This window comes from Nicotiana attenuata, unplaced genomic scaffold, assembly GCF_001879085.1.
Source record: "Nicotiana attenuata strain UT unplaced genomic scaffold, NIATTr2, whole genome shotgun sequence".
In the NCBI taxonomy this organism is placed as follows: domain Eukaryota; kingdom Viridiplantae; phylum Streptophyta; class Magnoliopsida; order Solanales; family Solanaceae; genus Nicotiana; species Nicotiana attenuata.
Genome location: NW_017670810.1, coordinates 174,672 through 226,520, shown reverse-complemented (window position 1 = coordinate 226,520; position 51,849 = coordinate 174,672). Strand labels below are relative to the sequence as shown.

Sequence of the window (51,849 nt, the reverse complement as noted above, 5' to 3'; positions counted from 1 at the left end):
GGGGGGTAAGGGGGGAAGGAGGTTTTTGGACAAACTTTATGGAATCAAGTCCTTTCAATACCGGTGGTGCCCCCTGGATTTGGTTGACCCTAGAGTTATAAGAAGTTTCCACCTTCTTATCATTTTCCTCGATCTTCTTTTCCCTATCTCGATTCGCTTCGTCAGTTCCTCGAGCATTTTTACGATAGAGGGATTAGTCTCCGATTCTCCTTCATTCGATCTCTTAGGCACCGATTCGGCTCTATGAACAACTTCTTATGATGGCTCGACCTCGATCCTGCTTGGTGCACGATTCTGATTTTGGAGTTGTGCTATTGCAGCTTGTTGAGTCTGCAACATCTCGAATATCATTCGAAGGCTAATTCTGCCTTCTTCCCCGCTCTGTGCGTTCTGACCGGATGTTTGAGCGTCTCTGCGGACACTATTCTCTGGGTCGACGCCCAAATTCCCGTTAATGGCAATATGGGAGCTGACGTCGATTGGGTCTATGGCCGGAACTCCATCGGAGTTAGCTGGAGGTACTCCGTTTCCCGGGGCGGCTATGTTTTCGTTCTCGCCGTGAAGACCAAGGCCGTTGTTTGTGTGTGTGGGTGCTGCTTGGGAGTTTGACATGATCCTGAAATCAAAGACACTTCAAAGAACAAGCGTAAAATAATGTGTGTTACGAAGATTGTACCAGGCAATCCCTATTATCCTTAGCCCCAAGGTGGGCGGCAAACTGTTTACCCTTAAAATCGGATAACAATTAAACTTATAAATAGTTTTAAGGATATGTGATTTCACTTGGCACAAACTGATAAATGTAAGAATTAAAGATGGAGATTATAGTAAAATAAAGCAAATCACTGTGATGAACAATTATGGCCCTTGAGCTGATTGCCCTCGAACCAACCAAACAAACTATTAAAAGTATAAACCGAACAAAATAGAGCTTGCAAGAGATAAAAATATGATATATTGCTTTGATATGCGTGAATGTAAGATGCTTACAAATGATTAGATCTAATTACAGAAGGAAATCCCATGATCAGCTAAACAACCGTACTTGATTTGATCCGTTTTGGAGTTTCCGCCACGATTCTCGACCTGTCACGGATATCTCGCCTTTCTGTTATTATGCTATTTTCAGTCTTGCTCGATGTCTATCCCGTTTGGTCTCGATCATTTCCGGTCTCGATCTTGATAGATACTTCGAATCCCAAAGTCGGCACCTTATCCTCGTGTCTCGGTCTGATATACTACGGGGCCGATCCTCGATCCACCTCTGGTCTCAGATAATCAATAAGATTGGGTGGGCCCGATTTTAAACGTATACAAAGATGTTTATCAAAGATTGTCCAATTAAATGTCACCTAAAAAAAAGAGAATTAAAAGGTCTGTAATTATGCCACCGAGTTTCTTGCATACTTTATGGCTTTCAATTGTTAACTGCTTCGGCGGTTTCGTGACTTAAGTTAGGACTTAGGAGTATATTATTTGGAGCTTACGTTATGGTTGATTGATAAAAAACGCTCTCACAACATATTCCAACCTTGTAATGAGATATTCTTCATATATATAATTCGTTGAATATAAATACTGACGCCCATGGTCATTTTTAGCATAAATATTTTTTCTTTCATATTCAATAGGGAAGGAGAGTTGAGATTAATAACTCAAACAATTCTTGTTAAAAATTATGCTTGTTTAAATCAAAGTACATGTCCCTAAACATTTTCATACGGGGTATAGCGGATTTGCCAATGGATCATTTGGAAATTTTTCGAAGGTGATAGTGAAAATTTGGAGAGAAAAATATCTTTGTCCGTTAGAGAAATTCTTTTTTGGCATTTAATAAAGGTGGATTGGTATTACTTAGTAAATACACATAGTTTGCAAAGTCTGAGAGAAGACGGATTTATGTGGAAGATACTGGCTTTAAAAGCGTATAAGTATGTTTGTTTCCCTTATAGATGCAACTAAAATATATCCCTCTATCATTTTTAAATGTCATCCCACTCAATAATCATCCCACTCAATAAAAAGTCTGATGTGTTATGAAGTACTTGATTATGGTGGATGTCCATAACTCCTAAGAGAGTAACACCCACTACTCTTCTCCATTAACCTCCCACTGCTTCTTACCATTATGAATGTAACTCCCACACCTCCATTATCTTCCCCCATGTTCTCAATAGTTAATACCATGTTTATGGAGTCCCTTTGTATTACCTATATCATCCTATAAATAGAGGGTTTGGGCATCACATTATACACACTTGAATACATGGAAGAAATAGATTCTCTTCTCTCTTTCTCTCTACATTGTTGTCTATCTTTTTGTTTTATATTATTACTTTGAGCTAAGTTTTGTAACACGTTATCAGCACGACACTCGCCTTTCACCCACGGTGAACTCATGCTATTATCACATAGCTAACTGAAAGATATTCACGTCATATTACATCAGCTCTTGAAGAAATCAAAAGGATTTTGCTACTGGTTGGCTATATAATCTCTGTTCATGAAACCCCTAATGAGAGAAAGTACAAATTTATTGTTTCCTTGAGCTCATACCTAAGGATGTTATGCTATTAGCAGTAAGAGTATGTGGATCTTAACCTGTGACAGTCTCACAGAAAATATATTAGTCCAAGTAATTGATCACTATTATTATAATAGTTTTAAGATATACTTATTTGTTTAATTCAGTTACTTTGATTTCATTATTGGCACAACAAAGATTAGTTGGTTATGGGCATTATGGCAAATTGTTACTAGAAATGCATGATAAAGACAGTAGTGAGCACATTAGTATGAAACTATGAATATTCATATTAACTAGTATTGTTACTAAATGCATGCAGTGACTTTTAAGTTATGCTATGGCTTGTATAATTTAGTGATTACATAATATAAGGTAACTAGACATATTGACGGTTTAGACATATTTTAGTGTTATAATATACGATTTTCATCAAGGTATTATGATAACTTTATTTCATATTTGTGAACTAGTTCGCTTTGTTTAAAAACTAGCAAACATAACATTTGAGTTGGGTTACAGAGATGTTGATATCTAATTTTTGGCCAACACTACTTTTATTGCTTATGTAGCGTGGAATAATTATTTCATATGTCATCAAATATGATAACCTTGGTTGAGGATAAGACGGTGGGTCCAAGTTCCATCGCACTATGAAGATAAGACATCTGGTTTAAGGCCTGGTGCACCATGATGATAAGAGTTGGGTTTGAGTCCCAATTCATTATAAACTAACATGCTTTTATATGGGTAAGGCAGTGAGTTTGAGTCCCAATGCACCATATTGACTATATAATGATGACTAATGAAAAATAATGTATTTTTCATGAAAAAGCATGAAGCTTGTCCCACTTGATTTGCTCCATTCTTGAAGTGACTGTGAGCGATGCATAATAAATCTAAATGAAGACAAATGGTTGACTAATGAACGTGGGCGTGCCAAAGACCAAAATAATAATAGTCATCATTATGATAATTATAAAAAGGAGAACAATAAGGGTTCTCAAAATAATCCTTCAAAAGTGAAGGAAATGTGTATCAATTTGGTGTGTAAATATAAGGCACGTTCAGACGATTATAGTCCATTTTTTGGAAGAATGCGACTTGTGATAAGCATTGTAAATGCGTACTCATTCCTTAAGCGAGTGTGAAAATACATATGTGATACAAATTATGCACAAGAATGTATTTATGCATGGTTGAATAAATACTACAATTCACCTCTACGGGAGGTTTGAGAGAAAGAAAGATCATGAACATTACTATGTGGTTACACGAATATGTCATTGGTCGTGTACATGTGGTAAGCCGAAAATATTTTTCCATGCCTTATAAAAAGTTATTAAAGGCAAAATTAAAGTAAGAAATGATTTTGCTTATGAAGATTTTGACCATGACAATAATTATGATATGTTTTTCTCCGTGAAGGAGACATTCACCATATGGATGGTGAGAAAAAAATCTTGTAGTGCAAAATTATTGAGAGCTCCAGAAGAGCGAATTTGTTACTACCCGAATAAATAAAATTATTCATGGCATTGGTGGTAGTAAGTCTCAAAAGAAACTTTTTGAGTTTCAAATGTATTAGCCAAAGTGGTTGGCATATTGAGACTATAAATGAAAGGAAGATTGATTATCTTCATATTACTATAACATACCGGGTAAATATGAAAGGTTACCCGATTTTTCTTCTATTTGTACTACAGATGTATAAGCATGATATGAAATCACATGCCATAGTAAATTAAATGTTTACTGAAATAAATATTAGTTGGCATGACCGGTTGGCCATCCCGGTTTATTGATGCGAAAATTAATTGAGAATTCACATTGGCATATATTGAAGAAATAGAAGATTCTTCAAGAATTCTCTTGTGCTGCTTATTCTCATGATATACCAGTTAAGGTTGGGATTGAATCTCTTGATTTTTGGAACGAATAAAAGGTGATATATTTATGGGCCCAGTCACCTGCCATGTGGACTATTTACTATTATATGATTTTAATAGATGCATCTATTGTATGGTCACATGTGCGTTTGTTATCAACTTGCACTTTGGTTTTGCAAGGTTGTTTGCTCAAATTATTAGAGCACGGTTCTATAATATATATTATGATAATTTATCTTCATAATGCTGGTTTAAATCCAAGTTGGTTTAGCAGAAATTGTATGCCTCCAATTATAGCTAAACCATTGGTTATGAGAACAAAACTCCCAAATAAAATTTTGGTATGAGGTGTATTATTTAATATACAACAGCACTTGTACGCATCTAGCCAACAAGTTATGATAAATTCTCCCCATCACAATTGGTCCAGGGTCAGGAATCAAATATTTCCATCTAGAAATATGGATGTACTATATGATTTAATTGTGCAACCACAATGCACAATGATTAGTCCCCAAAGAAGGTTGGGGATATGTGTTGGTGATCCCAACATTAGGGGGAGAAAATGAGCAGCTGAAAAAAGTAATACATGGAATGAATTATTATGAGTATACTTAGATCCTCGTACAAGAAAATGTGAATTTGAAGTTCAAGTGATAATTCATTTCTAAAATATTTCCAAGCACATTGCTGACCCAAAGTTAAATGTCACATTCCAGCTACTAATGCTCAAAGTCCATGATGGACATAGTCTATGGAACTCTTGAAGCGTAATAGACTAATCGGTTCCAAAGATAAACTCCTTGAAGAAGGAGAGGAGCAAATGTTCAAGATGGTGGCAAGTGCTATATAAGAGCACCATGACATAACATTTTATAAGACTTCATGGGAGAGGCTCAGGTACCTGAAAATAATGAGATCTCGATAAGTTATGTCTTTATTGACTGATGATGGAACCGATATAACATGATCGTCGACGATGTTGTTAATATAATGTAGCGCTCAATATTATTAATATTGACGAGAATCTTGAGCTCAAATATGTCATGGAATTTGGAAAGATAAATGATTGGCCAAATGAAAAATATGCAATGAAAATTGACTTCATCTGAAAAATATGAAGTTTGGACGAATAGTCCCAACAGCTGAGAGTATAAAGGCTATATGGAGATATTGAAATATGATTAGTATTAAATTGCAAAAAGAATCCTTGATGTAGATTTGTTTATTCTAACAAATATTGTCAAGATTTTGTTAGTTATGCAAATGCAGGCATTTTCCTGAAGTTCGTTCTTCAAACATTCTATTTGCATGTGAGAGTGCTGCCATATTATTATTTTACAAGGCAGTTAATTGTTGATACTTATTCAAGTCATGCCAAGATAAGCAACTGATAAAGCAAAGGGCTCAACACAACAGACGTGTGACTTGACTTTGAAGAGAAGATTCCAATAATACTGAAGATAATGTTGTTTGCTTGTATCAATTGAAAGAAGGACTATCGAAGGAGACAAAATAAAGCACATTCACCAAAGTTCTTCAACAAATTTGTTCAAGTGATAATTTGACAAACTTCTTCACAAGACATTGCGAATCTCAATATTAGAGAAGTTGTTATACAAGCTTGGAATTCGTCGCCTCTGAAGAATAAAGTGATGTTTTCATCAGGGGGAGGCAAATACGCGCTGTACTCTTTTTCCCTTAGCTAAGCCACTGGGTTTTTTCTGGCAAGGTTTTTAATGAGGCAGCAAGTAATGCGTATTACAAGATATGTGTACTCTTTTTCCTTTACTAGGATTTTTCCCCATAGGGTTTTTTCCTAGTAAGGTTTTCACGAGGCACATTATCTTTGGACATCCAAGGGGGAGTGTTATGAAATACTTGATTATGGTGGATGTCCATAACTCCTAAGGGAGTAACACCCACTACTCTTCTCCATTAACCTCCCACTACTTCTTACTATTATGGATGTAACTCCCACACCTCCATGATCTTCCCCCATGTTCTCAATAGTTAATACCATATTTATGGAGTCCCTTTGTATTACCTATATCATCTTATAAATGGAGGGTTTGGGCATCATATTGTACGCACTTGAATACATGGAAGAAATAGATTCTCTTGTCTCTTTCTCTCTTCATTGTTGTCTATCTTTTTGTTTTATATTATTACTTTGAACTAAGTTTTGTAACATGATGCTGTTTGTACATAATAAATTGATCAGTTCTTTGGTCTTCTAATCGTAGACTTGCACGCCAATTATGTTAATGATAAGAGCGTTATCGGCCGCAAGGAAAGATTCTATATCTCATATCAAAGTATTATCTTTTCCTTTTAATCAATTTTCTGCAGTACCCCCTTTCTCTTAAAATCATCAATTTTAATATCATAATACGAAATTTCAATAACCTTATAATTAAATAAAGAATGTCCCGAAGGGTGGAGGAGATAGGGACACGTTCGTCCTGCTCTTAATTAGATGAAGCTAAGGGATACCTTATCCTTTTCCAACTTTCAAGAAAAGATGCAACGAAGACATTAGTATATTGGTGGGGTCGAAAGAAATCAGTTTTAAGAAGAAAATGGCAAAAAGAAAGCAGTAGAGCCTGAGGTGGCGAATTGAAATTAATTAATATGGCAATAACCAAAAAATTGCTGGGCGATAAATAATTTTTCTATTGTTAATCGAAGTTTTATGTTCAAGTTTTAAAATAAAATCGTCTTTGAAAGAAAATGCTTTACTTTTTAACGTGAATCTTTTTGCACGAGTCTGAATTAGTCGAACCTTAAAATAAACACTAAACATCGAATAGAATATAAGAAAAAAATATGGCAGAATGAGAAAGATAAGAAATGAAACACGGCAACCCTAAAAATTCCTTGATTGAGAATGCCAAAATGGACAAGTGCGTTATGCCATTGTACTTTCATTCATAGGTGTCGGTTGGAGCAAGTAAAGGTCTGTGACTTGAGGGGCACGCGTCACCTCACGCCTACGCTTCTATCATCTCTATTCATTAACAGTGTTACACGATAGCCAGTATAATATCATAATAAGGTCATTATTTCGGTAAGGGCTCAAGAATCAAACTTGAGATGGTCCCTCTGTTTATATTTAACTCACTTCCAAATCTTTCGCAGGATCGTACTCTGATGTACCCTTAGTTAAATAGTATTCCCTCCGTTTCAATTTATGTGAACCTTTAAAATTTGTGGTTCTAAAAAAATTTAAAAAGGTCCTAAAATATTTGTGTGGTTATAAAAGCTTCTTATTAGGGATAGAATTGAAAATATAAGTTAAATTATTTTTAAATTTAAAAAGAAATCATTCTTTCTAGAACGAACCAAAAATAAAATAAATTTACATAAACTAGAACATACGGAGTACTACTATTCAAAGCGCATTTCTTTGCACAAGCATTTGCCCTTTGCTCCTGATTTCTCACAAGGACAGTAATTTCAAATTCGGTAGTACCACTTCAATTAGAATATTTGAGTAGTTGTCTTTTTTTGACCGACCGTGATGATAATATCTAGACAAAATTTTAGTTGCTGCATATGTCAATCCGCCCATATTGCCCGAAAATTATTAACTTGCCCGTCCCAAAACTGTCGCTTAATGCAACTTGCGACGTCTTACCGTATAATTTAACGCCAAAATGGTCAAAAATTAACATAAAAGGATGCGGGAGTATTACTATACTTATAAGCTAGTAAAACTAATTACTTTTGGTGTTACTTACGAAATTGGTGAAGATGTATTTATAAGTCAAGTTCTTATAACCTAAAAGAAATTAAAAAAACATCAGTTGTTTATTTTTAACTTGTGATTTTTTAACCTAAAAGCTCTTTTGGTTTGATAATTTTTTTATTATTTTATCCCATATATGGTTTTGTACTTCTTCTCTAACCCCTTCTCATGCAATTCATCCCCCCATCTCCTCGTAAAGATTCTCTTAATTTATTTACTATTTAAGAGCATTTTAACAAAAACAGGCGGGCATCTATACATTTTATACCAAGCGCATCAACTATTTATTATCACTTTTAATACTTCAATCTCAACACATACCGTTTTATTTTAAATATCAGCTTCAGCACAAAGAAAGTGCTTTTGAGCGCTTGATGCTTATCACATGCTATGAGTTAGGGCAAATTAGATTCACGTTGTTGGCCCAAGAACAAACGAAGTTTTGAAGATTGACAAAAGAACTCAGATATGGATCAGGTCCATCTTGTGAATCACAGTCATGATCAATCTATGAGACGCACGTGAAGGAGATAAGTTCTACTGATCAAGCAGCAGTATCTCCTGATATGATCGAAAAGGTTGCATATTGGATAAGGGGAGAAAGTCTCCTTATATGAAGAGAACACAATCTAGGATGAAGATAGTGTTAGAGTTTGAGATCATCATGAACTCTTCCACGATAGAAGAGTAGCGATTGAATCCCAATCAAACTCTAATTACTAACCTATTAAATGTCAGTGTTGTTCTCTTTTACAGGTAATATACATACGCAGAAGTTAAAACAAAATTGAGAGCAAAAGAGCAAGGCGATTTTGCAAGCAATTTATGTGAGATTTGAGTGTGCACTCCTGAAGCTACTTGAACGAGATAGAAGAACCAGTTCCAAGTGTCTATCTTTTATTCTAGTTCAATTGTAGTAGGTGGTTTAACATTGTACCTTTCAACTTTCATAGAAGCAATTGTATTAGGTACCTAGAGTATTCAAGTTAGAGTTAACTTGAAGTTGTCGCAGCAGTTGAGGCTGTGTGCCACAACGGGATTAGAGTTACTCCTTAGGTTTACAAAGAGTTTTTGTAAATGTTGTTTTGGATCAGTGATTTTAGTGAAAGTTTGGAAAAATCCTACTGAGTAGTAGGTCGTGGTTTTTTCACCTTTTGAGCCAGGTTTTTTCCACGTAAAAATCTCCGTGTTCTTTATTTACTGTATTTATTATTCTGCAAATATTAGTAGTTGGAACACCTAGAAGAACCAGGTTCTTCTATAGAGTAGTTAAGCGAAAATTGGGTACCACACAAATCACCCCCCCCCCCCTCTTGTGTGGTATTGACACTTTAAACATCAATTGGTATCAGAGCGGGTTATCCTTGAAGAGGTTAACACCTTAGGAAAAGATCAAGATGAGTGCACCACTTGGAAACTGGGAAGGACAATCCACTGCTAGGCCTCCACTCTTTAATGGTCAGTACTATTCTTGGTGGAAGAACAGGATGAGAGATCATATCATAGGAGAGGACTATGAACTCTGGGACATAGTCACTGATGGCCCCCTAGCAATTACAAAGAAGAATGATGAAGGAGTGGACGTGCCAAAGACAAGAGCTGACTGCACTGCTGAAGATTTGAAGAAATGGGAGAAGAATGCCAAGGCCAAGAAATGGCTTGTGTGTGGACTGGGTCCAGATGAATACAGCAGAATTCAAAGCTGTACCACTGCCAAAGAGATATGGGACACGTTGCAAGTGGCTCATGAAGGAACTCCTCAAGTAAAGAGATCAAGAGGAACACTGCTATATTCTCAATATGAGAATTTCACTATGAAGGAAGGAGAAACTATCCAGGAGATGTACACAAGGTTCATTAACAAACGAACTTAAATCTATTGGGAGAATTATTCTTGAAGAAGACAAGGTTGAGAAGATCTTGACAAGAGTTTTACCAGTGACTTGGCAAAGCAAAATCACTGCTATTCAGGAATCCAAGAACATTGCTACCCTCAAGCTGGATGAACTGATTGGAAATCTCACTGCCTATGAACTGAGGAGGCAAACCATGAAAATGGATGCACCCAAGAAGGAAAGAAGTCTGGCTCTTAGAATAGCTGAAGGTGCAAATCTGGAGGATGATGAAGTGGCTATGATCACAAGAGATTTCAAAAAGTACCTAATGAGAGGAAAGGGTTCTTCAACAGGTAAAACCTCCAACAAACCAAGGGCTCCTGAGAAACAGACTAACGAGGGTTGCTACAAATGTGGTAGACTGATCACATGATCAAAAACTTTCCTCAGTGGGAAATTGAATGGAAGAAGGAAAGGGATGAACGAAGGAACAGGTTTAACCCAAAAGGAATAAAGAATCAACAAAGGCTATGGTTGCTGCTTGGGGAGAAACCTCAGATGAGGACTTAGAAGATGAAGCTGGAGAAGAACAAGCACTTATGGCCATCAGAGAATCAGATGATGAACAAGAGGAAAGTGTCCTTCTTCTCAAAGAAAAGATTAAATTTCTATCTAAAGAAAAGTTGTTTGAGCTATTGCTAGACTTCATTGATGAGTTTGAGATAATTAACAATGAGAAGGATGATCTGTCTAGGGAGTGTGCAATCTTAAAAGCCAAGTGCAAAAATCTAGAATCTAGGGCTAATGAGAGTGACAGTAAAAATGCTGAGTTGAAAAACCAGGTTCTTGAACTTGACACCAGTGTCCTAGAACTTAGGTCTGAAAATTTAAAACTGAAACTAGGAACAGGAAAGAAGAAAGCTGATCACACACACCTCATCTTAGAAGAAAACTTTGGAAAAATGAAGGATGAGTTGTACATGAAGGATGAGCTGATAAGAGTTTTAGAAGAAGACCTAGGGAAGGTAAAGCATGAACTAGACATAACTTGCAAATGGAATAAGGCTTCTGATGCACTTTCCTGGCTACAAGAACATCACAGTAGCAACAAAAGAGGACTTGGCTATAGGACTCAAGCACCTAAGTGGGACCCTAAAAGCAAGTACCTCACTCTTCCTGAAAACAAAATTTGCACTCTCTGTGGCAAGACTGGTCATTACAAAAATGAATGTAATGCAAAAGAAAAGGCCAGTCAAAAGAACAAAGCTTTTGTTCAAGAAAAAAATAGGCTACCTGGGTGGGCAAAAAGGAATTTGATTTATCCCTTTGCCTATAGAAAGGGACCCAAACTAGTTTAGGTTCCTAAGACTAACCCTTGATTTCTTTTTGCAGGTCCAAGTAAAGGGAAGCAGCCAAATATAGTACATGGATAATGGCTGCTCAAAAGATATGACTGGAAGCAAGAACCAGTTCCTTTCACTTGAAGACTTGGAAGGAGGTAATGTCTCCTTTGGAAATGGGAAGAAAGGTGAGATCATTGGGTTGGAAAGGTAGGTAAGACAGACTCTCACTCCATTGAGAATGTCTACTTGATAGATGGCTTGAAGTATAGCCTAATCAGTGTGTCACAACTGTGTGACAGAGGCAACCTTGTAGCATTTACCTCTACCAAATGTATTGTGATTAACATTACCACTGACAAGATTGTTTTGCAGGGAAAAAGAGTTAACAATATTTACATTGTAGATTTGTCCACTCTTTTAGAAAATAAACTCACTTGCTTAAGTGTGTTGGATAATGATCCCCTCCTGTGGCACAAAAGACTTGGTCATGCAAGTCTGAATCAACTCAACAAATTAGTCTCCAAGGACTTGGTGATAGGGCTGCCTAACATCAAGTTCAAGGAAGATAAAGTTTGTGAGGCCTGTGCAAGGGGGAAGCAGGTAAGATCATCCTTTAAAAGCAAGAAAATGGTAAGCACAACCAGGACGTTGAAACTGGTTCATATGGATCTCTGCGGTCCAATGAGAACATTGGGCAGAGGTGGTAAGAAATATGTGATGGTACTTGTTGATGATTATTCTAGGTTTACCTGGGTACTATTCTTAACATCTAAAGATGAAGCATTTGAAATGTTTACTGCTTTTGTTAGAAAGACTCAGAAACAATTAGGAAATCAACTTTCATCCATTAGGTCTTATCATAGAACTGAATTTGAAAATGCTAAGTTCACTGAATTCTGTGATGAGCATGGCATAGATCATAACTTCTCTGCCCCTAGGACTCCTCAACAAAATGAAGTAGTTGAAAGAAAGAATAGGACTCTTGAAAAATATGGCTAGGACTATGCTTTTTTCTAGTAAATTGCCTCACAGCTTCTGGGCAAAGGCTATAAACACTGCATGTTACATTATCAATAGGTGCATGACTAGACCTCTTGTAGAAAAGACTCCCTATGAGTTACTTAAAGGGAGAAAGCCAAATATATCCCATCTTAGGGCATTTGGATGTAAGTTCTTTGTGCACAATAATGGAAAAGACTCCCTAGGCAAGTTTGATCCCAGAAGTGATGAGGGAGTATTCCTGGGGTATTCTTCACAAAGCAAAGCATATAAAGTGTTCAATAAAAGAACTTTGTGTGTAGAAGAATGTGTGCATGTAGTATTTGATGAAACTAACATTCTTTCTGAGAGACAGGAACATGAAGATGAGGCTATTGGGCTGGTAAGAGATTTGACTGAAGTCCCATCACAGGCTAAAGTGGCACCAAAAGAAGGAACAGGTGATGGAACAGGTTCTTCCATCCAGGGCAACCTGATAGGGGGAACTGATCAAAGAGGAACTGAAACAAATCCCCTAAAGGAACCTGTTCATGACCATGTTCCTCAGCAACAGAACATGGGAGAAATATCTAGCAGAAATCAGTTAATTGTGAAACCTCATAAGTATCAAAGTTCTCATCCCATTGAGAACATAATCATTGATCCAACCTCTGGAGTCAAGACTAGATCACAATTAAAGAATTTGTGTGCTTTTGATGCTTTCCTATCTCTTATTGAACCTAAAAATGTTGTTGAGGCTTTGCAGGATGCAGATTGGGTAAACGCAATGCAAGATGAACTCAATCAGTTTGAGAGAAGTCAAGTTTGGCATCTAGTTCCAAGACCCAAGGACAGATCAGTCATTGGCACAAAATAGGTCTTTAGAAACAAACTTGATGAAGATGGAACTGTTACAAGAAATAAGGCAAGACTTGTGGTACAAGGTTACAGCCAAGAGGAGGGTATAGATTATGATGAGACTTTTGCTCCAGTTGCAAGACTAGAGGCAATAAAACTCCTCATAGCCTTTGCAACACACATGGAATTCACTCCCCATCAGATGTATGTCAAAAGTGCCTTCCTGAATGGCTACCTGAAAGAAGAAGTGTTTGTGAAACAAACTCCAGGGTTTGATAGCAGGGAATGTCCTGAGCATGTGTACAAATTAGACAAGGCTCTCTATGGAATCAAGCAGGCTCCTAGAGCATGGTATGAACGACTGTCCAAATTCCTACTTGAACATGGCTACAAAAGAGGTAAAATTGACAGTACCCTATTCTTAAGGGAAAAATGTAAGGATCTCCTTGTGGTACAAATATATGTTGATGACATAATTTTTGGGGCTACCACTGATAAACTAAGTAAGGATTTTGCCAAACTAATGGGGAGTGAGTTTGAAATGAGTATGATGGGTGAGCTTAATTTTTTCTTAGGCTTACAGATCAAACAAAACCCAAATGGAACCATGATCCATCAGCCGAAATATGCAAAGGAACTGATCAAAAAGTTTAAAATGGATGAATCAAAGGAAATAGACACCCCTATTGCAACTGCCACTAAATTAGATATAGATGAACCTGGTTCATCAGTTGATCAGAAGTTGTATAGGGGTATGATTGGTTCACTTTTGTATCTTACTGCCAGCAAACCTGACGTAGTCTTCAGTGTAGGGCTTTGTGCTCGCTTCCAGGCAAATCCAAAGGAGTCTCACTTGACTGCTGTCAAGAGGATACTGAGATATTTGAAAGGCACTACTGATCTGTGTCTTTGGTGCCCTAAAGGTAGTAATTTCAATCTAGTAGGGTATGCTGATGCTGATTATGCAGGTTTTCTTGTGGATAGGAAAAGCACCTCAAGTATGGCTCATTTTCTTGGTTCATGTCTTGCATCATAGGCCACTAAAAAGCAAAATTCAGTGGCCTTATCCACTGTTGAGGTTGAATATGTTGCTGCTGCCTCTTATTGTGCTCAATTGCTATGGATTAAACAACAGCTGATAGACTTTGGTATTGAAGTGGGTTGCATTTCTATATTCTGTGATAATACTAGTACTATAAGTATGACAAAGAACCATGTTCATCATAAGAGGACTAAGCACATAGATGTTAGACACCGCTTCTTAAGAGATAACTATGAGAAAGGATTGATCTTCATAGAATTCTGTGCTATTGATAAACAAATTGCTGACATCTTCACTAAAGCACTGAGTAGAGAAAACTTTGAGAGGAACAGGTTGGAATTAGGGATGATTAAGATCACGTGATAGGTGCAGCTCAGAATACACAATGAAAAAAAATAAAAAAAATTATTTGGCTAGGAACTCTGAACTTGTGTAAATATATAGATTAATTCTTACTCAGCTTCATACTTTAATTAGTATACTCCTGTGACATGTGTTTATATGACTCACTGATCTCTTACAAAATTTCATCTATTATGGCATGTGAGGCATGTTCAAGAGAATTCTAAATGAAGAACCTGGTTCATCAGTATGGGTTCATATGAAAGCTAAGGTATGTTTTCTATAATCTGCACAATTAGAAAGATTAATATTTAAATCATGAGCAGAAGTCCTAAAATTGTTCAACTCCTAGAAAATTCTACCCGTTAGCTTTGAACCAGTTCCGTCTGCCTAAAACTCAAAACCGAAAAAATTTGCCCAAAATCTAGGGAAGATAAACCGATCATTCAAAATCTGGAATTTCAGGTTGATTAGACCTCTAATTGACCAATGCTAAAAGCTCCCATTACCTATTAAATGTGTATTTCTCTTTAAATACACATCATTTCTCCCGCCATCTTAATAATTCCAAACCGTCAAAAATTCTTCTTCACTTTCACTTGCCTTCTTCTTCAAATCTCAAATTTCCAAAATTCTCTCAAGAAACCAACAAGGATGACTAACCCACAAGACAATCCTGGAACTCCTCCACCACCCACTCCCTCAAATTCATCCTCATCTCCTCCATCCAGTGCATCTCCAAAACCTAGACTTCGAAGGGTGAAAATGCTTGCTCGAAAGACTGTAGCGTCTGGGGCTCTGAGGAAGACATTAAATGAGAAGTTGAAAGCAAGCCAAGCTCAAAACTCCGACTCCAGCTCTGATTCTGAATCATATCAATCCACTACTGAGGGGGAAGGACATGGGTCTTCTGATTCTGAAAAGACTCAAGAATCCCCTTCTAAGGTATGTTCATCTGTGACTGTAAACCTAGAGACCAGGTTTGTTCTGGTTGGACCCATTAGGGATGTTGAATTGCCTGAGATACGAAGGAGTGGAGGTTAAAAGAATTCTGAAAAAGAAAAAGAAAGAGAGGGTACATGTGGTGAAGAGAGGGGAAATGGGAAAGGAGTAGTGCCTGCTATCAGTGGGGTTGCACAAGAAAGGGTAGAAGAAAGTGGCATGAAGTCAGGGGGAAGTGGTTCTGTGGAAGCTGCTGAGGGGTTGGTTCATCTGAGCACACAGAGAGATGAACCTGTTTCATCTACTGAAGAGACTCTAGCAAACCTGCTGAAAAAGGTTGGGGCAAGCTATGACCCAAAGAAACGCAGAACTCCCACAACAAAAGCCCCCGGTGTTCCTAAGCCTTCAAAGAAAAGAAAGGCTTCATTCCCAACACCTACTGCCTCTTCATTGCCAAAAGGTAGAGCCACAAGAAGCACGGTGAAAAAAAAGTGAAGCTGATCTACAAAGGGCTGTGCAGAAAAGTGAAATGAAGCCTGAGCACAAGGTCTTCTTTGAATTTGTCAACAATTGCTTATGGAGTGCCTGGAGAGTGGAAGGAAAATAAATTGGCCTGCCTTCATCATCAAGCTGCTGGATAGGGTCATCAATGGCTCAAAGGCTCATGATACCCCCTATGGCTTTATTCTGACTACTGTGCTGGATAGGTGCAATGTGCCTTTGAAGAAGTGGGAAATGGCCTCGAGCAAGGATCACTTTGGCATCAATACTCTTCTTGCTTGTGAGTATGCAGTCAATGCCATCCCAAATGAACCTGGTTCATCCCAGAAGACACCCATCAACAGCAAAGTCAGGACTTTGGTTCAGGAATGTGCAGCCAAGGATGCTGAAATAGCTAGGCTCAAGGCTCGTCTGACTGAAGTGGTAGCTGAGAGGGATGGTCTCAGAACTGAGCTTGCCAAAGAAAAGGAGAAGAATGATGGAATTCTTCATAACATGTTGAACCTTCTCCAAACCCAAACCCAACCCTATAGTTCCTCCAAGCCTTACGATTCCTAGCTTTTGTCTCCTGCACTTGTTTAGCACCTCAGTGACCCAGATTAGGGATTTTTCTATCTTTTGTTTTTGCTCATGGTTTGAATATTTTTCTTCTTTTTGTGGATTGTTGGTGGCAACATATCTCTGTCAATGATAACTACTGTTTTGCTCTTGTTCACTGTTAATCTGTCCTTGATAGTTAAAAATGTTTGCTTGATTATTGATGATTACACCATGATTGCACTTGCTGTTGCCCTAGTCGCCATGAGTACTTATTAAAATCTGGGAATTCCACTTTGTATGCAACTTTTCGATGATGCCAAAAGGGGAAAGAGACATTGTGCTTTACACATTCTGAAATAAGTGATATTTATAACCTAATTAACCTGGTCCTTGATGATAAGTGAATTTTCTAGGTTTAGTATTGATGGTTAAGCTGAGTTCTTACAGGTTCCAAATAAGTAAAAAGCACAGAGTTTGTCATCATCAAAAAGGGGAATTTGTTGGCCCAAGAACAGGTAAAGTTTTGAAGATTGACAAAAGAACTCAGACATGGACCAGGTCCATCTTGTGAAGAACATTCATGATCAACCTATACATGTGAGATGCACGTGAAGGAGATAAGTTCTACTGATCAAGCAGCAATATCTCCTGATATGATCGAAAAGGTTGCATATTGGATAAGGGGAGAAAGTCTCCTTATATGAAGAGAACACAATCTAGGATGAAGATAGTGTTAGAGTTTGAGATCATCATGAACTCTTCCACGATAGAAGAGCAGCAATTGAATCTCAATCAAACTCTGATTACTAACCTATTAAATGTTAGTGTTGTTCTCTTTTACAGGTAATGCACATACGCAGAAGTTAAAACAAAATTGAGAGCAAAAGAGCAAGGCGATTTTGCAAGCAATTTATGTGAGATTTGAGTGTGCACTCCTGAAGCTACTTGAACGAGATAGAAGAACCAGTTCCAAGTGTCTATCTTTTATTATAGTTCAATTGTAGTAGGTGGTTTAACATTGTACCTTTCAGCTTTCATAGAAGCAATTGTATTAGGTACCTAGAGTATTCAAGTTAGAGTTAACTTGAAGTTGTTGCAGCAGTTGAGGCTGTGTGCCACAACGGGATTAGAGTTAATCCTTAGGTTTACAAAGAGTTTTTGTAAATGCTGTTTTGGCTCAGTGATTTTAGTGAAAGTTTGGGAAAATCCTACTGAGTAGTAGGTCGTGGTTTTTTTCACCTTTTGAGCCAGGTTTTTTCCACGTAAAAATCTCCGTGTTCTTTATTTTCTGTATTTATTATTCCGCAAAAAGTAGTAGTTGGAACACCTAGAAGAACCAGGTTCTTCTATAGAGTAGTTAAACGAAAATTGGGTACCACACAAATCACCCCCCTCTTGTGTGGTATTGACGCTTAAAACATCACACGTATATTTCTAATGTAAAACTATAATTTCTAAATTACTACTACATGTGATTCATAGTATATAATCTTCTAAGGGTTTCTTATATTTTAAGAAAGATATTTGTTAAAGGTATCACACGAGTGAAGAAGCCAGCTGTCACTTAGTTGGCAAGTATTTTGTTAGGTTAGTTGTTAATTATGTAATTAGCAATTAGTTAAGAGTTAGTTCGATTACACTGTATATATAAGTGTATACACGGTTAACCAATACACCAGTGAAATTCCATTCTTTGACCCTCCCCGTTCTTCTCTCTAAGCTCCGATCTCTCTTAGCTCAATCTAGAAGCTTCCATGGTGTTTGACATGGTATCAGAGCTTTGTGCGATTTCTATTCTCGCCTGATCCTCCTCTGAAGTTCATATGAACGAGACCTCTTCTCCTTCGTTTTCTTCTCCTCCCATCGATATCGTCGAGTCGTCAATGGTGATGGAGAAAATCGACCATACTCATCCTCTATGTGCATCCTTCAGATACTCCAAGCTCCGCACTGGTTCCAGTTCAACTTACTGGATCTGAAAATTACAGGTTATGGTGGAGATCGATGAGAATTGCGCTTCTAGCCAAATAAAAATTAGGGTTCCAATGGTATATTTACTAAGGATTAGTTTAGGTCAGAGTTGCATGAAGACTAAGAGACTTGTAATGCGATTGTGCTCTCGTGGATTATGAATACAGTATCTCTAGTTCTGCTTAGTGGAATCGTTTATGCTTCTAATGCTCATCTAGTATGGGAAGATCTAAAGGAGAGATTTAATAAGGTGAATAAAATGAGAAATTTTCAGTTGCATAGAGAAATTGCTACAATTTGCCATGGAACAAATTCAATATCCAAGTATTTTACGAAATTGAAAGAGCTATTCTGAGTATGACACAATAGTACCTTCAACAAATTCAAAGGAATATGCGGATCATCTTCAGCGGCAGAGGCTATTATAATTTCTAAGTGGACTGAGTGATTCCTATTCTCAAGCTAGAAGATAAATTTTAATGAAATCAGTGGAACCTACTTTGAATCGGGCCTATGCTCTAATTGTTGAAGATGAAAGTCAAAGGAGTACTTCAAGAACTTCATCACATACTGGGCTGAACTCAATAGCTGAGGGAAATGACATTACAGTATGATGGAGTTCAGCAGTAAAAGGAGGTTCAATCCAGAAGAATAAGAGGAATTACAATATATCTTGTGAGCATTGCAAGATGAAAGGACATAGTAATGAGAATTGTTACCAGCTCATTGGGTATCCGACAGATTTCAAAGGGAGAAGGAAGCAAGGAGCACCTATTCCCTATCAAGGAGAATCTATTGGTAACCAAGGAACAATTCCTGGTCACTCTCATCAAAGAGCACATGCCACACAACATGGAGGATTCGCAGTCCAAGCTAAAGGAAGCTATAATGTAAGGCCCCGTAAAAATTTATGCTCAAAACCTAGTAGCTCGTAGGGTCAGGTTCTGAATATGTGTTGGGAATGTGTAAAACTCTTCGCGGTTCGGACCCATTGTACTGATCTAAGTATTTTAAAATCAAAGAACCAAGTTTTTCCAGAAGAGTGCTATTTTACGGTCCAGAATGCGGTCGCAAATCAAGTATGCAGACCGCATTTCTACCGCATAATGAGTCAGTGGTTTGGTTAATATTAAGGTCAAAATGCGGTCCATTATGCGACCGCATAACTGATATGCGGACCACATTTCTATCGCAAAGTGAGTCAATGTGTCAGTCAAATTTGAGGTCAAAAATGCGGTGCATTATGCGACCGCAAATTGGGTATGCGGACCGCATTTCCGCCGCAGACCCAAACAGTAGGATTGGATTTTTGGAGCACTTCTGCGGTCCATTCTGCGGACCGCATTTCATCTCTGCGGTCGCAAAGTGCGACCGCATATCTGACTCGGGTACCTATTTTTCTAAATTTTAAACCTGACCCCCTTTTTAATAAAACAACCCAACCCCTCAGTTATTACAAGTTTTCTGAACAAAATAAGAGAGAGGAAGAGAGGGTTCTTGAGAGAGAAAGTCATCTTCATCGAATTTGATTCTTCAAAACTATCCGGGCCGGGAAATTTCAAGTAATTGTCTTCTTCTCCATTCTTGCAGGTAAAAATCCCCAAACCTTTTTCATTGAATTTCAGGTGTAAACATAAAGGGGGATTCTAATGCATTGATTCTTGAAAACAAAGTCGAAACATACATGCATGTCTTTTAAAACCTAAAACCTAGTAAGGGAAATTGGGTAGAAGTAGAGGTTTGCAAAAGAAGGGTTGATAACCTAAATAAGTTTGAGTAGCAATTGTGAACTTCAATTCTAAGTCATATGTGTTAACTTGTGCACTAGATTGACGTTGCTAGACTATTTGGTGAATTGAAAATAGAAGTTAAAAGGGGAATTCGGCTCCAGGTATGTATGGCTAACTTTAACCTTTGTAAAATCACCTTGTTTGGTGTACGAATATTTGGTATGTGATATCTACGTGGATTATGTGTGAAATTCTTATGATTGGTATGATTTGAGTGTCCGTGGTTAAGCCTCCCGATATAATGGTGTAAGTACCTGGCAATAAACCAAATGTGTGATTGTGAAAGTGTTATGTGGTAAGAGCTGAGCAACAAATGATGGAAGAAAATGGTAAATGATGCAATTGGAACAACTCTGGTAATAACATATATAGCTTGTCGTGGGCAACTATCGTTGTGACATAAAATGCATATGAGTTATTGAATATGATGGAAATGGTATTGATGGTTATGGAAATTCTTTGAGAATTGTTGTTGTTATTCCTTGAGAATTGTTGTTGTGGTTCTTTGTGAATTATTGTTATTGTTGTTGTGAAATGATATTCTGGATGGCCTGAAGCCATGTGATTGAACTGTGGACTATTGTTGTTGTATGAAATGTGATTGTCTGGTGGGATCAGGTTGCGCACCGCAACACAAAATGACAAATTGTGGGTTGGGGTGATAAGGGTGGCCGAGGTAATAAGGGTGGCCAAGGTAATAAGGGGGAAAAGTGATCGAAAACACTATTGAAATGAACGTATGTGAAAGTTGTGAAATCGTTGATGTAATGAAATGACGTTGGAAGGGAAAAAGGAGAGAATGTGAAAATTGTTTGACTTTGGTTGTTCCTTTCATGTGCATTTGATTGTTGATTCTATTACTGTACATTACTTGTGTATTGTTTGAGTTTACTTGGTGTAAAGTTTGTTCATACATACCAGTACAATTCAAATGTAGTGACGTTCCTTTTGCCGGGGGCGCTACATTCGTGTTATGATTGTAGGTGGATCTATAGCAGGTACTCCAGTCCACCGTCCGTAGCACTACTTCACTTTCCGTCAGCTGTATTGGTGAGCCCCTTTTTTCTCGGGGCCCTGCGTGGCTCATGCCGCTTTTATTCCGGAGTCTTGTTTGGCATTTGTGTAAGGTATAGCCGGAGCCTTGTTACCGGCAAGTATTGTATCATCCTTTTGTATCCTTAGAGGCTCCGTAGACACAATGTGGGTGGTGTACATATGTATTTTGGGTAAGTAATGGTACTGTTCGGAATCGTGATCCACGTTGGCAAATGTTGTAAGTATTTGGTATCATATGATGGTAATGATAAAAAAGTAGAAATGAATTCAAGTTGTAAGTTTATGCTTAAGTTATAAATGGCTATTTCACAGGAATAATGTATATTGAAATCACGGGGTAACGCATGGGATAGGAAAGGCAATTCCAGGTCCGCTTGACTGGGGTCCTCCAGTTGAGCGCCGGTCGCGTCCCTCGGTTTTGGGGCGTGACATATAACACAGGGAAAACAGGTATAACTGCAGCCGTTGGGAATCTTTATGCAGGAACAACACATGGAAACATCAACCATATGCAGATGCAGAGGCAAGGAACTCATAATCTTATGCAGTTTCAAGATGCACAATCTCAGGGACAATCTCAAGGATCTACAAGTGGTGTCACTGTTACATTCACTCCAGAACAGTATAGGCAAATCTTACAAATGCTCAGCAAAGAGAATGTTCTAAAAACATCAGCCAACATGGCAGGTACTATCTGCTCCTTCATGGCTAGTAAAACTGGACACAAGTGGATAGTAGACGCAGGGAAACAGATCATATGGTATTTACTCCTGAAATGCTATTTGATTTGAATGACTATGGTAAGCAAGGCTCATTATTATATTTGCCTGATGGAAAACAATTTCCTATTAGCCATATAAGTAAATGTAGATTGGCTCAAGGGGACATCAGTGGTGTGTTGTGTGTACCAGACTTCAAATTTAACTTGTTATCAGTGGCTAAGCTAACTAGAGAATTGTAGTGTTTCATGTCTTTCTATCCTGATTTTTTCATAATGCAGGACCTTCACACTGGGAAGGTGAAGGGTACTGGTAGAATGTACAATGACCTGTACTATTGAAGAAACAACATTGAGAACAGGATACCACAATCATTGGTTGTTGCTGTGACTCAATCTGCAACATTGTGGCATAGGAGGCTGGGACATATTCCTTACAAAATACTGCAGCAAATGAATATTTGTAAGGAGGTCAAAACAGATATTCACAAATCTTGTTCCATATGCCCTCTAGCTAAGCAAACTAGGTCTCCTTTTCCTCAAAGTACTAGTAAAACTACTAAACTGTTTGAGCTAGATCATGGTGATGTATGGGGACTGTTTGAGCTAGTTCATGTTGTTGTATGGGGTCCCTACAAAGTGCCTACACATGATGGTCATAGATTTTTCCTTACACTTGTAGATGATTGTAGTAGAATGGTCTGGGTGTTCTTGTTAAGGTTGAAAAGTGATGTTTCAGTTGTACTGAGAGATTTTTTGTCATTAATAAAGACACAGTTTGACAGATCAATCAAGGTCTTCAGGAGTGATAATGGCACAGAGTTTTTTAACTCGCATTGTACATATTTGTTCAGTAATGCAGGAATTGTACCTCAAAGTTCATGTGTTCATACTCCTCAACAGAATGGAGTCGTTGAACGAAAGCATAGACAACTTATTGAGGTTGCAAGAGCCATCAGATTCCAAGGTTGTATTCCCCTAACTTTCTGGGGATCGTATATTCAGAATGCTGCTTATCTGATTAACAAGATTCCATCCACTGCCTTGGAAGGAAGATCACCATTTGAGGCATTCTATGGGAGGATTCCTAATCTACAACACCTAAGGTTACTGGGGTGCTTATGTTATGCCACTAATGTGGGTGCCAAAGGTGACAAATTTGGAGCAAGAGCAATCCCGCAGTACATATGGGGTACTCTACCACTCAGAAAGGCTATAGGCTGTATAATTTGGCCAACAAATAGTTCTTTGTTAGCAGAGATGTTTCATTTAGAGAGGACATATTCCCCTTTAGGTCCTCCTGCTACCAGTCTAGACCACCTAAATTTGTGGAGTTTTGGGATGATTGTCATGATCCCTTTGTTATTGACACCAATACTGATATAGTTTGTTGCATCTACAGCAGAGTCAGTATCTATTCTATCCAGTCCATCCATTTCTGCATCTTTGCATTTAGGAGAATCTACAGTCGGTGTTTCTGAGAATGATATAGCCCTATGAGTCCCTGCTATTGCTACTGATTCTTTCACACTTGGTGAGGCTACACATGGTGATATACCAGAGGTGACTATACCTTTAGGACCTAGATAGATTACAGGCACAAGGAAGTCTTGCAGAACCTCTAAGCCCCCTAGCTGGCTTAGTGACTATTTAAATAAGGGATCTAAACCTTTATCACATGCTGTGGTAGGAGCAGCCTATCCTTTGTCAGCATACATGTCATATATTTCACTCTCAGACCCTTATTATAAGGTTATTTGCAACATTTCGTATGTAAGGGAACCTGATTCATATGAGGAGGCTCTTCATGATCCACAGTGGATAACAGCTATGCAGCAAGAACTACAATCCCTTAAAGACAATCGTACTTGGTAGCTAGTAGATTTACCACCTGACAAGAAGGCCATCGGTTGTAAGTGGGTGTTCAAAATCAAATACAATACTAAAGGAGAGGTGGATAGATACAAAGCTCTATTGTTAGCTAAGGGGTATACTCGGCAAGAAGGGTTGGATTACCATGAGACTTTTTCACCTATGGTTAAGATGGTCACTGTAAGGACTGTCATATCTTTAGTTGCAATGCATGGTTGGAAGATACATCAAATGGATGTATTCAATGCATTTCTCCAAGGTGATCTAGTGGAGGATGTTTACATGGTTCCTCCTCCTGATCTTCTAGGACAAGGGGAGTGTAAGAGAGTATGCAAGCTACAGAAGTCACTGTATGGCTTGAAACAAGCCTCTCGACAATGGAATCTTAAACTTTGTGAAGCACTTATCTCCTCATGCTTTGTTCAAAGCCATCATGATTATTCCCTTTTCACTCAACGATTAGGGGATGAGATAGTCCTTATCTTGGTTTATGTAGATGACCTTCTCATCACGGGCTCTTCTCCCATTCTCATTAATACAGCAAAACTCATGCTTCATTATCATTTCAAGATCAAAGATCTGGGGGAGATGAGGTACTTCCTTGGTCTTGGAATAGCTAGGAGTACAGATGGAATACTAGTATGCCAAAGAAAGTTTGCACTAGATCTCATTGCAGACTTAGGATTGGCTGGTTCTAAGCTTGCTGGCACACCCATGGAGGTTAATCAAAGGTTTACCAGTGCAGAATTTGATCACAACTGTTACGCCCCGCAATATTACGTCGATATTACGTCCCGCAGTATTATATTACGATGATGTTATGCCTTGCAGTATTATATCACGATTATGTTACGCCTTGCAGTATTACATTACGATGATGTTACGCTTCGCAATATTAAATTACGACGATGCTGCACCCTGTAGTATTGTACGTTGAATTTGTCGTAAGGTAATTGACATCAGTCCAAGGAAAAGATTATTTGGAGATTATAAGGACTATATTATTTCAAACAAGTGATGAGTAAATATGTGAAGGTGAGAGGGGAAGCAAGTCAAAGAAAGTGAATTTTCATCCAAGTTTGGCATGTTGGGATAAAATACGTGCCGAGCATTAATACCCGATATTTATGGACTAGTACCATACAAGGTACCATATGACCATGATAGTATGATATATAAAAGGGAATTAAAACTAAGTAAAATTTTAATTAATTTGAGATAATTCTTAATTATGCAAGTAATTAGTTAAATACCGGGTAACGAAACATTACCTAGTTAATTAATAAATTAGTGGATAAATATTTAAAATCCCCACCCACCCCTACGTGGCAATAGGCCACTATTAAAGACATATGACTAAGAAGTCATATGGGCTTAGGTGTCTAGCTAAAATGAATAACTCATCAACGTGTAAGACATTGAAAGTTTATAAAACATTTTGGTCTCTTTTACACAAATTTGGTTCATTTGGACAGAGAATAACAAAGATATATGTCTTCCTTCCTAATTCAAAGTATTCAAGAAGAAACGCTAAACTCCATCCGAAAAGCTTCCAACGTGAATTCTTGCAAACCAAAAGAAATCCAACGAGAATTATTAGCAACTTAAAATTTTGCGGTTCTAAAGGAGTACGGTGCAATCTTTGTCAAGAATATTATACGGATTTTTCCCTACTCCAGGTATGTTAAGGCTATCTTTTCTTCCTTTTGGCATGATCCATACGATGCAAATGAAACGAGCAAAATACGCAACATTTCTCTATTCATAGAAATACTAGGGGTGTCTATATTCTTGATTCCCTATGTGAATTATTACTATATCTCCTGCTCATGGGTCTCAAAAAAATACGTTTTTGATAAAGTTTATCCGAAAGGCATATTGAGTTTTATGACATTCCGAGAAAATCTTATTAACGTATTTCTTATGCATTTCATGCATTTATACATGTACATTGACCCATGACTCAGACGACGTTATATACGCGTATATATGTATGTATATGTATATGGGATATGGGAAAAGGTTATGGTGTTATATACGCACCACCACCTGATCAGCTGGTATACATTGATGATTTGCCCACAATGACTGAGATGATATGATGGGATACCCTTAGAGGCTTGATGATGTTATGAACATATGTAGCTATGCACGACATGACATTCATACGCATATGCATGACACTATAAGTATTTCATGATTTACAGAGTTATCCAGACTTACAGGTTGAGTCATTTATTCTATATTTCTTCCATGTCGTACTTATTTTTTGTGCTTTACATACTCGGTACATTATTCGTACTGACGTCCCTTTTGCCTGGGGACGCTGCGTTTCATGCCTGAAGGTCCCGATAGACAGGTCGAGAGCCCTCCAAGTAGGCTATCAGCTCAGCGGAAGATGTTGGTTCGCTCCATTTGCTTCGGAGTTGCTTATTTGGTCAGTATAATTAGGACATTGATTGGTGCTCAGTCCCGACCTTTATGATACTTATGTACTCTTAGAGGCTTGTAGACAAATCTGTATACGAATACTTGTATGACCTTGTCAGCCTATGTTTAGAATTTATAAATGATCACGTTGGCCTATTAGGCCCATATGCCACGTGTATATTATGATGTAATAAGAAAGATACATTACGTTGGTACTCGATTGGGTAAGGTACCGGGTGCCCGTCGCGGCCCATCGGTTTGGGTCGTGACAACAACTATAAGGCTGAGGACAGTGGTGATGAGTTGTTGTCTAATCCCACTGGTTATCAGAAACTGGCAGGGAAGCTACTTTACCTAACAATGACTCGGCCAGATATAAGCTACACAGTGCAGAACCTGAGTCAATTTATGCATAGACCAAAGAGATCACACGTGGAAGGGGCTTTAAGGGTGGTGAAGTACTTGAAGAATGCACTTGGTTTGGGCATCTTGTTATCTTCTAAGCCTTCCTCACAGCTCACAGTTTATTGTAATGCAGATTGGGCCACTTGTCCCATGACAAGAAGGTCAGTCAGTGGATTCATAGTCAAACTGGGAGACTCCTTAATCTCTTGGAAAACAAAGAAGCAAAATACAATGTCAAGAAGTTCAGCAAAGGCAGAGTACAGAAGTATGGCCAATGCAATTGCTGAGATATTTTGGCTCGTTGGACTGTGTAAGGAATTGAAGGTGAAGTTGGAGTTGCCTGTTAAGCTATATTGTGATAGCAAGGCAGCACCGCAAATTGCTGCTAATCCTATCTATCATGAATGAACGAAGCACATAGAAATCGATTGTCACTTCATTAGGGAGAAGATACAAGAAGAGGTTATACAAACAGAACATGTGCCCACAAGTTTGCAACAGGCAGATATTCCGACTATAGGTTTAGGAAAGGCGCAACATGACTTCTTATTATCCAAGTTGAGAATGTTCAATCTATTCACATTACACAACTTGAGGGGGAGTGTTAAAGCTGTCACATGAGTGAAGAAGCCAGCTATCACTTAGCTGGCAAGTAGTTTGTTAGGTTAGTTGTTAATTATGTAATTAGCAATTAGTTAAGGTTAGTTAGATTACACTGTATATATAAGTGTATACACAGTTAATCAATACAACAGTGAAATTCCATTCTTTCATCCTCTTTGTTCTTCTCTCTAAGCTCCGATCTCTCTTAGCTCAATCTAAAAGCTTCCATGGCAGATGTTTGACAATATTTAATAACCCTAATCAGTAAGAGTATATGTATAACAGTACAAGTTATATATCCTTTATCTCTCTTTAAATCTCACTTAATTGACTTCAATAAGAGTAAATTTGAAGAAAAAAAAAATTAATAATTGCATCTTGTTGTTCTAAAACTTCAATGTAATAGAACAAATTCAGTTATATAAGTGTCATGCTCATGCATGTACGATTTGCTAGTTGGAATAGAAGAAGAATAGCTTTTGGGGGGGTGAAATTCGGTAAGGGGACTAATCAAACGAGGGAAGAAGAAAGAAAAAAGAAAAGAAATGATGTTTAATTTACTAAGTTATCACTGCCTAATGATTCAAGAGAAAATCCAAAAGAAGGAAGGATCTGTTATATTTCCTTATGGAGTAATGGTAAAATTTAACAAACTAAAATAACAAAGTGGTAAATTCATTTTTCTGGACATTTTCAGTTTTTTCACATTAATATATACTAGTAGTCATGAAACAATTTACATTCCATCATTTAATGAACTGCGTCATGTCATTATAGAGACTTAAAAATACGGCACCCTTGAAATAAATGTGAGGAGTCAGTTGGCACCTTTTGAAGAACTTGCTGTCCCTATTTAATTATCTTTAGTTTTGTCCCGCATTTTTTTATTTTTTCTTCAAAAAAAACAGAATTTTCGTCATTTCCTCATTTGAAAATGTATTTCTAGACTCACCTTTTTTAATTAATAATAAAAATGTATCATTGTGCTGAGCATGTTTTCTGTTCAAAGAAAGTCCTAAAATTTTGTTGACTTTCTCTTTACTTATGGACACATGCCATTTTAACACAATAAATCTTAATTTCCACTTTAACACCCGTTGCCAAATCAATTAAAATACTTAAATTGAGACGATGGAATTCTCAGAAATTTGAGTGGTTCAATTCAATCGATTGAGTGGATAAATAGTGTTATGAAACCATGGTATATTGAAAAAGTGTAAGGATAAGAGCAATATCAACATCAAAAGGTAGAGTCCACTGCCACAAATGCCGACGAATTAGAGACAACTCGCTACTTGGAGTCTCTATACAAAACACGTATTGCATACTTGGCCTCCCTTTATCTTTAAAGGCCATCGACTAAAACAAGAAATATAATTCAATTTTGGCCTAACTTTGCTCTCTATACAACACCCCTTCAAATTAAATTCAAATCTCATTTTCTTATCCCATAGTTACCATCATACTTTATTGTACTAATCTCAATGGCAGCCCCAATATATTCTTGTGTTATTTCATATCAGACCCTTATCTATTTGTAACACCTCCCTTTATTCTTGTGTTATTTCATATCAGACTCTTATCTATTTGTATCACCTCCCTAAAGTTCTAAGTAACATGTGTTAATATTAAGTGAAAAAGTTGGAAGCAACTTCTATAGTTAGTTTCGAGTTTTAAATATTCCTCCGTCATAATCTATGTGATCCTATTTCTTTTGTAATCTCGAGCATGACTTTTTTCTAATTTTAAAGCAATTCAACTTCATATTTTATGTTTGCTCATAAGTTTTTATGATCACAAAAATATTATAAACATAATTAAAATGATAAGTTCAAAAGTTTTCGGTTCTTCCTTAGTATTTGTGTTCAGTGTTAAAGTATTTTCCCCCTCAAGTTGCCTTATAGGAGTACCTAACTTGTAGTGCTCTTCATTTGATCGGATATCCGGAATTCGAACCGATTCGCTCAATTTCGGATTATGTTTATTAAAATTTCGGATATTCGGATCGGATTCGGATGGGTATAATTTTGATCCGATCCGATCCGAAATCCGAAATTATTAGGACATATATAAATACTAAACTTTAATTTCGGATACTCAATACTTCCTTTACATCTTCCTCCAAGTTATTAACTTTACAATTGCTGGATTTAGCTATTTTTGCACCATAGTACTCTCATAATTGCAGAAACATGAATTTTTCTTGTTGTATTACCTCTTTTACAAAGAAAATATACGTATGAGTTTGCAACTTTGAGGCATAATAATCCGATCCGAAATCCAAAATATTGATCCAATCCAAACTTTAAAATCCGATCCGGTCCGATTCGATTCGATATTAATTCGAATCGGATTCAGATTGCATTTTGTAGAATCCGAAATCCGAATCTGAAATGTGCTAAATCCGATCCGATCCATGCACAACCCTAGTAACTTGTTGCTTTATCTCTGCTTCTTTTCCTCCGGTAACAATAATATGATAAAGCGAAAATGAAAGAAATACGTAAGATAAACTTTTAGTAGTAATAACTACAATAATAACAACAAGGTGAAGTGCACGCAAACCTTACTCCTACCTAACAAAGGCAGAGAAATTATTTCCGAAAGATCCTTCACTCAAAAAAAAGTGAAAAAGAAGCAATAACTATTTAAAGATTTTATACAAGTGATCTAAAAATCAAAATAATATCTTAAATTTAATTTAGCGGTAAATATAAAGAGACCAAAGGTATATATATAACTTACAAAAATTTCCAAGACGACCATCATTATTAAACAGTAAGCGTTACTCAATTTGACCAAACAAGGTACACCAAATGCTGCATAGAGTACCGAGAGTTAGGTGCATTGCACCGGCACCATCTTTTTTTTTTTTCCGCAGAAACAGAAATAAAATTAAATGGTTAAGGGGACGCTTAGAAAGGAGAGAAAGGGAGAAGGAGGCGCAGTTAAAAGGTAAAGAAGAAGGAGAGAGTATAACAATAACAACAAATACAAAAGCCAATAACCACAGGAAAAAAATAAATAAGGGAAATTTCATTTCTCTTATCTATTCGCCTCTACAAATTTTTTCCTGATAATATATATATATATATATATATAACTTTCGATACTACATATAGAACCTCTCTCCTTTTTCTTCTGGTTTTCATTGAGATGATTTCTGTTGCCTCCCTTTTGTTTTAATGGGTATTTTCTGAAAATAATTTTCTCAATTTTTTCCTCTTTTTTCCCCTTTACTTATTTGTAATTAATCACTTAAAATTGTTAATTTTGTTTTCTGATGATGATTGATGGAGGACTTGATGACTGAAGATGATCGTATTGTTAACTAGAACTTGAATGTTGAAGATACTTTTCGAGTTTTTTTTTTTAATAGGATTTTAGAGGAAATAAAGGAGAAAATTGCAATTGATCGCTACTTTTTTAGCTCATATAATCTGCTCCTAGCTATGTCTCTACGATCAGTATCATTTTAGATCGGATTAATTGAAACTTTCATTAGATAAATCCTACGGAGTTTTTAGGTGATCATAGCAATGTATGTTAAATGGCGAATATGTTTTCTGCATTTTCTTTATGCAGATGATTAGTTTGACCAGGAGACAGGACTAATGTTTCTACATTTCCTTTTTCAGGATTTGGTTTGATCTTGTGGAACGAATCATGGGTTGCAAGTCTAGTATATTACAGTGGTTTGAAGCCTGTGCTTATTGTTCTTACTTACTATTCAGGTCGAATGTAGATGCTGGATTGTTCGATGAAACATTTCTGGGGATTCCGTTGATAGATAGGTAGTTGTTATCGAGTGTGTGATGATAGATAATGTTGTAGCTTTTACCTAGTTGTGCTGCATTTAGGTTTGTTCCATTGGTAGGAGATGGAACTGTTGGCAATTTCATGGGGCTGAGATTATTAGATATTGAATTGCTGTAAGACAGGAGATAGAATTTAGGTAGTGTAGTAGATTAGATATTTGAGATTTCGACAAGAAGTTTGTGGGAAGTAACAAATTTTAAGTTAGAGATGGGGTTGCCTCAAGTGCCCTCCAGCAGTGTTGCTGAGGAAGTGGCCACATCATTGAGCACATTTGTTCAAACTCCTGCTAGATTTGCTGGCAATATGAGCAGCTGTGATATGAGTGGAATGCACATAAGTTGCCTTAGCAATCGCACATCAGCAGCAGATTTTGCATTCGCCTCGTCTAGGGGTGTTTCGAGGGATGCTGATGTTCTTAGTATTCATAAAGATGGTATGACAAACATGCATAAATTGAGGATTGACTCTGCAGAAAAGCATGGCTTCTTAACCCATAATGGTGCAAGGACTACTACCCAGAGTCCTGCGTCAAGGATTGTCGGGTTTGAATCAAAAATTGCGATGAAAAGCGCTGCTAATTTATTCGAAACAAATCCATCTGATGGCGTTCACTCATCTACTGTGGTTCGGGACATTGACAAAATGACTGAGACTACAAGTTCATTAGTTAGGAAACGCTTGTTGTCACCTTTGAATGGCATGGTTCTTCCTGATAAATTTCCAGGTGAATCTCTGGATATTGGTGGTAGTACTGTTTTTAGGAGTAATTCCAACTTCACGCTTGATAAATATGGTGCTCCCTCACAAGAACATAAGAAGGCTCATATAGGCAACACAAACAACTTTAGTAATAGAAATTGGTTCATGCCATCTTTTGCTACGGGGAATTGTTCACCAAATGAAGCCTATGGAGGAGTCTCCCCTTTTGTCACAGATGGCCCTTTGTTCAATGACGAGGGGCCTGAATCTGAGATTCCTTTTACTCCTCCGTCCCCTGGGTTAGATTTTTGTGCAGATATGATAAAAACACAGTTGAAAGATGGGGCAATGCACATACCCGGAGAATTTACATTCTCGCCACCACTGTCTCTTTCTCCTCTTGGGCCAAAATCTCATATGAGGGTGAGACGTTCTGAAAGGTTAAGGAATCCTTGGGAGGATCATTACGATAACTACTTAACTTTGAAGGATGTGGAGCACTCATTTGATCGAAGTCTTTCAGATGTTCTATCTCCTCGGAAAGAAGAGGATTGCAGAACGGGAAGTGAACTTTTCCGAGATGTTGAAGTTTTTGAGATGAACTTTGAACGTGTCACGCCTGAAAGTATAAGTGCCATGAGGCGGTCCAAGTCACAAAACTCAGCTCCGACAAATCAATGTGCAAGATTTGGTAGAAGTCTTAGTGGACTGTCTGTAAAAAGGTCCTTAGTTGGTTCATTCGAGGAGTCACTCTTATCTGGTCGTTTGGCATCCAGTGTAGTTAGCCAGGTGGATCTTACTGCCTTTATCTAGAATGATGCTATTAGTATTCTTTCAGATGCCATCCATTTTATCCTTGGCCTTCCTTTTGAGCATTAGTCTTCCTTGATCTCTTTCTTTAAGCATTCATGCCATGATCTTGTAAATGGTTCGCCGAATTGCTTTTGTTGACAAATTGTAATATACTTGTGCAGAGAATTGATGGTTTTCTTGCTGTCCTTAGTATCACTGGAGGAAATTTCTCACCACATCCTCAGAAGCTTCCATTTGCAGTAACTAGTGTAGATGGCGATAACTTCTTGCTGTACTACTCATCAATAGATCTTGGAAGACCAGGTAGTGACGGTAAAGGCTCACGAATCAGGAACTCTAGCACTAATGGTTCGCAAACAAACAAGGGCCGCGTACGTATACCGATGAAAGGGCGCATACAACTGGTATTCTGCTCCTATCCTTTCATCTTGCATGTGCATGTGGAACTGCCTTATCTTGAGTGTAATTTCCTTGTGAAAGAGATAGCTCTGAAACATATCTCTGCTCTGGGGAAAAAGGAACCCATCCTTGAAATTCTAAGCACTCTATCAGTTGCATTTGCTAATTTGATGTTGAAGAAAAAATTGTTTGATATTGAAGAATTTAGTGTTCCTTCTTCTGTGCACAAGTTGGTTCAGACACCGCCTTTATAAAAACAAAGTAGAAATTTCCGTTCTTTCTGAATGCTACAGCTCTTTGTGACATCTAGTTATAGGATATATACTCCCTCGGTTTCAATTTATGCGAACCTATTTCCTTTTTAGTCCGTGCCAAAAAGAATGACCCTTTTCCATATTTGGAAACATTTTACCTTTATGCAATAATTTATAGCCACACAAAATATATGTGCCTCATTTTATACCACACAAGTTCAAAGGTCTTCTTTTTTTTCTTTCAACTCCGTGCTCAGTCAAATAGGTTTACATCAATTGAAACGGAGGGAGTACATTTTTTGGTAATTTTTGCTTCTGGTTTGAACATAAATGTTCTTTATCTTTGCTGAATTCAATATGTATAATACAAACTTTTGATTGCTATTGGCAGGTCCTCAGCAATCCAGAGAGGACACCTATCCACACATTCTTTTGTAGCTATGATTTGAGTGACATGCCAGCTGGTACTAAGGTAGGTTCAAGCTGTATTACCACTTTGAGGTGGGGTTTGTTTCTATTTTAAGGTGAACTCTAGGTGGAGAAAGGCATGTAACTTTGGCATAATTTGGAGAGCTTTTATTGTATATCATAATGATGCAACAAGCTGCATTTCCTCATCTATTCACTTGAAATATTCTCTATATGCTCAGCATGCAGTTTGTTTGTAACACTCTCTCTATTCCTTTTTATGATGGTGTTTGATTGGATAGCTTAAAATTTAATCTGACTTATTATATCAGTGGTAATAAAGAAATTATTAAAGTAGTGGTTGAATAGTTTATTTAATGGAGAAAGCATCACATCAAGTTGAAAAGCTGAATGGTTAAGTGAATGTTAATGCTTGAAAGTTGTAGAATTTATAGTATTAGTAGTGAAATTGCATTAAACATTTTGAAACTTTCAAAAGTGAAAAGAGTGTCATATAAATGGAATAGAGTGGAGCTTCACTTGAAGCTTTTAATGTCTTGTTGATTATATCTAACTAGACACCATAGACAAATTACAAAAAGTTGTAAATGCGCGCAAAGTTCAACTTCTCTGAGCTCAAGCCAACTATTGCAACCTTATTTTGCCATCACTTAGGTTTTGCAAAGTCAAATTTATTAATGACATGTTATTGAATAATAACTCTGCGTAAATCTTTTATTTTGGTGGGGGTTTCAGTTGATATCATGCTATGGCTGACTTGCAACCAACATTGTGTATGAGCCATATTTAATCTCCTTATTTGAAAATATCTAGCATGGTCATCAGTTTATTTGTTCAATGTTGCGACTGGAAAATGGCTTAAGAGGCAGTAAATCCATGAAGCATCTGCGTATGCTAGATAAGTAATCTGTTCATGAGCTTTAAATTGAGTGCAGAACTAATGTTATGTCGCAGTGAAAGCTAGGCCTTAAAAGCCAAACATATAGAAAAGCAAATGTTAAGGTTGAATGCATTGGCATGCTAGTTTTTATGACTGATTGCATTAATGGATGCAAATAGTAACATAGAGGGTAAAAGGAGAGATTAGATAGCTTGGCCATATCCGACGTAAAACTCCAAATGCACCAGTCTATAAGTGCGCTACTACGATGATTGACAGTATTAAAGCCGACTCGATAGACCTAAAAGCAGATGGAGGAAAGTTGTTACAAAAGTTTTATGATCCCTCAAAATCCACGCGAACTTAGCGAGAATAAATACAAGGGAAGTAATGAGTCCATATTGACTATATCAACTAGTTTGGATTAAGGTTTAGTCGTTATTGGTACCTTTACATTAGGTTTGGTGTTTGACATGAGCTTTATTATGGCAGATTTGTATGTCAATGTAGGGATAAGCGTGAGATTTAAAGTGTCTCTAATTATAGTATTCTAAGTTATCTTAAAATACAAATTATTGAGCATTGAAACGAAAGGAGCCAATAGAGTAGGATGGATATGGAGGATTCATACAGCAAACTACTACTAGTTTGTGATTGTTGGTGTGTCGATGGTTGTTATTTTGAAGCTTATTCAATGGTTGGATCCATGCTCTTTGAAGAGCGAGGAGTAGGAAAGAATATGAGTTTCCCCTGAATCATGAAGTTTGAAGTTGCAACAAGCCGAAAATCTTTTGACAAGCTTCTCGGTAAACTCTTGCCATGTGGTTATTGGTTGAAAATCCTAAATTTATGAGCTTATTCATATCTTTCAACTATTTTAAGCTTTCATCTCTTTGCTTTCCTTGGGCTTCGATTCAGCATAGAGGGTCTCATGAAACAGGAAGTTGAAACAAAATAGCTTCTCCAAATATTATGCAGTTTTGCATAGCCTTGAACACTTTTTGTTTTCATCACTATTTGAACTCCACTGCATGAAGCATTTTTCTTCAGCCAAACTAGTGAAACAGGGATTCACTAGCCAATGCAACTGTTTATCTGCAACCCAATTGTTGCCTGTTGATTCCTTCACTGGTCTTAATGATTCGGAGCGGTGAACTATCTTTGCAGGCAATCCTGGTTTCAGTTCACTGGAATTGAATATTTATTTTTCTAGTATTGGTATTGGATGATCTCTGCATGTAAATGTGTAACTGGAAGATAGGTGCAATTATGCCCAGCTAACACAATTTTGTATATGATATTTTAGTGATTACTTTGATTTTGATAGGATATACATGGTGCATTAGATTAAAGTCATACTAGCATTTATGTGATTCCACATCTGACAATGGTGATCTAACGCTAGTTATGTGATTGCAGACATTTTTACGTCAAAAGATTAATTTGTCTCTGGATAAAGCTGCAAACAAGAGTTTAGATAGGAAGATGGATAGCGGACCACCTTCAGTTAGTGTTGAGGATTCTATGCTGCATAACAGTTCAATTCTTTATTCTAGCAAATCCCATGGTAGTGGCGAGGCAGGCCATCCTGGAAGCAAACCTGTTAATAACACTTCAAAGGTGAATGAGAGTACTGCTAATTCTAGTGTTCTTCGTTATGCTCTACATCTCTGGTTCTCGTGTCCCTATCCCAAGAAGAGCTCAAAATCAGGTCTTCAGTGCAAAGATGATCAGTCCTCTCCGACAGTAAGAAATGTTGTGGACGTTGAAGGGGGAAGACGATTCTATTTGTACAACGATATGAGAGTAGTTTTCCCTCAACGACATTCAGATGCTGATGAAGGCAAGGTATGTCCAACATGGTTTTACGATGCATTATCTATCCTACTGTCTACTAAAGCATCTACAATTATTACAGAAAGGTTCAGTGATGTTGGACTAGATTGACCTCTGAGGTGCACACTGTTTACCCTGTTGCCTCAGTGTGTTGACTGGATGTCATGCAAATGGGTTGAAATTTGTTAATATGAAGAAAATCATGTTGTGATTACTAATTCAGACTTGTTGGTGCATGGATATAATTCCTTAGTTTAGTTGGAGAGGAGACACATTTATTTAATTAGTTTTATGTTTGCAAATGTCTGCAACACGTTCCTTAACGAGCAGGTGATTCGTTTTCTTATGCGAAGCCTGTGAAAGTATTCTTTGTTACTAGGTGGCATGAGACTTGGACCTTTGGCTTTAAACCTTTAGATTAGATGGTTCGCACAATTCAAGGTGGTATTTTATTTGACAGAGCTGTTAGGTTTTAGTGTCATTGCAATCCAGTAGCAAAAGTATTTCCATGTGTTTGGTTGTAAGGGGGCGTTTTGTAGACCTAATTAGTAAGTAACCTTGTTCTCTAGGAGGGACCCAAGGATTTAACGGTCGCTGCTCTTCCACCATGAGAGGGAGAAAAACCATACTTAGTGATTGTGTCCCTTGGGGAGAGGAGATCAAGTGGGTTTAGATGATGAGCAAAAGAAAGTAAAGAGAAGGATTAAGGCAACCACATTTCATAAGTTGTGTCGTGGGCGAGAGGAAGTCAGGGTGGGATGTAAAGAGAAAGAAAGGATCAACGGTAACAAGAAATTGTCTCACATGGGTGTTCGAAAATCACCTGGCTTTATGTGGGTCCGCCGGCCCTGATTGTTCTTTCTCAAACAGTTTTAGTTTTCAGATGAGGTGGTCACAAAATTCAACATAGTGGGTCAGCGGATAGATGTTTTTGGTCGAGAATTACCAACATTTTGCATAATATATATTTTCGTACTTGGCCCAAGAAAAATAAATGGTCGCACTAAATTTTGTGTGTTGCAAACCTTAAATAGTTAAATAAATGTGTCTTTCATCTAACAGTTCATGAAGCGGTATTACTGTTTGACATGCCACATCTTATCCTAATGTCCATGATTATCTGGCTTCATATCTCTTTGCTGGCACGGCTCTCTCTATGTATCTGAATCAACTCACTTTATTCTCCTTTGCTCGTAGTCCAGTCCATGTCAGCCATGAGCTATATTGTATTTTATTAGCTCTTGTACAGTCTGTTTAGTCATCCTGTTAGAAATTGGCAGTCATCAGGAACATTAAGGAAACTTGAGTCTCTACAAAGAAAGAAAAGAACAACATTTCACATTCAGACTAAGAACCATGACAGTGCCATTGTCATTTGATTGCCATCTTCTACGTTTATTGCAACTACAGCAAGAATCGCCTTCTGCCAAGTGCCAACCATCCAACCTCTGCTTACTTTCTCCCAAGATGGAGAACTGTGTTTTCTCCATCGGAACCAAATGAAGCTAATCTTATGCCTGTGTGGAGTGGCATGCTCTTGGTCATTAATATGTGAACCAGAAAATTTTAGCATTTGCTTGACTTCAAATATAATAGTATGAGATTCCCATAATTCAATAATTGCGTTCATCATTCGTAAATGCATGCATATTCATTATTGCTTGACTCTGGTTTTGTGCTTGTTTTCTGACATAGAACTCGCTTTGGTTATTGTCTTCATTCTTCTGTGGAAGAGTATATTGTCCTTTGGATGCAGAACTACATATTGTTTGGCACTGTAGAGGGCTGCCTGCCTTCAATTGTAATATCAGAGAAACCCAGTTAGTTCAATGGCACTAATTACAAACCATGTTTTTAAAATTGCAGTTGCATGTGGAACATCATTATCCAAGAGATCCCAAGTATTTTGACATCAGCGACTGACATGGTGACTTATTGATCCCTCACCAACTTGTTTCCTTTGTACATAATGTACATGATTATTATTCCCAGTTATCTAGCAGATGGGGGGGCCTAAACCCCCATTTCACCTGTAAATTCTTTTGAATAAATAGTTCTATCATTGACCTGTACAGAATTGTACATAAGAACTTTCTACCATCAATGGAAAAAAATAATGGAAAACAAATTTTTGTTTTTTTCTCCCTTTTCTCTATCAGAAACACCCTCTCTCTCTCTACCTACTTATGGTAGGGGTAAGGTCTGAGTACACACTACCTTCCCAGACCCTACTTCTGGGACTCTATTGGTTTTGTTGTTGTTTTCCTTTTCACTATTCTGAAGTAGTGATGTTAATCCACTTGCGACTGTTGGTCCGACTGGAGTGCCATATGGGCTGGGTCAAAATGAGGCGAGATAACGAAAAAGACGGGATTTGCCGTCGTACCCTATATTTGTGCCACTTTTTAACCTGTACCATATTTTTAAAAATTATTGATTTGGTAGCTGATTGACAAAAAATCCGTAAAAATATGACAATTACACCCCTGACAAAAGATATAAAACCTGCATTATGCATTAATCGCGTGATCTGCAACCTCATTCTGGAAAAAAGATTTCCTCCTCTCCTCTCAGCAACTTTATCAAAAAATTAGAAACTTATAAAGATTATCTTAAGAATCACATTTGCATGAAGTTGTTTCACGTTGAGACTAAAATTTCATACTAATGTATGTTGAAGTTATTTATCCTGCAGTCTACAGTTTTGTCATGAGTTTTATCCGAAATTTCAGTCTAAATATGCTGAAGTTATTTAGTTCATTTGCTAAAACTTCAGACTAAACATGCTTAAGTTTTTTGGTTCATTTGCTAAAACTTCAGACTAAACATGCTTAAGTTTTTTGGTTCATTTGCTAAAACTTCAGACTAAACATGCTTAAGTTTTTTAGTTCATTTGCTAAAACTTCAGACTAAACATGCTTTAAGTTTTTTAGATCATTTGCTAAAACTTTAGGCTAAACATGCTTAAGTTTTTGTCTTGCAGTATGTAATTTTCTAATGAGTTTTTGCTAATGCATGCGGAAGTTATTTAGTTCATTTGAAAACTTCATACCAAAACATGCTGAAGTTTTGTAACGTAGTCTACAATTGTCCTAAGATCCGAAACTTCAGTCTAAACAAGCTGAAGTTTTTTAGTTCATTTGCTAAAACTTCAGCCTAAACATGTTTAAGTTTTTGTCCGGCAGTTTGTCAATAGTCCCTTATTAAAGAAGGGTAAAATCGCCTTTTAAAATACTTTTAACTAAATAATGAGTACGGATGCAAACGGAAAAATAAAATGAGTATAAATTAAAAGGTGGCGACCTAATATAGCGCACCATGTAAATTTTACGAAAAAGTTCAGTGTTCGTTCTAAGAATTTGTGCGGGTTGTCCCCGCATGGTGCACGTGCCTACTATTTAAGAATTGTCCCGATTTTATAAACTTTTGTAAAAATAGGCTTTTTTTTGTTTAAAATACACTGCAATTGTCTTTTTTACCTTTCCCTTACTTACAAGAACCATATTTATGCTCATGATATTTTAAGCATTTTACCACGTAATGTGGAACCTCGTGGTGATAGTTCAGGCCCCAACTGGAGCTGAAATCATATTTGAAAATTCAAAATAAAGAATCTGATTTTCTAAATAATGACACTTTCAGAACTACACAATAGGATGAAGGCACTATCAAGAAAACAATAATGAATTCTTAATTACTTGACGAGAATACTTCTCTAATTCTTTCACATGACCCAACACATTCCTAACAAAGCTTTTTAAGATAATACACCCCACCGATTCTTAGACAATGACCTCAATTGACATAAAGAATATATATATATATATATATATATATATATATATATATATATATATATATATATATATATATATATATATATATAAAGAAGAGCTAACATCTAATATTAAGATCGTTACAAGAACTTAAAATTAGGAGAGCCCCTTATATTAATAGCCGAAAACAGTAAGATTTAAAGTACTAATAATAATATAACGTTTTTCTAATTGACTGGCACCAAAAATGCAAAAGTATACAAGAAAGAAGAGCCGAAAACAATAGGATTTAAAGCAGTAATATAATCTTTCCTAATTGCTGGCTCCAAAAATGCCAATTAAGCGGGGCCTCACGATTTAGCCAAACCTACAAAAATATGCAAAATTCTGGTATGATCACTTCTGCATTATATTTTGACACATCTAGAGTTCCACCAAATGAAACAGCTGTTAACTACTCTAGTTAATTAATTAATTAATTAATTAAGTTTATACTTCGACGTGTTTAATTTTTTAACGTACATTAATGTTTTGCCAAAGCTTATATTGCAGCCAGTAGCGAAGTTAGGAATTTACTCAAGGGTGTTCAAACTTGAAAGAAGTAAAAAAAATTCTCCGAAAATGAGTGTTCAATATATGTTATATACCTCTAAAATCTAATATTTTACCTATATACATAGCGTAATTTTCCAACGAAAGGTATCAGCTGACCACCCTTTATAACATGTAGCTTCGCCCATGATTGCAGCCAAAGCTCATAGTATTATAATATTGTTGAAACTTCCTCAACTTCATGATCTGTATCTTCAATCGGTATTTATATTCAAAGAGGCATCTTCGCATCCAACTTTAAAAAATTATAAGCTAGTTAAAGATCTAGATACTTCATGTAATTAAGATCACCAACATTATTACGTTAAATTACAAAAGTGAATGCTAATGGCACTACAAGAAATATAGGCTACAACCACATTTAATTGACGACATTTATAACAAATGTCATTAAACAGTTACTTTTCTGACATTTAAACCAATATGTGGTTAAATGAACATCATTTAGCATGAAAAGTCATTAAATATTATGACATTTGATTCAAATGATGTATTTTTTACTATGTTTATCGACATTTGCAGCAAACAGTGGGAAATTTTCTACGCAGTTGTATTTAAATCGCTTATTCCTTTCTTTTTATTTTGCCTATCTCCAGCCCCCTTTCAGAACCCTCCCCCTTTGAAACCCTAAATTCTTCGAGACAACATCCATCATTCTCTGTTCATCTTGCTCGAAAGGTGCCATGCTATTTATGTCATATTTTACAGAATCATAGGTGATGGCAACCTCCACCTCCGTGCTCTTCTCTCGCCTCATTAGGAGACCCCTTCCAAACCTCTGTGAACAAATTCAAATCGAACTGAAATCGAATATGCAGTCAATGTCTTCTTCACCTTCAAGACATTCGAAGTTCGTAGTCTAGTGACCTTGCCAGAAGGAGAAGCCAGAGTTCAAGTCAATGTAATCGGTGCGAGGTTTTTTATTGAGACTTTGAGGAATCTTCAATTAATTTTTCTTCTTTTAATTTGAAATTCTGGGTTGTTCATATTAATTAAAAGATGGGTTTGTGATTCATTCACTTTGGATGTGAATGAACTCTGGATAGTTGATGTATCGTATTTCATAGATGTGTGCCGCATCCGATAGATGAAATATCGCCGCATGTCAGTGTATTACCCTTCTATAATTGAATTAGAGCACCTAATTATATTGTGCATTTTAATTGATACGAAATTTACCTTTTGAACTGTATAGTAGTATATTGCCTTCCAACTGTTTGAGAGAATGCTTTGGAGTTCTGGATAAGTTATCAAATTGATTTGATAAAGAATCCATTAGAGGTTCATGTGTGTATGTAATCTTTGTTTAATATCCAGGTTTATTTAGAGGCCAACTCGCTGATTGAACTACATGGAGTCCACTTGAGGCTATGTAGCTGCCAAGTTCCATTTAATCTTCTAGATTTGTTAGTTCTTTTAATCTATCCCATCAGGTTGTTGGGTTATCCCTTTGAAATTGTTATGTAGTATATTGTTTCAGCTTGATCATTTACTTTGCTCTGCACCCTTCTGTGTGGTAATAAACACTATACTTGTTATACTGGTGTTTACTTGCGTTGCCTCTGTTGGTTTATCATGTGTCACAATCTATACTAAACAAATAGTTTGGTGCATTATCTTGTTTAAAATTATGTAGCAAAGGCAACAAGGCCATTGTCCCTCTATTAATGCTTTTCTTACTTTTTTAATATTGTTTTTTTTGTTCGTTCCCTAACTAGTTTAGTATAATTCTTTTCTTTTCAGTTATTGGAGACAACACTTTTGAAGGATGTGAGCTACTATAGTGTGGGTGAATACTTGGCGTGGTGATATACTGATACCAAAGCTTCTTCGTCAAAGAACACGGATACTAAAGCTTCAAATTGTATAGGCTATTTTGGAGATGTTAACAAAGAGAAAAGTTACAATTATGTATATATTGTACTGGACTATTGTTTAATTTATTTAAATTATCTGTGGTGTATGTCACTTGAAACTTTTGACATGAATGTGAATGTTTGCGGTATTGCGAAGAGCAAATAAATATAATTGTTTTTTTTTCTTCTTCTCTATATTGTATCTAAAAGGCAAATATAATAAATGTCTTGTTTTTAATTTTAACCGTGCGTCTATATTTTTTTTAATTTACAAATAATTTTCTGACTTTTTTATATGTCACAAATTATATGGTTATGAACTCAAATAGGTGACATTTGATTAAAAGTCAGTAGATAAAAGTCACTAAGCATTTACTGACATTTACTTAAATGTCGGAAAATTTCCGACATTTGGCATAAATGTAAAATAAACGTCGGTAATTGATTATGTGACATTTATGTGACCTAATACGACATTTATTTAATGTCGNATATATATTATGTGCGAAGGGGATTTAATCCCCTTTCGCCCACCTAATCCCGCCCATGACTACTACTACAAGATACTCATTTGGCTTATTATTTTATCTCATAAAGCGTATTCAAATATATTATGTATTCTGATCACTTTATTGTGACTTTTATGATCGGATTGCTTTATTGTGGTAAAAAAGTGGTGTGAGCAAGTATTTTCAGTACATTTAATTTGGTAGATTACACTTAATGGGAGAGTAGCAAGTGTTGAGTTTGTCAACTTTGTTGGTGCTTGGACGGCTCTATCTACTCTCTTATCTTTACTTGTCCCAAACATTCAGGAACCTGACTCACAAATGGCTTCTCCTACTGCCACATGTCGTTCTGTTATTTCCCTTTTCTTGAGATATTCTTATTTCCACGTGTTGCAATATCCATCGCCCACAACATTAGCCTCGTTGCGTGCCGTGCTTTTGTCCTGTTGCCCTTCACTAAAGTAATATTCCACTCTTCACTTCACTTGTATACTTTCTCTTTGTTCTCTTTGTTGCAAGGGATTAGAATTAAGAAGCCATTTCTCAAAACATCTTTCATCAAATAAGCGTCACGAATGGCGTCAGAACTTAATTATAGATGTAACTAAATATATAATATTAAACTTACTCTTTGTTGTCCCAGAGAAGGAACCGGTATTACTAACCACATCATGATTGAGGTTCATGTGTGTATGTAATCTTTGTTTAATATCCAGGTTTATTTAGAGGCCAACTCGCTGATTGAACTACATGGAGTCCACTTGAGGCTATGTAGCTGCCAAGTTCCATTTAATCTTCTAGATTTGTTAGTTCTTTTAATCTATCTGATCACGCCCAACTATGCCTTATAAAAAGGACTCTATAGACGTTGCAAATATAACCCGAATATTACGCCCAGGGTCGAATCCACAGAGAGTTAACCTATCAACCGCTATCTTCGGACCCACCAAGTCTTCAGAACCAGCTTCTCAAATATTCAAATTCCCAGTTGAGTGTTCTTTAACAACTAGCTTGCAAGTAACTAAATGGCTGTAACTAAATTAATAAGGTTGTAAACAATTATGGGAAAAAGCTAAGGCAATGATTTGCCCTATTGATGGAATCCCTTCTGTTTATGCTCATACAAATTTACCCACACATCTCTATCAATCATGAACGCTAATCTTACCGCAATTCTCTCCCGAGTAATCACAGTAATCTACTATTGCACTCTCCCGAGATACACTAGCTTACTTTATTTAGCACGATTCACTTAGATTACACCCAAGGCTTCGTTATCCCTAATCCCGCCTTTAAACCCGCAATTATAGATTCCTCTAATAATCTAGGAATGGTGTTGTTCAACAATACCCTAAATATGCACTCTTTTCCAAGTTATGCACACTAAATAGGCACAGCTAATTGAGGATCCTGTCAATTAACTACAACGGACACGAAGTTGAACAAATAAAGATTAAACTAGCAATTTGTATTCACATAAACAAGAAGTTCATCACCCAATAGGGTCCATCAAAGCCTTAGACAAGGAATTTAGCTACTCATGGCTATGGAAAAATAAACTAAGCTTGAATTCATCATAAAATCAAAAGAAAAGAAGAAAGATGTTTAGAGTATTTTCTCACAATCTTTTTCCTTGCTAAGAAACCTAAAAAATCAATACATGCCTCTCTTGGGCGAAGTCTAATGTTTTAAATAGGGTTTAGGTCTAAAAATCCCGTAATTGACGCTTTGGTCCCAGAAGTTTCTGCGTCTGCCGCGGTTTTGCCGCGGTCGCGGTAGAACCGCGGCCAAACACCCTCGCGGAATCTCTGAACTTCTGCAGCTGCTTCCCACCGCGGTTCTACCGCGGTCGCGGTGGAACCGCGGTGGATCCAGTTCTCTGAATCTTCGGCCTGTTTTTGCACGGGTCACTTAGGAAATTTCACAGTTGGCCTCTTTTTCATCACTTTTGACTCCAAAACTGCTCCTTAGCCGTCTTTATACATATATTACCTACAAATCATGAAAAGCACTAATAAGAGCATTTTGTTATCACTTTTAGCATTAAAACTACACAAGAAGGTGATTATTTAAGGTGTGATTATAGTCAAATTCACCTATTATCAATCTCTCTATTTTAAGTACTTATAATTTTTATATTATGTGCATTAAACTTGTAAATTTTCTATCTCCTATATTTCCAACTTATTTTGACAGGTTTTGAGTGTCATTTGGTATTATGGAAATTACCTATATGGGCATTTTTCTCCAATTTGAGTTTTATTTTCTGTAAATCTTTATATGATTTGCTTACCGTTGGTAGCATTTTTTTAATTATTTATACAAATTAATTAAATTCTAAAAAATATAAATTAGATTAAATCAATTGTAGGAAGATTATTGCTTTATCATGCAGTGTATCAACCATTAGAAAATGGAATGAATTAATTTGTATATTTGTTTCTGATATTTGAAGTTTAACAATTTTCATTCGGTATTATTTTCTTTTTAATAATATACTAATAGATATAAATATATACATATATAGATTTTAATTTATTTTTGAAATACTTTCATTATTTAATGTTATTAAATAATACATTTGATTATTATTTATTTATTTTTATTACTCTAAAAATAGATATTAGTTAATTTCATATTTAAACTTTTATTTAGTTGCTCAAGCTTCTTTTATGGTAAGTATTATTTTATCACTTTAGTTTGGCTTCACCTGCAAAGACTTCGGTGACATGGTCTTTTTAAATTTTAGCATGAATAATTTAGATATACATTTGATAGCAATACAAGATACCTATTTGAGTACTTTTTCCATTTGAGTTTCATTTTCTTTTATACGATTTTATCACTATATAGTTGTTTCTACTCTTTATTCAGATTAATTAAATTAGAAAATGCTTCACATCATATTCATTTTTCTCCCGCCGGAGAATTTTAGCAGATTTTTTCAGCTTCTCTCTTAGTTCTTCCATTAGATATTCAATGTCCATTGACCCATTCACCAAGTTCTTTAGCCTATTAAAAAGTTAGTATGATCAAAATCGCATGCTTGGCCCAAAAATAAAAAAGTTAAAAGATATTCACTGATTGATTAATTTTTTTATTAACTTTAATTTTTGAGATTACTAACCATTACTATAAATTTATTGATTCTTTTCTTTTCGTATTTTTCTTTTTTAACATAGGCAAAACATTAGAGTAATTAGTACAAAATGTTAATTTACATTTAACATTAGATTACATGCGATTGGCATGCTTTTAGTGTTGATTGATGGACTGCACCACTTATGAGTCTGGAAAACTTATTTTTAGAGTGGTTAGAGTATTCAATATATTTGTTTCCATATTATAGTATTCTCTTAAGCCATATATATTGTTATGGAAGTATTTTTCAATCGTGGAATTGTTAAACAATGAATGAGTTAATTTTGTTATAATATATGTCAATCAAACATTAAATGCATAGTTGAATTATATTCTGTGTAGGTTCTATTATAATTCAAAAGTTTTTATAATGTTAAAAACTTTTTTTTTAAGATTGCCCAGAGGCTTTATAATAGCTTGCCATTTGGCTTAACCACAATGCAATTATATATGGTAACTTTCTTGCTTATATATATATATATATATATATATATATATTATTTGGGCAACATTGTTGAAGTTTGTTACTTACCAAATAATGCCAATAACATAGATGGATTTTGTTCTCTTCTTTTTAATAATACAAAAATAGAACTAGAGAGAATGAATGAATAATTTAATCTTTTCTATTTAGGCATCTGAGTGAAGTTCTTATAGGAAAGAGATTGTAGCAAGTAGGGAATTAAGAAGTTAAAATAATTCCAAAAAAAGGAAAATCTTTTTATCCACCGAAAACAAATTAATATTCATTAATGAAATGGTTAGAACTTGATAGGAGCTTATCTTAAAGCAAAACAACAACATGAGGGGCATTGTGACGACCCGACCCGTCGTCTCATGTGTTACCGCTCCGTTTCCCCCATTTTATGCTTCTTCATGTTTCGTTATCGGTATGTGGTGTGTTAGAATTGATTTGGATTGGTTTTGATAAGAAATGAGACACTTAGTCTCTTTAAGGAAGGCTTAAGTTGGAAAAGTCAACCGAATGTTGACTATTGAGTTAGAGGGCTCGGATGTAATTTCCGGTGATTCGGTTAGCTTCGAGGGATGATTTGTGACTTAGGAGTGTGATCGGAATTGATTTTGGAGGTCCGGTGTAGAATTAGGCTTGAATTGGCGAAGTTAGTATTTTGGCGAATTCCGATTGATGGGCGGGATTCTGATCCGAGGGTCGGAATGGAGTTCCGAGAGTTGCTGTAGCTTCGTTATGTGATTTGTGATGTGTGTGCAAAATTTCAGGTCATTCGGACGTCGTTTGGTCGGGTTTTTGATCGAAAGTGCATTTCGGAGGTTTTGAGAAACTTAGGCTTGAATTCGATGAGTTTCGAGTAATTTGATGTTGTCTGAGGTGTTTTGATGATTGGAACAAGTTTGAATGATGTTATGGGATATGTTGGCATGTTTGGTTGAGGTCCCGAGGGCCTCGGGTGAGTTTCGGATGGTCAATCGGACCACTTTATGCCTTAAAAGATAGCAGAAAATTTGCCGAGAACTTTTGTTCTATGCGATCGCAGAGGGAGTCATGCGATCGCATAGAAGGATTTGAAGGGGTGTTGAATTTGTTCAATGCGATCGCGTATAGCTGGTTGCGATCGCACAGTGTTGGATGTTGATGCATTGCGATCGCATAGGGTATTTTTGAGGGTTGGAAAATTTGTGCTATGCGATCGCAATAGCAAGGGCTGCGATCGCATAGGGTTAGTCAGTGGCCTGGGCAGAATGTTTTATATCATTTTATCTGCGATTTTGGGGCTCATTTACTCCATTGTTGATCTTTTTGGGAGCTTTTTGAAGGAAATTGAAGAGGGAATCAAGGAGAATCGATTGGAGGTAAGATTTTTGAACTTAAAACTCGTTTTTATTGTGAAATCCACCTAGAAATTCATGGAATTAAGCCAAAAGTGGAAGAACTAGGGCTTGAGTTTTGGGATTTTTAAATTGGAATTTGAAGGGCCATTTGAGGTCGGATTTGAGAGTTCTTGGTATGTATGAACTCGTGGCGAGATGAGGAATCCATTGATGTGAATTTTATAATTTTTCGAGAAGTGGGCCCGGGGCTCGGGTTTTGCTAGTTTCGAGATTTTGCTATTTTTTGATTGTTTTCGATTGTTTTCGATTGGGTATTGTTCCCTTAGCATATTGTGATGTATTCGCTCTGATTTTGGATAGATTCGACGCGCGTGGAGGCCGATTTGAGGGGCAAAGGCGGCGCGAGCTAGAGATTTTACCGGTTCGAGGTGAGTAATGATTGTAAATGATAGTCTGAGGGTTTGAAACCCCGGATTTGCACATCACAGTGCTGTATTGAGATGACTTGCACGCCGGATAGCGAGCGTGGGGTAGAGCATCGTTGGGGATTATGACTTGGTCCGTCCCGATTGATGAAATTAATGAAACTACTTGTTATCATCATAATTTGGGTTGATTGCCATGTTTGGGCTTCGTGCCAACTATGTGAATCCTTCAGGGATTGATATCACTGTTTTCGCATTACTTTGCATATTATTTGATCTCGGTCCAGGGTTTTAATATTGTTTTGCAAACTCAGCCATTTTTCTAAGATTTGAAAATTCAAACAATATTTTATTGACGTTTTGAGCTGAGAACCATTATTTTGATATTGCCCAAGTGGCTTATGTGCATATCTAGACTGATCATGGATCGGGCTGCGCGCCGCAGCAGTGTTATAGTGATTTCTGGATATATGGATGGCTCGGGTTGCGCGCCGTAGCGGTATTGTATTGATTTGAGGCCGAGGGCCTGGTTGGTGCCACGAGATGGCTTGATTATTTGCACTTGGGCTGTAGGAGCCCCTCCGGAGTCCGTACACACCCCCAGTGAGCGCCGTCGACGTTAAATATGGATGGCTCGGGCTGCATGTCGCAGCGGTCATATGCATTGCATTGCACTCATGCATTTGTTCCTATTTGTATTATTTGTCATGACATTCCAGCACTCGCATTTCATTGGCTTCTATGCTACTTCTTGCACTGCTTACCTGATACCCTGGTGTTATTTGTTAATGGAGTGTTGTGCCCGAGGGGCTGACTTTTGTGCTGACTTGCACTATCTATTTCGCATTCATTTGCTTAACTGTTGGAAAGAGATATTTTCAAAAGAGGTTTTAAACTGAGTCCAGATATTTCTAAAGATTTTCACAGTTTCACTGTTTTTCTCAAAGGGTTACACGGTTCTATATAGCATGGTGGCTTGCTTTATGTGGTTTCTTGCTGCTCAGTTATTATTTATCTTTATTACTCACTGAGTTGGAGTGCTCACTTTACTCCCTACACCTCGCGTGCAGATGCAGGTATTGGTTTACCCGGTAGCAGGTTTGAGCTAGTTGAGGATTGGCTATCGTAGCTGAGCAAGGTGACCGTCAGCGTTCGCGGCACCAGACTTCTTTCTTTTAATTCCAGATTTTTATTCCATGTATTATATGCTTTGTAGTTGTATCAAAAATCCTTCTAGATGCTCGTGACATTGTGACACCCCGATTTCGGGCTGAGTCGGGATGGGATTTCCTGTTTTATCACGTTTATTCCGCAATATGATTTTTTCTTTATTATCTATGATTCAGACTTATTCATGCTAAGTAACTGTTAAAAGAGGCGTTGTTGTTCTGTTGGCTGGCCTTATCTTCACGAGAGGCGCCATCACGACCGGGTTTGGGGAATTGGGTCGTGACAGGCATAAATTAGCTAGGCTCAAAATAGTCAACAAAAGTTTTTGGAGAACTTGTGGCGACTCTTTCCATCTTGTAACGACCCGACCGGTCGTTTTGAGATCTAGCGCGTCGTTCAGCGGTTTGAGGCCCTGAGTAGCTTAACTTAAGGTATTATGACTTGTACTCATGGTCGAAATTGAATTCCGGGAAGTTTGGAGTTGATTTGGAAAGAGAATTCCCGTTTCGAAAGCTTTAAGTTGGAAGAATCGACTAAGATTGGATTTTTGAGTAAATGACCTCAGAATCAGGATTCGAAGGTCCAACAGGTTTGTATGATGATTTCGGACTTGGGCGTATGCCCGATTCGGGTCTTGGAAGATCCGGGAACCTTTCGGCACCTATTGTGGAAGTTGGCATTTTTGAAAGAATTTCATAAGTTTGGGTTGAAGTGCATTTCAGTGTTATCGATGTCCGTTTGCGATTTCGAATCTGGGAATAGCTCCGTATGGTGATTCTAGTGTTGGGACCGCGATCGAAAGTGAATTCGGAGGTCCGTGGGTCATTTTGGGGTCATTTGGCTAAATATAGAAATTTGAAGGTATTTGAGGAGTTTGACCGAAAGTGGACTTCTTGATATCGGGGTCGGATTCCGATTCTGGAAGTTGGAGTAGGTCCGTAATGTCGAATATGACTTGTGTGCAAAATTTGAGGTCAATCGGACGTGATTTGATAGGTTTCGGCATCAAATGTAGAAGTTTGAAATTCTAAAGTTCATTAACCTTGAATTGGAGTGCGATTCATGGTTTTAGCGTTGTTTGATGTGATTTGAGGCCTCAAGCAGGTCCGTGTTATGTTATGGGAATGGTTAGTGTGATTGGATGGGGTCCCGGGGGCCTCGGGTGTGTTTCGGGGTGGTTTCGGATATTTCGGGCTGTTTTGCAATGGCTGATGCTGGTATCTGGTGTTGTTCTTCGCGTTCGCGGAGAAGGATTTGGCTTCAGGGACTTTGTTCTTCACGTTCGTGAATGGATCCACGCGTTCGCGAAGAACGAAATCTCTGTTGCAGAGGTCTGACTTTGGAGGCTCATATCTCGCAAACTATAAAGAATTTGGAGATGATCCAAAAATAAAAGTTGTAGCCCTTTGTGTCTAGTTTTTCCGAAAGGTAATTATTTAGCATTTGGAGTTTCTACTAAAGTTATGGTCCATTATACTAGAGTGTGTCTGAGAAGAGTTTGAAAAATGTTTTTTTTGGAATTTTCTTCTTCGCGAACGCGACAGGGGTCTCGCGAACGCGAACAAGAGTCGTCTGGGCAGTGTATGGGTGTAATAAAATGGGTTTGTCTCATTTCATCTCATTTCCTCCATGGGAGCCGACCTAGTAGCGATTTTGGAGCTCCATTTTCATCATCCATGTCATGGTAAGTGATTCCCACCTATTGCAAGTTAATTACTTGGATTATATCTAGATTTTAACATGGAAAATCATGGGAAATTAGTGAACATTGGGGTTTTGAAGAAAAACCTAAAAATTTGGTATTCTTGGATTTTGACCGCGATTTGGGCACGAAATTAGGAGTAAATTATATATTTAAGTTTGTGAGGTTATGGATAGACATTATCTTCGAAAATTTTTGAAATCCGGGCACGTGGGCCCAAGGGCAATTTTGTTAACTTTTCGATTGGGGTTAGGAATTGTTATAAATTGGATTGTAATGAGTAATTGATCATATATTAATGAGTTTACATAATTATTGGCTAGTTTTGGA

At 37.0% G+C, this 51,849-nt stretch overlaps 2 protein-coding genes and 1 long non-coding RNA gene across 4 annotated transcripts; all 3 read left to right on the top strand.

Moving 5' to 3' along the window:
* The first annotated feature begins 26,742 nt into the window (after window positions 1–26,742).
* Window positions 26,743–27,195, top strand: LOC109243549 (uncharacterized mitochondrial protein AtMg00810-like). The gene has a single exon (XM_019410489.1). The coding sequence runs from the start codon at window positions 26,743–26,745 to the stop codon at window positions 27,193–27,195; it is 453 nt and encodes a 150-aa protein (XP_019266034.1).
* A 3,059-nt stretch (window positions 27,196–30,254) lies between these two features.
* Window positions 30,255–38,661, top strand: LOC109243556. 2 transcript variants are annotated; one of them, XM_019410497.1, is made up of 6 exons: window positions 30,255–30,345; window positions 31,029–32,697; window positions 32,883–33,125; window positions 33,766–33,846; window positions 36,103–36,531; window positions 38,386–38,661. In XM_019410497.1, the coding sequence occupies exons 2-6, from the start codon at window positions 31,417–31,419 to the stop codon at window positions 38,440–38,442; spliced, it is 2,091 nt and encodes a 696-aa protein (XP_019266042.1). In that variant the 5' UTR covers window positions 30,255–30,345; window positions 31,029–31,416; the 3' UTR covers window positions 38,443–38,661. The 2 variants fall into 2 exon arrangements, with proteins under 2 accessions (XP_019266042.1, XP_019266041.1); XM_019410496.1 differs by lacking the exon at window positions 30,255–30,345 and adding an exon at window positions 30,372–30,579.
* A 2,767-nt stretch (window positions 38,662–41,428) lies between these two features.
* LOC109243554 lies at window positions 41,429–42,956 on the top strand. Its single transcript, XR_002070579.1, has 2 exons — window positions 41,429–41,815; window positions 42,651–42,956. It is a non-coding gene; the product is annotated as an uncharacterized LOC109243554 (long non-coding RNA).
* Window positions 42,957–51,849: the final 8,893 nt, after the last annotated feature.

Coding starts and splice junctions, on each gene's coding strand:
- LOC109243549 (XM_019410489.1), top strand. CDS start 26,743: ATGACTCGGCCAGATATAAGCTACACAGTGCAGAACCTGAGTCAATTT.
- LOC109243556 (XM_019410497.1), top strand. CDS start 31,417: ATGGGGTTGCCTCAAGTGCCCTCCAGCAGTGTTGCTGAGGAAGTGGCC. Junction 33,847..36,102: donor ACATGCCAGCTGGTACTAAG/GTAGGTTCAAGC, acceptor ATGTGATTGCAG/ACATTTTTACGTCAAAAGAT. Junction 36,532..38,385: donor CAGATGCTGATGAAGGCAAG/GTATGTCCAACA, acceptor TTAAAATTGCAG/TTGCATGTGGAACATCATTA.